At 47.4% G+C, this 69271-nt stretch overlaps 6 protein-coding genes across 6 annotated transcripts in view; 1 reads left to right on the plus strand and 5 right to left on the minus strand.

Annotated features, from left to right (window-relative positions):
• Positions 1-1770: 1770 nt before the first annotated feature.
• LOC132996803 (carboxy-terminal domain RNA polymerase II polypeptide A small phosphatase 1-like) lies at positions 1771-10382 on the minus strand. Its single transcript, XM_061067165.1, has 8 exons — positions 10119-10382; positions 9007-9192; positions 5269-5417; positions 4972-5073; positions 4708-4764; positions 4116-4208; positions 3841-4026; positions 1771-3761 (listed from the first exon to the last, which is right to left on the minus strand). Exons 2-8 carry the CDS (start codon positions 9074-9076, stop codon positions 3633-3635), a joined length of 786 nt encoding a protein of 261 aa, XP_060923148.1. The 5' UTR covers positions 9077-9192; positions 10119-10382; the 3' UTR covers positions 1771-3632.
• A 2003-nt stretch (positions 10383-12385) lies between these two features.
• spega (striated muscle enriched protein kinase a) lies at positions 12386-46825 on the minus strand. The gene is made up of 42 exons (XM_061067163.1): positions 46450-46825; positions 35764-35862; positions 33334-33484; positions 31795-32377; positions 31085-31305; positions 30567-30893; positions 30324-30445; positions 29747-29929; positions 28009-28172; positions 27832-27920; positions 27560-27735; positions 27297-27483; positions 27141-27214; positions 26912-27070; positions 26645-26834; positions 25394-25623; positions 25177-25296; positions 24979-25083; positions 24684-24890; positions 24491-24614; positions 23487-23659; positions 23067-23179; positions 22805-22973; positions 22413-22512; positions 21795-21995; positions 21371-21428; positions 21208-21285; positions 20934-21106; positions 20808-20834; positions 20566-20718; positions 20439-20481; positions 20288-20353; positions 17557-20173; positions 17313-17480; positions 17102-17224; positions 16446-16613; positions 15769-16351; positions 13760-13999; positions 13468-13691; positions 13312-13387; positions 13016-13165; positions 12386-12623 (listed from the first exon to the last, which is right to left on the minus strand). Exons 1-42 carry the CDS (start codon positions 46823-46825, stop codon positions 12386-12388), a joined length of 9828 nt encoding a protein of 3275 aa, XP_060923146.1.
• A 4097-nt stretch (positions 46826-50922) lies between these two features.
• LOC132996802 (zinc finger protein RFP-like) lies at positions 50923-53054 on the minus strand. The gene is made up of 2 exons (XM_061067164.1): positions 52990-53054; positions 50923-52906 (listed from the first exon to the last, which is right to left on the minus strand). The coding sequence occupies exon 2, from the start codon at positions 52902-52904 to the stop codon at positions 51264-51266; it is 1641 nt and encodes a 546-aa protein (XP_060923147.1). The 5' UTR covers positions 52905-52906; positions 52990-53054; the 3' UTR covers positions 50923-51263.
• A 1729-nt stretch (positions 53055-54783) lies between these two features.
• Positions 54784-56119, plus strand: inha (inhibin subunit alpha). Its single transcript, XM_061067334.1, has 2 exons — positions 54784-55075; positions 55395-56119. Exons 1-2 carry the CDS (start codon positions 54784-54786, stop codon positions 56117-56119), a joined length of 1017 nt encoding a protein of 338 aa, XP_060923317.1.
• A 1743-nt stretch (positions 56120-57862) lies between these two features.
• Positions 57863-59686, minus strand: LOC132996763 (gap junction gamma-1 protein-like). The gene is made up of 4 exons (XM_061067116.1): positions 59444-59686; positions 59138-59366; positions 58381-59061; positions 57863-57956 (listed from the first exon to the last, which is right to left on the minus strand). Exons 1-4 carry the CDS (start codon positions 59681-59683, stop codon positions 57943-57945), a joined length of 1164 nt encoding a protein of 387 aa, XP_060923099.1. The 5' UTR covers positions 59684-59686; the 3' UTR covers positions 57863-57942.
• Positions 59687-67999: 8313 nt separating this feature from the next.
• stk11ip (serine/threonine kinase 11 interacting protein) overlaps positions 68000-69271 on the minus strand; it is a 20727-nt gene continuing 19455 nt past the window's right edge. Inside the window, exons 24-25 of the mRNA XM_061067014.1 lie at positions 68671-68897; positions 68000-68150 (exon numbers count right to left, since the gene is read on the minus strand). Coding sequence (XP_060922997.1) covers positions 68010-68150; positions 68671-68897 — 368 coding nt within the window. The 3' untranslated portion in view covers positions 68000-68009. The remainder of the gene's footprint in view (positions 68151-68670; positions 68898-69271) is intronic.

Raw genomic sequence — 69271 nt, forward strand, 5'->3', positions numbered from 1 at the left:
ACTTAACAGTTGGTATTTTAATCTTGATAAATTTACTGCAGCACATAAATATTGAACCCACATTCTCAGATGTGCATCCTCGACCTGAGAGACTTGAACCCGGGTCCAAGGGTCTATGAGTCAGGCTTCTAACCACTTGAGCCGTGCAACTGGACAATTGTTCTGCTTTCTTTGAACCTTTGACTATTTGCGTTGGGTTTGGACATTGAAAATTCAAGGTAGTTGAATAGCATCTATTCTGGAGAACACAGTTCCGGCCAGACACACATTGCCTGCCAAGATTTGAACCAAGAACCTTCTGGTTTGAAGACCTGTAGCATTTCCTCCACACTACAGAAGAACAATGGATTACTTTTAACAGACGTTCTACATCTATAGTGCATTTTCACAAGAGAACTTAAAACTAACCTCAGAGGGATTTGAGCCATTTTGCGACGCCCATTGAAAATTCTTCCAGAATACTTACATTTTCACCATTTTCTAACATTATGCAAATTTTGGTAAGAATTTGAGCATGTTAAAGCCCTCAAAACGAATTCATTTGCCTGTATAATAATAATAATAATAATAATAATAATAATGAATAATAATAATCCTTACAATTTCAATAGGGCCTCGCCTGTCAGTGCTCGGGCCCTAAATAAATAAGTAGCACACGTTGGCCTCGATGTGGTTTGTTGGTTCAGTTCATTCTGAATCTGATTCATTAGTGATGACAGCAGGTTGATACATACAGAAGCATTATGCTGCCGCCACGTGGACATTAGAAGTCATTACAACCACCTTCCTGATATTTACCGTCTCGGCATTTTTAATAAAATACAGAGGGGTTATGCTGCCGCCCAGTGGACATTGAAAGTCATTGCAATTGACAGTAAAATATCTGTTTAAAAGTAGACAATTTAAAGTTTATGTTCACTTCAAACTTTTATTGACTTTAAATCTAAAGTTGAAGATACTTTGATGATGTTGTGTGTCGTCACCGTATCGGCTCATTTGACGCTGTCTGCTGTCATCCCTCCCGGCTCCTCCCCTCGGCTCCCCCTGGTTCTTTTGGACTTTAACTGACTTTAACTGATTATAACTGAAACTTGTAGTAACTTTAAATCCACAGTGAAAAGCTTCTTCCATGTTTAAACCGGAGCAGAGACAGTTGAAGGACCAGAGAAGACTCTCAGCTCTCAGCAACGGGACCTCCTGCAAGACCATGAGACACAGGTAGCGACTCCTCCTCCTCTCCTCCTCTCCTGCTCTCCTCCTCCTCCTCTCCTCCTTCACTGCTAATAAGTGAGCTCTGGCTCCATTAAGAATGCAGCTGGTTGTTGTTAACATCTGTCAAGAAAAACTGCCTGAGACACTACTGGTAGTTTGGCTCCCTCTAGTGGATTGATTTAATACAAACTGCAGCAGATGCTTGATGCGAGTGCACAGACGATACGAGAGAAATAAAAGACATTTCCACCTTTTCAAAGATGCAGGATCCTCAGGAGAGTTCACACAGATCTGTAAAGAGTACAAATATACTTCAAGCATTAAAGTACAAGTACCTGCAGAGTGAAGCTTGTTCAGTGGTGGTCTCTGCAGCAGGAGGCGGGGCCTAGTGGTACCTGGCCGCTCTGATTGGATGAATGGACCAGATATGAAATAGTTTTACAATATCAATCAATATTATTTTTTGCTGATATATGCAGAGGAGTTAAAAGTACTTGTAAATAAATCTACGTTAGTACCTCCTTGAAAACAGGAATAAACATGAAAGAGCACTTTGACCATGTTTGACTTCAGATTTATGGAAAAAGGAAATAACATCATTACACGGTTCATGTATAATTTGGTTTGATAGAACGACACAGGTGAAGAACTAGGTTACATCTACTGAGTCATGACAACAGGAATATCTCATATATTAACGACAGTGGTTTTATTACTGTGCAAAACTAAATATACAACTCTAGTGAACGTGAGAAGAACGAGTCCTGCAGAGACACAAACGTTCCTATAAACTCTGTCCTGTGAATTCAAGATGAAGACATGTGGGAACAGGTAACACACATGTGACCCTGTCTGGGCCAATCACAGTCAGACGCTCGGCTGCTTCACACACGAACCTGTGAACTCAAACACGTCTGTCATGGAACTGTAAATATTACTGCTGCACCGTAATCATTAAAATGACTAATTATTCAGAAAGGAATTTGTTAAACATAGAAAGTAATGAAACAGCTCTTAATGTGGTGGATCTAATTGTCCTTCAGAATGTAAATAAAGATGGACGACACGTCTCTACTTCCTTCCACTGACCATAAGTGAAGCCTAAATATCCGGGGTTGGAGCGACGCCATCTTGTGGTGGTGACATCATTCGGAGTCATTAACTAACTAATTCAAACACTTAAACAAACAGTGTGATAAGAACTAACCCTTCTTTGACTCGTTAGAAACAGAGGTTTATGACCTCTACTACAGCCGGCCACCAGGGGGCGATGGAGACGCTTTGGCTTCACTTTAATGTCGTCCATCTTTATTTAGTCTCTGGTTTCGTCTCGTTTACGTCAGCGTCTTTCTTTAAATCCACCGCTTTCATTTGTCAGAGTCCACACGTGGTTTACAGGCGACGCATTTCAACGCCTCCTGTTGACCAGGTGGTCCCACGAATCGACCAATCAGGAAGTCGTAGAGCTTTAAAAGAATTAAGCAGCCAGGCTCCGTGTCGTCACTCCATTGAACCACAGGGGGCGGAGCTGCAGGAGGAAACCAGCATTCTTCAGCGTCCTGAAACAGTTTCAAGCGAACGTGTACCGCTTCATAAAAAAGAAAACTTTCTGTCAACGCCTTGAAATATTCAAGTTTTGTTCGTGGCTTTAAAAACAGATTACAGAACTTTTTTAAAAGATGACGCAACGTCGGCTGGTTTCAGATGCTGGTCCTCTCGTCTCGCAGGCGGAGGGATACGTTGGTGCTTCGGCCGTCCGGCGTCCGGCTGCTTCACGTCACATTCAGGTGGTTTGAGGTTCGTACACAAGTCGGAGTTTGAGAAAAATAAAAATCTGCAGTCGTCCTATTAATACATAGATTTGATCCTGTGCTTCAAAGTTTACTTTTCTTCCTGTTGTTTAAAGATATTTTTTTTATAGAAAAATCTTATTAATTATTATTATTAAATACTCAAACTGGGATTCATAAATCTAAACTGCAGTGAAGGGAGGATCATCGTTTCCTGACTTTGCTGTAAAAGCTCGAGCGTCACGTGACGACAGCTGCAGAAGATGAGGCCGAGTGACGGACATAACATGACTCAAGTGTTTTCTAAGAACAAACACAGAACTCATGAGTCGTCCGATCGTAGAACTTTCCCAAAATCCCTCTCCTCCCGCCTCCTGCTTGGAGCTTCACGTTCAGGTTCAGTGGAGAAACGTCCTCCAACATTTATTCCTTCATCAGTTTCGTCCGTTCACACGAGAGCTGGTTTGTGTCGAGGAGGGAAAGTGAAGTTAGGCAGTTTTCTGTTTGGCCAGTAGGTGGCAGTGATGACTCCTGGAGATGGATGCATTCAGGGAAACGCTCCCAGGTGCAGGAGCTGGTTGACGTGATGTGCGGCCCTGCCCGGAGAGGAGGAGGTCAACGCTAACGCTGTTAGCTCGCTGGGCCTTGGTGCTGGAGGACCGTGTAGACGTTGTCCACTTTGCTCAGCCTCTCGAAGAACGGGATGAGGTCCAGCAGCTCGCTGTCGGACATGTCGTCGAACCACGAGACCACAGGCACCTGGACGGAAACCACAAAATTCAGCCTCTCTTTAAATCTTCTACTTTATTTGAATTATCCGTAGCGGCAGGATACTCACGGCGTTGTCGGGGTGGAAGACGTAGGAGGCGGGGGAGTTGTCCACGATGATGACCTTGTTCAGGTCGCGACCCAGGCGGCTCAGGTCCTTCACGTAGTTTCCTCTGTGGAAAACGCAGGACTCTCGGAAGAGGCGATGGCGGAAGACGCCACGCTTGTCCAGGAGGTCGGAAACCGGGTCTGCGTACTGAGGCAGGAAATATGAATTCAGCTCAAACGTAACGACTCAGAATGACATTCACAGGTTTCGTTGTAAGTTTAACAGTAAACAGTTACCTTGGCTAAACTGGCGGTAAACAGGATGCACTCAAACAGCTCTCCCATCCTTTTGAGGAACTCGTCGACGTGTGGTCGCTTCAGGACGTAGACCTGGAACACACATCAGGCTTCAGACCAGCATCCCACACAGCCTGCGTCTAAAACAGGTTTCTACACATCTGGACCCGCAGGACTCGTTCAGTAAGATCACGTAGAAGAAGTGTACTGAGTCGTATGGAGAATGATGAACTAAACACAAAGACTGAGACACAAACATCTGGCTCCAAAGGTGAACTCCGTCTCTTTTCTTTTGTCGAACCTCCTCCGTGTTTGCTTCTTTCTTCGGAGTCGGCGTCTGAGGGCAGCGTTCCTGACCCAAGTCGTCCAGAAGAGGCTGTGCTTGTCTGAACAAACCTATCCTGGATTACTTGAATCAGGCCCAGACCCGCGGTGCGACCTCCAGCTCCCAGAGGCCTCGTCTCCAAGCCCCTGAAACGCCCACAGAACCTCACACGCTCCATTTAGACTATGCAGCCACAAGGAGGCGCTGTCACGCGACCGGAGCACAGGTTACAGGGCGATCGTGGGGAGTGTGATGACCTGAAGTTACCTGGTGCACGGTTCCTTCTATATCCACGGGAATGATGAAATCTGCGTTGTTCACCGGCTGAAGGACAGAAAGAGAAGATTTAACAACTGTGGGTTTATCACAGAGCAGATAAGAGTCCGCTGTGTGTGTGTGTGTGTGTGTGTGTGTGTGTGTTTCCACCAGCTAGTTTAGACTTGGCATCTTCCAGCTACGACAGAAAACTCAGAGCCACTAACACTGAGGAGTGTTTCTTACGATTAAACCCAAACGATCTCGTGTTCGTACCTTGAAGGAGCTGTGGACCAACGTCTCGTCCAGATCTATGACCACACAGATCTTTCCAGAGTCTTTTGACTTCAGTGGAGGAAGCAGCGGCTTCACCTGGATCTAAAGATAAAGCAAAACTAATTCTTAACTCTCTGAGCAACAGGAGAAACAAACAGGTTTCACGCCCACGTCTGTCCAGACTCATGTGACATGTACGTTTATCTATGAAGTGACAAGATGTTGAAGCATCATCAGATTTAGTTTCTTTCTAGTGTTGTGTACTCGAGATAAAACAAAGGTCAGAGGTCAGCTCACCTTGGAGACGGTGCCGTTCTCCTCCACCAGCAGGGGGGCGTTGTTGTTGACCGGGGGGGGTTCGGGCTGGTCCCGGCAGAGGCAGCAGAACAGGCTGGAGATCAGGCCTCTGCTCCTCGGCTTCTTGGTGGAGAGAGACGGAGAAGAGCCTGCAGAGGAGGAGGAGGAAGAGGAGGAGGAAGAGGAAGAGGAAGAGGAAGAGGAGGAGGAGGAGGAGGAGGAGGAGGAGGAGGAGGAGGAGGAGGAGGAGGAGGAGGAGGAGGAGGAGGAGGAGGAGGAGGAGGAGGAGGAGGAGGTCATTAGTTTAATAATCTGTACTGGGTATATCTTTAATAAAATGTATGTGTTTCTGTTTTTAAAGAGCAGGTTTAGGGGTTAAGAACCTAAGTTGTGAGGGGAAGAAAACATCAACTCTCGGCTTCTGTAGTTGAACACATTTCTATTCACTTAAAGATAAATTACAAATAAAATTTCTTTAGTCTCAGATATTATTTCTGTTCCCGTGGGTTTCCCCGAGTCGTATAAACCTCTGATCAACACACTTTGTTCCCGTCCCTTTATTCTCCGTCCTCCCTCTCTCCGTCAGACCGGACGTGACAGTTTTACCAACACACAAACCCCCTGTTGTCCGTCTCTCGCGCCTCTTTTCATTCGCCCGCTGCCGGTCCCTCCTACTCTGGTTTGTGGATTCAAACCCCGTCTGACCCTCCGCTGGCCTCCGCCGCCACCGGGCCAAACACAGGAAGAGGAAACAGACGGGTATCAGCGGAGGAAGCTGCTCGCCATCATGTTGTAGCGTAACGCGTGATGTCAGCGTCCAGGTAGCTTCTTCGACAGGTTTTCAAGCTACGTCTTTCTTTCTTTGGATCGTTTAATCCCAGATAAAACATCTTATTGTGATGTCACTTCCTCCCTCATGACGTTTCTCATTTAGCTCCTCACTCCCTTGTTCCCTCTCCTGTGTCCTTATAATCACCAGCCTTCACTCCTGGCTCCTTTTCTTTGTTCACGTCAACATCCATGACTTTCATCACATCGTCACTGGGAACAAACACAGAGCGTGCACTGATTTATAAAGACAGTCTTAATGTGGACGACTTCCTCCTGATGCTTTCTGCCTCCCTGACCTTTGACCTTCAGTCTCTGCTGTGATTCCAAACATAAAGAGACTGACCCACAACAGAAACACTCTCAGTCTGGAGCTTAAATCCAAATGTCAGGTTTATTAGGAACAAGTCTCGACCTCACTGGGACAGAAGCTGCTCTTCACTGGTTTTACACTGAACTTTTAATCATTTTAAATCTTCTAAAACAACTCAAAGACTTTGTTGAGTCAATAAAACAAAAAACTAATGTGACTCTTTAGATCTGTTGTGAAGTTGGAGCAAAGCCGAGTTCCTCTCAAACTTAACGAGAAGCTGATTAATGAGAAGAAGCAATAAGGAAATAGTTAAACTCAAGACTGAGGATTCGTCTAAAGTGGTTCAAGTTCACGTTTTGAAGCCTTTAATTCTGCATTTAAATGACATGAAATCACATTTCCACCAAAACAAAACCCGTCATAACGGTGGAACCAGGAGGAGGAGCCTAGTTCTTTATGTAGCGGACGGACCTGGGTTCTCCTGTCAGGACCTCGTCCAGCAGGACAGAGTCAATATTGTCCCTGTGTGAGGCAGCGTCCCGTGTGTCACTGTGAATAAACATGTGTGAGGACACGCTTACGTAATAGATCAGACTTCTACACTTCTACAAGAAATCTCCTGTCCACGTCCCAGTGAGCGATCAGCCGCTAACACTCTTATTCTTTAACGTAAAACAGGAACGACCAAATCTCTGCTGGAATAATCTCTTAATTTAAAAACGAGACAGGAAGCGACACCAGAACAAGCGTTGGACTGTGGTCAGCGTTTCTCAGGGACGAGGACTGACAAGGTCTCCTGATTACTCAGTAACCTGCCCCCCCGTTCACAGTGAAGGTATGTGAGCGGCTCATGTGACGGGATCCTCACTGAACTGATAGAGTCAGAGATACACGGGGAATCTGAAGCTCACAGGACGACCACTGAGAAGAGAGAATCAAGCCTTGAGATAAAGAAACTGAGTCAGAGCAGATTCAATCAGGTTTTCAGGTGTTAAGGTTTCTGGGTCCTGGTGCTGGTTTTATATAGAGACTTCAAGTGTCTGCATCAAGCTCTGGTGTGTTTATAAAGTTTATAAAGTTAAACTGACAGTGATGTAAAGTTTATAAAGTTAAAAAGGGAAACTGACAGTGATGTTAAGTGTATAAAATTAAACTGACAGTGATGTTAAGTGTATAAAGTTAAAATGAGTGTGATGTAAAGTTTATAAAGTTAAAATGAGTGTGATGTAAAGTTTATAAAGTTAAACAGAGAAACTGACAGTGATGTAGAGTTTATGAAGTTAAACTGACTGTGACGTAAAGTTTATGAAGTTAAAAAGGGAAACTGACTGTGATGTAAAGTTTATAAAGTTAAACAAAGAAACTGACAGTGGTGTAAAGTTTATAAAGTTAAATAGAGAAACTGACAGTAATGTAAAGTTTATAAAGTTAAACTGACAGTGGTGTAAAGTTTATAAAGTTAAAAAGGGAAACTGACGGTGATTTAAGTTTATAAAGTTAAAAAGGGAAACTGACAGTGGTGTAAAGTTTATAAAGTTAAATAGAGAAACTGACAGTGATGTAAAGTTTATAAAGTTAAACGAAGAAACTGACTTTGATGTAAAGTTTTTAAAGTTAAACATAGAAACTGACAGTGATGTAAAGTTTATAAAGTTAAAAAGGGAAACTAACAGTCGTGTAAAGTTTATAAAGTTAAATAAAGAAACTGACAGTGGTGTAAAGTTTATAAAGTTAAATAGAGAAACTGACAGTAATGTAAAGTTTATAAAGTTAAACAAAGAAACTGACAGTGGTGTAAAGTTTATAAAGTTAAATAGAGAAACTGACAGTAATTTAAAGTTTATAAAGTTAAACTAACAGTGGTGTAAAGTTTATAAAGTTAAATAGAGAAACTGACAGTGATGTAAAGTTTATAAAGTTAAACAAAGAAACTGACAGTGGTGTAAAGTTTATAAAGTTAAATAGAGAAACTGACAGTAATTTAAAGTTTATAAAGTTAAACTAACAGTGGTGTAAAGTTTATAAAGTTAAATAGAGAAACTGACAGTAATTTAAAGTTTATAAAGTTAAACTAACAGTGGTGTAAAGTTTATAAAGTTAAATAGAGAAACTTACAGTAATTTAAAGTTTATAAAGTTAAACTGACAGTGGTGTAAAGTTTATAAAGTTAAATAGAGAAACTGACAGTAATGTAAAGTTTATAAAGTTAAACTGACAGTGGTGTAAAGTTTATAAAGTTAAAAAGGGAAACTGACAGTGATTTAAGTTTATAAAGTTAAACAGAGAAACTGACTGTGATGTAAAGTTTATAAAGTTATAAAGGGAAACTGACAGTGATTTAAGTTCATAAAGTTAAAAAGGGAAACTGACTGATGTAAAGTTTATAAAGTTAAACTGAGAGTGGTGTAAAGTTTGTAAAGTTGGTGTCTGGTCCAGACAGAGTTGTGGGCCTTTACAACAATAAGATGAATATGAACTAGATGAATAAGAACTAGATGAATATGAACCAGATGAATATGAACTAGATGAACCAGATGAATAAGAACCAGATGAATATGAACCAGATGGTTAGCAGTGGATGTAAGAGCGGCTCTGACCTCGCTCGGCTCCGGCTCGGCTCGCCTCCTCCTCCCGGTTCACTTGTGTGATGACGGAGCTCGGATCCATCTCTTCAGCGGGCGGACGTCTCTCTTCAGGCGGGCACGGAGCTGTGGAGCACGGGGGGGGGAGGTCGGCTACAGCTCGTCCATCGCTGCCCGGGGGAGGTGACCCAGCTTCGGCCGCTGCAGCACACGGGAGAGGGGGGGGGGACCGGAGGAGACCCTGATTCAATATGGAGCTGCGGAGTCTCGCTTCCACACGGGGAGGTTTCAAGGCTCCCCGCTGCACGTCCGGTGGAGGAGCGGCCCTTTACCCACGGTCCCTTACCGGGGGGGGGGCAGCGGCTCACAGGGAGCTGCAGGCACAAGCTAGAGAAAGTTAGCTGAGTTAGCTAAGTTAGCTGAAGTTGGCTGAGTTAGCTGAAGTTAGCTGTTAGCTGAAGTTGGCTGTTAGCTGAGTTAGCTAAGTTTGCTGAAGTTGGCTGAGTTAGCTGAGTTAGCTGAGTTAGCTAAGTTTGCTGAAGTTGGCTGAGTTAGCTGAGTTAGCTGAAGTTGGTTGTTAGCTGAGTTAGCTAAGTTAGCTGAAGTTGGCTGAGTTAGCTGAAGTTGGCTGTTAGCTAAGTTAGCTGAAGTTAGCTGAAGTTAGCTGTTAGCTGAAGTTGGCTGTTAGCTGAGTTAGCTAAGTTAGCTGAGTTAGCTGAAGTTGGCTGTTAGCTGAGTTAGCTAAGTTAGCTGAAGTTAGCTGAAGTTGGCTGTTAGCTGAGTTAGCTGAAGTTAGCTGAAATTGGCTGTTAGCTACAGTTGGCTAAGTTAGCTAAAGTTAGCTGAAGTTGGCTGAGTTAGCTGAAGTTGGCTGTTAGCTGAGTTAGCTAAGTTAGCTGAAGTTGGCTGATAGCTGAGTTAGCTAAGTTAGCTGAAGTTGGCCAAGTTGACTGTTAGCTAAAGTTGGCTAAGTTAGCCGGAGTTAGCTAAAGTTGGATAAGCAAGAAGTTAGCTCAGTTAGCTGAAGTTGGCTACGTTAGCTAAAGTAAGACGTTAGCTAAAGTTGTCTAAGTTAGTTGTAGTCAGCAGTTAGCTGAAGTTAGCTACGTTCGAGCAGCCTGACGTACAAACTGCAGTTCACGGTTCTCTCTGGTTCTCCTGGTTCTCCCTGAAGCAGCAGCTGAAGTTAACGGTTCCTCTCCGGGCTGACTCCTCCGCTGCTTCCCTCCGGAGACTCGCTGAGCTGAGCACAAAGTTACTGAAACTAGTTAGAAAGTTGGTGAAAGTAGTTGAAAGCTGACGGGAGGGTGACAGCGGGAGTTGGTGGAACAGCCGCAGCCTGACGCGCTGCTGCGGGTCCCCTTGAAACCGGCTGTTGACAGGGAGCGTCCCACAAGTTCAGCCCCTGTGTGTGGAGGAGGTGGAGGAGGTTTCTCTGGAGGAGGTTTCCTCTGGTCTCCAGCTCCAGCTCCCAGTTCACACACTTATTACTCATGTTTGTGAATTATTATCAAACAGGTTTATCTCTATTGGTCTTTCCTGCTGGAAATAAAGGATGAATAAAAACTTTTAAACATTTCTCCCTGTGATTCTTTGCTTTCAGAAAGAAACTTCAGTCCTGCACATATACTTAATATACTTCATGTACTTTCTGTCTTTAAAGTACAATTTGTACACATTATTTACTCCTCAGCTTTATTGACCTGTTACTTCAACAAATTAATATTATATTAATGTAAGTCGCTTTTGATGAAAGCATCAGCTAAATTAAATGTAATGTAATATCAACTTAGTATATAAAGAAGATATGGATCGTCTCCATGTGTAAAATGTGATTTATACATAGATCTGTCCAAACATACTGATTTAATATGAACAACAAAAATACTTTTTTAATATACCACCTTTTTAAAACAGTCATTTAAGGGCTAAAAACAAATATTTGTACTTACTTTAAGTTTTGAAGATAATGTACGGAACAGGGTAAGGGCCACTGTGGAAAAAACAAGTGAATTCTGAGTTCTGACTTAAATCTCAGAATTCTGAGATTAAAGTCAGAATTCTGAGAAAAAAGTCAGAATTCTGAGATTAAAGTCAGAATTCTGAGAAAAGTCAGAATTCTGAGTTTAAACTCAGAACTCACTTGTTTTTTCCACAGTGGCCCTAATCCTCTTCCGTAATAATGTAACATACTTTTATTAGTAATTTTCAGAATATTTTTTTCATTGCAGCTGAAATCAGAATCATTTTATTGTGATGTTTCCCACAGAATTAGTACTTTTCTGTTGTAATATCATCATTTCATCGTCTTTTTTCTAATAATAACAACTTTATTCTGGTATTATTATGACGTACTTCCTGAGATACTCTCGTATTCTGTTGTACTCATCGAGACAAGAAGCAAAAAAGCAGAAAATGAGACGTTTACCTTATTTCCAACTGTATCAATGTTTTATTACAGACTATCTCATAAAAACATGTCAAATCGTCCACATAGAAACACGGCAAATTGGTACATTTACAAATCTTCAACCGTCCGAATTCATACAAAAAAGAACACTGTGATCGAGCAAGTACACAAAACGTTCTATTATCACAGGGACCGAGTGTTGTGTGTATAAATGTGTGCGTGTGTGTGTAAGAATCTGTAAGTGTTGTGTTGAATTCCGCTGTGAATCGGATGGAGACACGAGATGAAGAGTTTGGATGTTAATCCGATTCAGGCACTGACTGGGTGATGGGGATCAAACCACCGGGCCGACGCCGGGTCGCACTGGGAGACCACAGGGAACCTTTCAAAGTAAAAGCTCATCTACGTCTACGTATTCAGTTCTAACCACAGAACAGGAAGCTGCACCACAAAGTCCGAACTCGGCTTCACACACCAACCACACACACACAGGAAGTGAATCCAAGATGCTCTCGCTCACTCACACACTCACACACACATGCAAATAACTTAACATGGAAAAAGTAAACAGGTTCAAGGAAGAGAAAGAATATTTTTGGTTTTGAGTTTTTTTTAAATATGAAAGTTGATGTGAAAATAAATTAGCAGCTTGAATCTTGATCCATTCACACGAGTTGTTGGTGAGCGATGATGACGCACGTGTCCCCGGCGGGGGGGGGGGGCAGAGTGGAGACCAGTGTTTGTCCAAAACCAAACGTCCATGTGCGATTCAGAGATTCACCAGGAGAAGAACCAGCAGGACATCCTGTGTCCTCTCAGGACGGCGAGCGTTCGGACGCCACGGCGGTCTGCGGCTCCGCCCCGTGAGTACCAGGCGCCCGTCCTCCCACTGGACATCATCTCATCCAGGCGTCCTCCTGTTGACCTCCGCGGGTCATGCAGCGAGGAGTCCAGATGAAGGTCGTTGGGGTTCTGGGCGTGGCCTCACTTGGGGCTGGGGACGTGCGGTGCAGCGCCGGGCGCCGGCGACTGGGCGGAGCTCTGGTAGGTGCGCAGCAGGACTTTGTGCTTGGTGGCGTCCTCCGAGCGGCGGCGCTGCTGCTCCACCAGGAACTCCTTGAGCCGGCTGGAGGTGAAGGTGAGAGTCTGTCTCCTCAGCTTCATCAGGTACGAGTCCTGCAGCCAGGCGTGCGTGAAGCAGTCCCGTGTGGTGGAGCGGGCCCTGAGAACACACACACACACACACACACACACACACACACACACACACACACACACACACACACACACACACACACGCTTTAACACAACTACTAATAAGAAAATACACATAAATACTAGGGCTGGGCAAGTTAACTCGTTTTAATCGAGTTAACTCAAGTGATGAGTTAACTCGATTGTTTATCCGCCAATTATTTTCTTTTTTCCTGTTCCGCAGCAGTCAGCAACAGACTTTCACAAAATAAAAGCCTGACTTTCACAATAAAACAATAAATAATCAAACCTGAGTTAATGGGAGATAAAATAATTAATCGAGTTAACTTGCCCAGCCCTAATAAATACACATCTTTCTGTTCCCAGACTGCAAACCAACGCGGGTGCAGAGATCCTCACCACGGGTAACTGCTCAGCATCTTCTTCAGGAAGGCTGAGGCACTTTGAGACACGTTGGGATAAAGTTTCGTCGGGTCAAACTTCGCTATCAGGATTTTGGATTCCAGTTGTTGAGGGTTTTTATCTTCGAAGGGAAGTCGGCCGCTGAGCCTGGTGGTCAACACAGAAAACATATGAAATTAATATTCGTCATCTTCTGATTCTCTTAAAGTAAACACACTAAGGAGATTTGCACTGAATTCTAACTCCTGGTCCAGTGGTGGTGAAACGTGAAATGAAGACGCTGCTCCACTCACATGATGAAGGTGACGACGCCCACAGTCCACATGTCTGCAGGAGGACCGACCACTTCTCCTTTCACCATCTCAGGAGCTTGGGTCAGAGCAAAGAAAGGTCAGAAGAGGAGAGAAGGTTTGTGAAACAGCGAAGAGGTTCTGCTCTCTGGTCCTCACCCATGTAGTCCAGCGTCCCCACGCCGGAGTCCCGCTGTCTGAGGCTGAGCGGGTTGAAGGTCTGCGCGCTCCCAAAGTCCACGATCTTGATGGCGTTGAGGCTGGTCACCAGGATGTTGTCGGGCTTGAGGTCCAGGTGCAGGACGCGGCGGTTGTGCAGGTACTCGACGCCCTGGAGGATCTGGACCAGGTAGCTCACCACGTCGTCCTCGGAGTAACGGAACCTGAGGAGGGCAACGATCCACGTTAAGGGACTTGACTGAGTGTGTGACCCCTCCGTGACTCCGCCTACCTGTCGATCAGGCTGTGCAGCAGCTCCTTGCCGGTGCAGTACTCCGTCACCAGCACCAGGTAGCGCGGCGTCACGTAGGCTTCGTGCAGAGACATCACCTTCTCATTGTGGAGCGACTTCAGGATCTCGTACTCCTTCAGGATCTCCTGCTTGTTGTCCTGACTGTAGGGAATGATCTTCGCCATGTAGATCTTACCCGTGGCGTTCTCTCGACACTCCCGGATCACGCCGAAGCGACCTCTGACAGAAAGAACAAACATCTGAACCAGGGCGTGATCACATGAGGCTGTTAGAGAGTGAATCTATTTACTCTGAAGTAGGGTTGCAAAATTCCGGGAATATTCAAAGTTGGAAACTTTCCATGGGAATTAACGGGAATATACGGGAATATACGGGAATATACGGGAATTAACGGGAATATACGGGAATATACGGGAATATACAGGAATTAACGGGAATATACGGGAATATACGGGAATTAACGGGAATAAACGTGAATAAACTGGAAATGTTGTGGGTAATTTATACTAACTGTATTTACCTTTTCATATACAGACATAAATATAAACATTTTGTTTTGTCATAGGCTGATTTTAGCATTTTGCTAATATTTTATGAAGCTGCTTCTACTCCACTGTAAATGCGCTCTAGTGCAATTGGGAATACCTGTCCGTGGATATCGTGTACACGGCTATCATTTAAATATATATCTAATACGTGAACTACCTTCTCAACTCCTTTATTATTATTTAAGTTCTTTTGAATTTGCATCTGAACAGCAATCACACAATTTTCTTACATTTCTCACTCCCTGTCCTACCTGTGAATGAGTGCAGTGATATAGAGGATATCTGATTTTAGAGAGAGATGAATTATTTTCTCAGCAGGAGCAGTTTTGAAAAAATTATAATTATCAGCTGAAAAGAGTCATTACGCTTTTGGTAATCTTGTGGGTAACTAGACAAAAACAGTTTTTCACATTACCTGCTCTGAATAACGGTGGGAGGAGAGTCATGCTTAGGTTTTCTTTTCCCCTTTTCACAATATTTCATAGATAAGCAACAATTTAACATTAAAATGTCCCAAAAAAATAGACCTTTGTTATTTATGTGGTCCCCACTACCCACATTATCCAGTATGTTTAAGACACTAAATGAACTCATTCTAAGTTAAATTGAACCATTTGAAATCTCATAAAGATCCAGTGAGTTCTCCCAGGAAACCAGTTTCAGCCAGTTGGGAACATTGAAGTGAGTTTTCACTGAGCGGCTGTGAAACGCAGCAGATTAATGAAGTGTTTCTGTTTGAATCATTAAGTCTCTTTACTGCAGCTTCCACTGAAAAGCTCTAGTGACTCTAAATGTTCATCTGAAACCAAACAGCAGTGGTGTATAAAGTACTTGAAAGCCATACTTGAGTAAAAGTACAGATATCTTACCTGAAAGTGACTTCGGTAAAAGTAGAAGTCACCCGTCAGAAAATGACTTGAGTAAAAGTCTTCATATTAAAAGTACTTAAGTATATAAAGTATCTGGTGTTGAAATGCACTTAAGTATCAAAAGTAGTGCTTTTTATAGTAGACCTATACAGACACAAAACAACCCAAAATGTTTCTCCTCAAGATGTATCTCAACTGTCTAAAAAATTATAACAACAATATGAATATAATGTATATAATGTATAATATTACAAATTTTGAACCCTAGATGAGAGAGAGAGAGAGAGAGAGAGAGAGAGAGAGAGAGAGAGAGAGAGAGAGCCAACCTCCGCTGCTCAAGTAACGAGCCTGAAACGAGTTTGAAAATGTAAGAAGTAGAAAGTACACATATTTTTGTTCAAATGTAACAAGTAAAAGTAAAAAGTCGTCAGGAAAAGAAGTACTCAAGTAAAGTACAGATATGTGAAAAATCTACTTAAGTACAGTAACAAAGTATTTGTACTTCGTTACTTCCCACCACTGCCAAACCGACCCCCTGAGGAGAAGCCGTGGATCAGTTTCTCTCTCTCACCTGGATTTCTCCTCCAGGAAGGTGTAAGGTTTCTGTGGGACGCCCTGTCGCAGGGCGGTGGAGGGCGTGGCCCGTCCCGACGGCGTCCCTCTGCTCGGCGTCCCTCTGGGCGGGGTCCCGGCCCCCTCACCGATGGGGCTCAGGCTGGACGCCTGGAGCACCTGGGGGGAGAAGGTGACCGGAGAGGGCGCCACGCGGGCGGTGACGGCGGCGGTGGGAACGTACGAGGGCACGGAGGTCACCGCTGGTTTAGTGGGGGTGGAAGGCGGGGCTACAAGAGGAGGTGGCGGCGATATGGGCGGGGCCTGGGTCATCGGGGTCACCACGTTGACTGGACTCTGGGGTTTGGGGAGGACAAAGGGTGGGGGGGGTTTGACTGTGGGTGAGGAGGGAAGACTGGAGGTGTTCTTCTGAGGAGGAGGGGCGGGCGCCACCACGGCTGGGGGGGCTGGATCTGCCCGGGGGGAGGTGGAGACCGTGACCCTGGGAGCAGTGTGGACTGGTTTCACTGAGGAGGTGACCACGGGCTCGGGGGGGGTGGGGAGGGTTTTCACCACAGCAACCGTGGGTGAGGAACTCTCATCTGAGGAAACAAACAAATAATAATAACACAGATTTAACAACTTCATTACAAAGAGTTTTGGATGAGAATCCCAGTGAGTGATTAGATGAAGTACCTGCCGGGTCCAGCAGGCGGACCGGAGCCGAGGGGCTGCTGTGGGGCCCCTGACCCGCCTTGTTCACGCAGCACACACGGAACCGGAAGGGGCCCCCTGGTGGCAGGTTGGTGACATTGTAGTAGCAGTCGACAACTCGGGTCGCCACGGTCGTCCACTTTGAATCTGCTGCTGGACGGAGAGGGAGGAGAGGGAGGAGAGGGAGGAGAGGGAGGAGAGGGAGGAGAGGGAGGAGAGGGAGGAGAGGGAGGAGCGGGAGGAGAGGGAGGAGAGGGAGGAGAGGGAGGAGAGGGACAGATCTTATTCATATCAGGAGATAACTAACCGGCCTCTTGTAGTTCACACATGAAAACACAGGGTGGTGCTGTTGTCAAACTAATAACTGAGACAAAACAATCAACAGCTTGAAATAATAAGATAAAATGTCGTAGATCTTCTGTCTTCCAAACATCTGCATGAAAACGTGACAGGTTGTGACTGTGAGTTAATACGTCTGTGTGGTTTCACTCTTCATGAGATGAAGAAGATGATGATGATGAAGATGATTCATTTTGCACGACGGCAGCAGCACCGTTTAATTAAATTTCTCCTCCTGTGGAAAGACGAGGACTCCCTGAAGCTTCTGGACTCATTTAGAACAGAAGAAGGTTTCTCACCCTCGGTCCTCCTCTCCAGCGTGTAGCTGCAGGGAGACTTGCTGTCGGCTGGTTTCCACAGCACCAGGGCCGTGTTGTTGTACGTCTGAGGGACCTCGGGGGTCCCGGGTCGCTTTGGGACACCTGAAGAAAGCAAATGGAGTGAGTGGACACTGACGTAGAGAAACAGACGGAGAACAGGTCATAACCAGGAGGTAGATAAAAGACGTACTAGCGATGGAGAGGGTGCAGGAGGTGGTGATGGTGGCTATCGGGTTGGTAGCTACACATTCATAAATCCCCGTGTCCCTCCGGCTGGATTTGGTGATGGTGAGCAGCTGTCTGCCGTCAGGGTGAGAGATCAGGTTCATCCGGTCATCCACCTCCAGGGATTTCCTATCTGGAGTCAAGACAACATGATTAGAAACTGTGCATCCACTTCTACACAAAAACCACAACAACACTTTGTGTGTTACCTTTCATCCAGGTGATGTCGGGGGGAGGGCTCCCAGCAGGAAGGCAGCTGAGCGTCACCGGCTCGCCCTCCGACAGGAAGTGGTCTTTCAGCTTGATGTGGAACACGGGAGCGAAGTCGGACGCAGAGCGGATGAAGGTCTGGCTGTGGGACGGGCCGTCCTCCAGGGGGACGGAGGACGGCAGGTCGGACTGAGAAGGAGTTTTGTCTTTCTTGCCTCTGGTCAGTCCCCACCGGTCCCAGCGAGACCGCCTGTCCCCCTCCGAGGCCTTCTCCTTCTCCGACTGGACGCTGGACGTGGATTCGACGGACTCCTTGGAAGCTCCGGTTCCAGCCTGTTTGGCGAGCTGGTTCTCGGGGATTCCCGTCTCCTGCGGCCCGCGGCCCTCGGACTGGGAGTGGCGGTGGCGGGTGAACAGCGGCGTCCTCTTCCCCTCCGCTTCTCCTCTCCTCTCCTCAGACTGACTGCGGATCTTCGTGGATATTTCTGCCACTTTGTTCTCAAACTTCTGCCTCATGGCCAGGACGGGGGAATCGGGGACGTTCTTCAAGTCGGTCTTCGGCGCCAGGTCCTTCTGACTTCCTCCAGCCTCGCTCTCCTTCCTCTCGTCCGACTGCGTCCGGATCTTGGCCGAGATTCCTGCCACTTTGGACTCAAACTTGCGCCTGATGGAGGAAACCGTGGACTCCTCCGCTCTCCTGTGTTCTCTCTCTGCGCTGCTCAGCTCCTTGGTGTCCAGGGACTTGCTGCGACCCATGGCCCATGAAACCCTCTTCCCAGCAGCAGGCTCCTTCACATCCTGGCTCTTCTCCCCTTTGGGTTTCTCCCCCCCCTTCTTCTCACCGGATCCGGATCTCTTCGTCCTCAATGAAAACCTCCCGATGCGACCGAGTCCTGATTCCTTGTCTGCGTCTCTTAGATCCTGATCAGACTCGGACTTCTCCTGCAGTCCCTTGGAGACCACCTCGAGAGGCGCCCCCCTTGCACCGGGCCGGTACACCTCCTCCCCCCCCTCCACTGCCTTGCGGCTCTGGCCCGGAGATCTCTCCTCGGATTTGTTTCTTAACTTTCTGAGTCCGCGGGTCAGAGACGACTCTCGTTTCTTGAAGCGAGCCTCGAAGACTTCTTCAGAGTCGATGTCCTTGATGTCGGTTCGGAGCAGAGGCCGGCCGGCCGCGGCAGGAAGGTCGCCACTTGCGACCTTGGCAAACACGGCTGGATGTTCAGGTAATGTGGGCGTGTCCGTACCATTGGGCTTTAAAGCAGCTGCAGGTTCTTTGGATATCACAGATGTTTGAATCTGTCCTGAAACATCTTGAACCACAGGTGATGTTTCACTGTTTTCTTCTTCGTCCTCATCAACATGTAACTCGATGTTTTCCTTCCTCTCCTCCTGCTCGTCATCCTCCTCTATCACGATGATGGGAGTGATCACAGAGGGCGACCTGGACCCAGGTTCTACTCGACCTGCTGGTTCTAACTGGGGTTTGGTCCTTTTCTCCGTCTCCTGATGTTCTGACACATTGTTCTGTCTCTGCTGGTCCAGTCCTGGCGTGGGGAGAAGAAACGAGGTCTTCTCAGTGGGCGAGTTGGACACAGACTCCAGAGAAGTTTGTTCTGTGAGAGCGGACATGGAGGTGGCCTCCAGGAGCTTCCTCCCTTCGATGCTCCCGCTGCCCCCCGACGGGATCTCTAAGGGGGCTCCGAACCGGCGGTGCAGGGGCATCGGCTCAGAATCCCCCTGAGTGAAGGAGGAGCTCTTGCGGAACACTTTGGTTTTGGGCGTGTCCTCCCCGGGGATCTCAGAAGACGCTGCTCTAGTGAAAGTGGGCGGCGCCGCTCTGGATCTCCTCAGATTCCGATCTAAAGACGCCGTTTGCCTCTGCTCGTCCAGACCCAGCGTCTCGAACAAGGGTCCTCGCAGGCCGCTCATCTTCTTGTCCACGCTTCCTCCTCGGAGCAGCCGCTGCCTCATCAGCTCCAGCTTCAGGGCGTAGTCCTCCTGGCTCAGGTGGGCCGCCCCGGGGCTCGGGCTGCGGTTGGGTAGCTCCATGGAAACAGACTTTTTCAGACTCTTGGTACTCGCCTCTACTTCCTCGTTGGCTTTTTCCTCCTCTGGGTCAATGTGGAGTAGCAGCGCTGAGTCAGCAGAGCTTCCTCTCCTCATGGTCGCTCTCCTGGCTCTCGTGTCGGATTCCTCGCACTCGACACTTGTTCCTTTTTTCAGTGGAACTCGTTTTGTCTTTTCCGTTTTCTCCCCATTTGGAGTTTGCTCTTCATCTGTCAGACTTTGACCAGCCGCTCCTCGAGGGCTGGTTATATCTGAACTGTTCTCTCTCCTGGTTCCATCGGTGGCGACACTGGGCCACGCAGAGACATCCTCCTCCCCTGGGATCTCGTTGAGGGAGACCCTGGACCCGGAGAAGACCATGGACAGTGGCATAGGAATGAAGGGAAGCTCGTCTACGTCTGCATCGGAGTCCGAGGAAGAGGACAGCGGTTGGCAGCCTTCTTTCAAATGTCGTGCCACAGCGATGGAGACGTGGTTGGAGGATTCATTCAGAAGCTCCGGGATGGAACGCATGATCATCTTGGCTTTGTAGCTGATGAGGGAACGCTGGAACAAAGCAACAGTGGACTGCATGAGGCACGGACTAGGGAACTGGACTTAACTGATCGTGTCTGCTCGAGTCTTTATGTGTCTCAGACCTTCAAGTCCCCGGCGTCTTACCTGCCATCGCCTCCTGGACAGAACCTGCTTCAGCATGGCTGTGTTGATGCTCTTGTTCGTTGGCGACTGCAGGAAGAAGGAAGCACAGACCGTTAACCTGAGTGGAGATAGAAACCCAAACCCACACTGAGACACTGGAGGAGAGAGTCACCTTGAACCAGGGATGACGCAGGCACTCGGTGGCGCTCGGCCTCCTGGGACAGAGACAAACATGCTCATGAGGACGGATCATAGACACTGTTACATGGAGACAAACACAGAGACATGAAGACACTTACAGTCGGTCCAGCACCAGCAGCTTGATGACAAACCCCTTTGCTTCCTTACAGAGGTCAGAGAACATGCTCTCCTCGAACGCCACGTTGTAGTTCCGGATGTTCAAGGCCGTGGCTCGGTCGTTCTCTCCCGCGAACGGAGACACACCAGTCAGGCTGGAAGGAAAACACAGAAGAATATGAAACTGTGGAGAAATACATATAAAGATAAATCAATACTCCAGTCACGAGTCTGTTGAACGTACCAGAGGTAAGTGATGACTCCGACAGGCCTGTGGGAGAATGGGACAGATTCAGATTATTCAGCTGCAGACGTGTAAATAAAGATTTCATCCATGAAGTGTTGAGTCACTCTTAAACAGGTGGCTCACCATATGTCTGTTGCCGTGGAAACAGGAGTTTGGTTAACAATCTCCGGCGCCACGTACTCCGGCGTGCCGAACTTGCAGTAGTGCTCCTCCGACGCCTCCAGCTTTACGGCATTTCCAAAGTCACAGATGCGGATCTGGTCCCTCCCTGGACTCGCCATCAGAATGTTCTCGGGCTGCAGGCGAGCGTGTGAACCCAGAAACACAAGATTAATATCTGGTATCAAACTCGGTGAAACACTTCTGATGAAGCAGCGGCGTTGGGACGGAGAAGCACCTTCATATCGAGGTGGGCAATGTTCTTCTGGTGAAGGTAGCGGAGACCTTCCAGCACCTGCTGAACGCTGCAGCGGATCTGTGGAGGATCACCAGGGAGGGAGTTTAGAACTCGTCACGTTACACAATGTTAGCGCAGTGCGGTCGGCAGGAGACACACAAACCTCCTGCTCCTGGACCACGGTTTTCTTGGCCATTCTCTCCAGGAACTCCTCGTGACATCTTCACACGGGAGTTGAGGAAAAAGACAGAGCGTGGAATCGAGTGCAAGGTGCATGAGAGATGAATTATAAATGAGCAAGAGACTCCCACACATTCTGTCCTGCAGCTAATTCTCCTCGTGTCTGATGAGTCAGAGAGAAGAAGCTGCTGAGCTGCGTCTGTTCCTCCCGGGAGCCGAGGAAGACATTAGGATTAATGCTCTGGATCTTAAGTGTCCTTGAGATAAAGTTAAGTGCTCTTCTGGTCGACAGTGAAGCACATTGGATCTACAACAGTGCTGCAGGAGAGTCAGAGTCGTATGGATGTACAGACGTGACATAATAAAACATCATTCAAAGAACAACAATATCAGATGTGGATGGATACAGCTCCGTGATGAGCACCACCACGTCCTTCTTCTCAAAGGCGTCGTGGAAATAAAGAATCCTCTCGTTGTCCAGCTCCGACAGAAGATCCATCTCCCGGAGAGCCGACGCCTTCCTCTTCCCTCGGGCCGAGATGAACTTGGCCGCCAGCTCGGCCTTTCCCTTCTTCTGAGTCGCTCTCTTCACGTAGGAGAACACGCCCCTAAACAGGAACCACATTAATTCTGATTCTATTAAACAGTCGCACAACAAAGACGCCACAAAACATCACGGTGATGGAATGCTCTCAGTTTGTCAGGACGTGTTCTGGAGCTTCTCCTGCAGCCTCCTGGGAACATGTGTGTAAACGTCCCAGTGAGCGAGAGTTGATGAAGTTTCAAACACGCTGAGTCGGCTGAGGTTCAACCACCTGCTCACATCAGCTGCTGGGAACCAGAGTGACTTCCTGTCTCCTCCGAGTCCCAACAAACCAATCATCTGTCTTCAATCTATTCACTTTGCTCCGGCTGGAGACTCATCTGTCATTACTATTGTTGAGCAGGTGGGACTCCCCCGTGTGTGGCGCCCAACAACTCACACATGCCGATACACACACACACACACAGACACACACACTCACCTCCCTATCTCTTTGTGGATATCATAGTAATCAGTCAAACGCCTCATCTTCCTCAGAATGGTTCCCTCGTCCTCCATCGGCTCGGCAGCTTCTTTCCGCTCTGCAGGGAGCAGCGACATCAGCATGTTTACTGGGTGTGTGTGTGTGTTTGTGTGTGTGTTTGGCCGTGCACGTGTGCCAGCACAGTGACAGATGGTTTCATAGTGTAGCCTAACAACCCCTTGTGGTCCTGCACATATGCTGCAGACACTAGTTCATGTGACTGTGCTGCATCAGCAGTTTGATACGATGCACGTGGAGGAAAACACTGCTTTCTAAATATATATTTATATATTTGCATTATGAAAATTTCTCTTATGTGTATTCTACTTCAGTGTGTGTTGCTGTCAGACCTGTGTGAACTGTGACTTCAGCCTTGCAGGAGTTGGAGGCCGCCAGGTTCTTGGCCGTGCACGTGTACACGCCCGAGTGCTCGGGCCGGGCGTTCAGAACCACCAGGGAGTACTCAGGGTCGTCGTAGACAAATGTGAAGTGGTTGCTCTCAGAGAGACGCACGTCGTCCTGCAAATGAACAAGAGATCATTCATTTGTTATAGATATAACAAATGCAAAGGAATCACAGTTTGTTTTTCATATAAAAGATAGATCCTCTACCTTATACCACAGAATATCTGGGTCTGGTTTCCCTTCGACCACGACAGCCAAGCGAGACATCTCCCCGACGTGCACGTCCTGGTCCTCCATGATGGTTTCAAACTTAGGAGGCACTACAGACGACAAATAGGACAAATAAACATTCAAGTTAGAGATTGAAATAAGACTGAATTTATAGTTTGTATAACTGCAACACATCTTGAATATTTTCTCAAGTTAAACCAGGAGCTACGTGACGAAGCTGATGTTTTCACATTCAAAAGTCAGGAGGCAGCAAAACTAAATCTCCACGGCTCAACTTAAATTACCGGCCGCTCTCGCGTGTTGGATTTGCAGCTGCCAGGAATAAGCAGCGTGAACTTTGGATTCTTTCTAAAATGCTAAATTTATCGTAGGTTTCTGTTCCCGAGCTCCACTGACCGGCCATCGCCAGCTGCAGCGTGCAGAGGTCGCTGCCGAACTGGTTGCTGGCCACGACCACCAGCTGGCCCAGGTCCGTGCTCCTGACCCGCTGCAGCTTCAGGGCGTGCTGGTCGTCGTCCGGCATGCTCATCTCGTACATCCCGGGTCTGTTGACCAGCACCACCCCCCTCCTGAGGGACACAGGGGCAGAACCACTCAGAGTTCCACTACTTCAGGTCCTGAACCGTCTATTCAGGATTGAAAATTGTTGATTTTCAATCATGAATACTGACGTCTGTAAATACACACTTAAATATATTTCCCATATTATAACAATCATTCTTGCCAGAAGTGCCTTTTGAGTACTCAATGCTTTATGTACTAATTTCTAGGTTTCTAGGACAGTTTCTCACTAAAATGTAAATGGAAAAGCACTCACTCAGTTCAATGGAACAATGTGATCACCAGTGTTGACAGTTTGTAAATTTAAGATCAGTATTTTTTTCGATCCTTAAAAAAGACATTTTTACTTATATTTAAAATGAAGTTAATGACTTTCTTGTTTCTGAAGAAGTGTTTATCTATAGTTAAGTTCATGAGTTCAGTTTGAGAACATATCTTTATTATGATCCCAAAAGAGGTCACTTTCAGTTGATAATAATTTGTATGTGCACAAATCTATATTTATAATTGAGATAATTATTTAGTTATATAAGTCTAGTTGTTTTTATAACATTTTATTTCCAAATAGTTCAAGAGAGACCACTACAAATGAGCAATGTTATGGACATTGATGGAGTTTTAAATTTGAAAGTGTCTAGTTACAAGGTTTATTAAAATCAGACACTAATGGCACAGCACTGTGTATTACTCCTTTCTTTCAACCAAAAATGCTTTGCCCTGGTGAGGGGAACTCGGCAGAATTTCTTTTTCAAAGGGGGGACATCACTGAAAAAAGGTTGAGAACCACTGGTCTAGACACAGCTTTGATTCATATTCTCTTGTCTATGCAGAGAACTCACCTCTTCCAGGTGACGGCTGCGTGCACATGGTTCAGTGTGATGGTGATGCTCGCAGGTTGGTGCTCCACCACGTACACCACGTCTGGTTTGTCCAGGATCACCGGAGCCTTCCTCAGATAAGGTCCTGCACAGATTACAACAGTTCAACGTGTGCACTCGGATGATTTCCTCGGAGGACGGTGAAGGTCGGTACCTCTGTCCAGCAGCTGCACCAGGTCGGTGGAGGCGGAGGGTTTGCTCAGCGTCTTGCCGGTGGAGGTCACGACCCTGAAGGCGTAGCGGACCCCCTTGGACAGGGAGGTGACGGTGTAGCTGGTGTCCCGCAGGTTCGATGCCACGACGGACCACTGGACGGAGCCCAGCGGCTGCTGCTGCACCACGTACAGCAGAGAGCTGCTGTCTGCACACACAGGCGCTGGTTAGTGACTCAGCCTGGATGATCACATGACACAGTGATGAAGATGAAGATGAGGAGGATTTTGTTTTACCGAACGAGGAGTCGAGCCTCTTTGGTTTCTTCCAGCTCAGGCTTATGTTTTTCCCTGTGATGGCGTCGATCACTGGAGGGCCGTCCGGAGGATCAGGGACGATGTCTGAGTTACAGTAGATGAATAAATGATAATAAATGAACATGTTATATTATATTTAATGTGAGTAAGAGTTAAACAGGAAGTGTGCGAGCTGACCTGTGATGTACAGATGTGCGTAGCAGGCTGCCTTGCCCAGTCGGTTGGAGACCACGGCCTTGTAGACGCCGCCGTGAGCGTGACAAGCGCTCCGAACGACCAGGTTGTGGACATCCCTGTCTGGAGAACAGACGGCCACGTTTCTTATTTCAGATCTCCACCCCCCACCCCCCCCCCCCATCAGTAAACAGCTGATCTGTGTTTCTCATCTACTTACACTGGGTCATCTTGCGCTCCTCGCTGCTCTCGATGCGTTTGCTGTTGTGGTACCAGGCGATGCTGGGGTAGGGCAGACCCCCCACGGTGCACCGCAGCACCACCTCCTTCCCTTCCACCACCTCCACGTCGGCCAGGGGTTTGACGAAGTCGGGCATCGTCCTCTTCTCCACCTCGCTCTCCGCTCCTTCAGGCTCCTCGGGGATGGACGGCATCTTCTCCAGCTTCGCCCTGGAGAGACGACAAGAGACGTGAACAGACTGATGAACTTTTTTTTTTTTTTAGAACTTTATTGAAGAGAAACACAAACATTCCTTGACAACATCACAAATTATACATGACAGTCTGATGAGTGAGAAATAATAAATAAGTAAATAAATAAATGGACAGTTAAGACATTCCATCGTACCACAGGATTCCCCTCAGTTAGAGAGGTTTCCTGCAATGGTTGAATTGCGGATTTTATTGTCACCATTTTCCAAGCAGTCATCAAGAATATATGTAACAAGTGCTCTTGGTCTCTTGTGCCTTCAGGAGTTAGATCGAAAAGAAACTGACTTGAGGTGAATAGGATATTAATTCCCAAAACTTTATCTATCTCGCTCTTTATCCCCTTCCAGAAAGGAAGCATCATTGGGCAATCCCAAAATATGTGTGAGTGGTCGCCATTCCACATCGTCTCCAGCAGTATATTACTTTGTTTTTTTACTACTGTATTACCCTACCTATAGTGTATTCATATTTATATATATTTATATTTTTAGCCTGCTCATAGTGTATTCATCGTCCTTAAATCTTTCAACTCCTGTTAATTCCTGTTAATACTGTTATATTCCATTTATATTTCTACTGTACAGATCCTATTTATTACATTTTCACTTTAATATGCACAATACTCTGCACTTTACTGCCTTTTTTTGCACTTCTGGTTAGACGCTAAACTGCATTTCGTTGCATATGTACTTGTACTGTGCAATGACAATAAAGTTGAATCTAATCTAATCTATATTGCCGCTGGATTATCTGCAAAATTAGAGACCACGGAGGGCGTCTTAAAGAACCTAGTCTTCATCTTCCAATCAAACTCCTTCCACATGTTACTATTGATACCTTTATGACATCCAATGCACATTGTTTCCCACTCCCCATCCTCAATTATAATATTTACCTCCAGCTCCCATTTGTTTTTAATATAAAAAGTAGACTGATGATCTTTGAAATGACCTCGGTTCCTCAGAGGAGCTTCTCTTACATGTGAGAGGAGGCAGCAGCTCGAGGCTCCTGCATGTAGAGCTCCGCCGTGGTCTCCGCCTTCCCGTGGAGGTTCTGAGCCACGGCCGTGTAGAAGCCTTCGGTGTCTCCGCTGACGTGCGTGATGACCAGCGAGTGGCGTCCGCTCTCCTGAAGGAAGCGCACGTTATCGCTCTCCTCCACTCGTTTCTCTGAAAGACGTCGAGTAGCTGTTAGTGACGTGTGAGTAGAAAACCAGAAACACCAGACAGACGAGGGAGGTTCTCACCGAAGTGTGTCCATGTGACTCGTGGAGCCGGCGACCCGCTGACCTTACAGTCGAACCGGGCCGTGCGACCTTCGATGACCTCTAGGATGTCCAGCTTCCGGGTGAACAGAGGCTCCTTGGATGGGGTCACCTTCAGGGTCGCGCTGGAGGTCAACTCCTCTGTAAACATTGGATACATCACAGTTAAATTCTCCCTCTTCTCAGAGAGGTCAGGGGTCACGGTGTTTACCTTTGGCGGTGCTCAGCTTGCAGGTGTAGGTCCCGCTGTCGTCCTCGTGGACTGAGTTCAGCAGCAGACGACACCTGGAGGAGAATCCACCGTTACAAATGTCCAACAATCAAAAAAAGGGACATTTTTCTGTTGGACTTCCTGCTCCCGACTCACCTCTTTCCATCAAAGTGCATCTTACAGTTGAGCAGCGCCGGCTGGATCAGCTTCCCGTTGGACATCCAGTCCACCTCCACGTCCAGGGGTCCCGTGACCTGACACTCGAACTTGGCCGACTCTCCCGCCCTCGCCGCCACGTCTCTGACGCCCCGGGTGATTCCCAGAGACGCCTGCTCTGCAGCTGCTGATCAGAACACAAACACAGAAACTAAAGCAACATGTTTGAGACGTCAGGATGGAACCAGGAGGTCGTGACCCACCTGCCACCTCCAGCCTGCACTCCGCCTGCCGGCTCCCGTACTCGTTGATGATCTTGCAGACGTAAATCCCAGAATCCGACCTCTGGGCTGAGCTGATTCTCATTTCCCTGAGGCCGTCGTCTGTCTCTCGAACAGAGAAGCGTCCGGACGTCTTCACTGCGACTTTGTCCTTCAACCTTCAATACAGAGCAGCTGTCACGGTCGTTTAATGGTGTGTGTGTGTGTGTGAGAGACATCATGTTGAAACCAGTCTGTGAGAGAAGGAGTCGTACCAGTAAACCATGGGTAGAGGCTGACCTCTGACCTTCGCTGAGATGATGACCTCTTGACCTTCAGTTGCCCCCTGGTCACACGGCGCCACCTTTAAAAACAAATCAACTTCCTCAGTTCCAAAGTCTCAGCTCCTTCAGTGACTTTCATGGTTGGTTTTTCCTCTGAGACTCTCGTACCTGAAAGGACGGACGCTCCTTGAAGCAGACGCTCTTACTGAGTGTGTTCGAGTCCCCGACCTCCATGACCTCCTCCTGGGGGCTCAGGTGCTCCTCGTCTGACTGGATCCGACCCCTGACCTCCAGGGACACGGCTGCTTGTCCCCCCTGCAGGTGGGACGTCTCTGGAAGGGACAGACGAGTGATGCTGGACGTTAAGTTTGATGGAATTTGAATTTCACTGCTGCTTCATCTAATTAACTTCTCCTTGGGTTCATGGAAAGGTCAGATCCACACTTTCTAATTTGAGTGATTAAGAGCAAATCTCTTTGACGCAGGGCGAGCGCTGGCTAAACGTCTGTCAGAGCTCCGGTGTTTACCGTCGCTCGGGAGACGAGCGCCTGGTCCACGCATCTTCACACATCAACACCGACCACAGGGGGGCGCTGTGCTAGTGACCCACACTGCACAGATAATGAATTAATCCCTTAAGCCCCGACACAATCACTTGCTGATTCCCACGGAGCTGCGGAGCCGACTCTCTGTCTGGACGCCAACTGAAGTGAGAATGAATTCACAGCTGGGTGGAGGAGTGAGGAGCCAGCCCCCCCCCCCCGCCTGTCCCACACTCACACATCTGGCAGGAGCAGATAGGAGACGACCACAGCGGCTTTTCAAACTAAATCCAACAGCGTGCATTCAGTTTGAAATGTCAGAGCGCTGCGTATTAAAAGTAAGGAATGGAAGAACGTACCTATCATCACATGTGGGAGCAGCGCCTGCACCAGGGAGAACTCTGCAGACTATTTACCTCCAGCTGCCAACTCTTACACAACTAAACCTTCAGCCTCATCCTCTGTTCTCTCCTCTGCTTCCTGTCACTGTCGTGTTCTCCGACAACGCCAACCTCACGTTCACGTTAAATATCTTATAGATTCTTTCAGGTTTCAGTGGGTTTCATACTTCACAGAGGAAGATATTTGTTTCACTTCAACACAGACTTCATCTTGTTCCCCTTGTCGAGCTCACTCCCATAATCTCTACGACTCCGGCTCCGAAACCCGGCAGCGTGAAATCGACTGAGAGATAAAAAAGAGGAACTCCAGCAGTAATCTCAACCAGCGACACAAAGCAGACGGCAATTACCCGAAAGAACAAGAGGCTAAAAATACTCCTTGGACTCGACAGGCCTAATATGGGCACGCAGGCCCGGCTCGGCCTGAAGACGCTGAGGAGCAAATTCACTTTGTTGACAAAACTCGGGACAAGCAGGTTTCATTTACATGAGCTGATACACAACCCTGGGAGCGGTGCAAGCTCGCCTCACACACACACACACACACACACACACACACACACAGACACACACAGGGTACAATATAAACAACACATAGCAGAAGCCTTTTCCAAATTGGAACAGTTATTTTGTTTACTTCTCATTCCGAATGCCGCGGCTGCCTTGAGGGCTCCGGGGACCTTTTGTGTTCCCGGGGCGGCTCTGTGATTTTGAATCCGCCCCGAGATGAGGGGGTGCTTTAAAGAATGAATGGGTTGCCATGGCAACTATCGCTGCTACGGAGCCCCGGCTGGGATGCTGAGCTCCATCGGGCCTTTGCAGCCATTAAGCCAGCGTGTCAGAGCGGAGGAGGGCTGGCAGAGGATTAAAGACACTGAGTCAATATGTTCGTGTGTTTCCAGAGGAGCAACATCTCCGTCTAACTCCGTCTTCTCAGCTTCTCCCTCGCCGGCGTGGCCTCACCTGACTGGATGGCGAGCGGCGCGCTGCAGGAGGCGCTGCCCGCCGCGCTGACGGCCGTGACGCAGTAGGAGCCGGCGCTGCTCGGCCTCAGCTGCTTCACCAGCAGACTGTGCTCCTCGCCCGCAGCCTTCACCACATGGGAGGCATCGCTGCGGATCTCCACATTCTCCTTCCTCCATGTCACTGAGGGAAACAAACACATCTTCACACAGGAGGAGAACGAGCCGGTGCAGCCCTCCCACTGAAAGCACAGATATAGAACAGTCCAGCGCTCAGAGATGTGTCAGGAAGACGCCTCTTTGTTTGAGGGCTTCACATTTCTCCAAAGGATCCAAACAAATTGCAAATTTTTTATCCCCAAACAATAAAAAACACAGGAAGACTCTTCTCTCTGCCACAGCGTTAATCTAAATCCCTGTTTTCAGCTGAGTCACTGAACCCTTCTGGTTCTAATCCTGTTCTCTGCAGTCGAAATGTTCCTCCAGTCTTCAAACTATATTTTATATCTATTTTAACAAGATCGTTCAAACAACAACCTTCTGCATCCAGAGGGTTAGGATTTAAATTCCTGTCGTACCTGTGGGCGGAGGGTTTCCAGCGACGACACATCTCAGTGTGACCTCTGACCCCCGGGCCCCTGTGGCGGCTTCGAGGGGCTTCTCAAACCTCGGGACCTCCGCTGGCTCCTCATCAGCCGACAGACAGGAGTCATCGGAGGAGGCGCCTGGAAACAAGAGGGGAAGAGTTGGAAATGGGTTCGAGCTCAAAAGTGGAATCATGAAACTCTGGGTTCTTCTTCCTACCTTCCTCGGGGGGCCGGGGTCGAGCAGAGCGCCCTCTCTCTCTCTTGCGGACCCTCCTCTCTTTCCTCCTCACGCTCTCGACCTCCATGGGTTCGTCCTCCACCAGGATCGTGGGGATGTTCATCTTCATCGCCGGCGCCACCTCCGCCTTCCTCCTCTTCACCAGGGGGCTGAGGGACGGGGTGGGTGACGGGGTGAGGCGGGGGGGCTTGGGGGGACACTGGGACCCCCCGGGACTGGGAGAGCGGCGTCCTGCCTTGCTGCTCGTCCTGGAGTCCGTCCCCAGGTCTCTGGAGGAGGACGCTTGTGTGTTGTCAGCTGCTGGAGCAACTTGTACTTTCTCTCTGTGTGAGAGACAAGAAACCTGTGATTTAATACTTACAACAAGTAATCAAATCAATAAAGTATTTACAGAAAAATATCTTTTCTTTGTTTCAATCTTTTGAGCGAAATATATTTATCTCACAAAGAAAGAAGCAGATTTGTCAACATTTAAAATATCACACAAATCCTTGATTAAAGATCATCTCCGCACCTGGTGAGACTCGTCCTTGTGGCTGTTGGCAATGGTTGCCCTGGTAACTGGTGAACTGGTGCTGTCTCCATGGTAACAGAGCTTTTCCCTGCGTTTCCTTGTGATGAGCCGTCCGCTGGTTTCCCCCGAGGATCCGGACGTGTCCTCCTCTCCTTCACCGGGTCGCTACTCAGACCCGTCAGGCCGTTGCCTTGGACCCGGGGTCGAGCTCCTCCAGCCTTCTCCTCCTCCAGGGCTCGCTGCCTGGCCTCCAGCCGGGGACGAGCTCCTCCGGCCTTCTCCTCCTCTCGCTCCCTGGCCTCCAGCTTCTGAACCCCCCGGGGTCGAGCTCCTCCAGCCTTCTCCTCCTCTCGCTCCCTGGCCTCCAACCGGGGTCGAGCTCCTCCAGCCTTCTCCTCCTCTCGCTCCCTGGCCTCCAGCTTCTGAACCACCTGGGGACCAGCTCCTCCAGCCTTCTCCTCCTCTCGCTCCCTGGCCTCCACCCGGGGTCGAGCTCCTCCAGCCTTCTCCTCCTCTCGCTCCCTGGCCTCCAGCTTCTGAACCACCCGGGGTCGAGCTCCTCCAGCCTTCTCCTCCTCTCGCTCCCTGGCCTCCAGCTTCTGAACCACGCGGGGACGAGCTCCTCCAGCCTTCTCCTCCTCTCGCTCCCTGGCCTCCAGCCGGGGACGAGCTCCTCCAGCCTTCTCCTCCTCTCGCTCCCTGGCCTCCACCCGAGGTCGAGCTCCTCCGGCCTTCTCCTCCTCCAGGGCTCGCTGCCTGGCCTCCAGCTTCTGAACCACCTGGGGAGGAATGGGCTGCAGCTTCTCCACGGGTCTTCTCTCCCTGTGGGACAGCTGCTCTGTGGAGTAAGCCTTCTTCAAGCTCGGCTTCCCCACGAGCTTCTTGATCCTCTGGAGCTCCTCAGCGAACTTGCTCTGGTAGCCCTGGACCCTCTGGGAGTAGCTGGTCTTGTCCTCTAAGGAAGAAGCCCGTTGTTTGAAAGCTTCTCGTCTCTGGAGGACTCGTCCCTCTCTGCCGGGCCCCCCCGTCTTCTTTCCAGCGCCGTCTGCCCCCCCGGTCCCGTCCACGCCGGCCCGTCGCTCCTCGAACGCTCGCACCTTGTCAAAGATCTTGGGTCCTGCTCGAGCCAGTTTGGGCGTCATGACCACGCTGTTCACACTCTGATCCGAGGACTTGGTCTGGTCCAGGTCTTGGTTCGGGGTTCTGCTGCTGTCTCTGATGGGGGGGGGCTGGGGGGAGGACAGGGGGACGCAGGAGGAGAGAAGACCCTGTGATGCGTCGGCGGTTTGATTCCTAGAAGGTTGAGGGTTAAAGGGACATGTAGGAATGAAGTTAGATCTGTGGTGCAGGTCCCGTGGGGTCGGGGGTGCAGCAGAGAGCAGACCAGCGTCCATTGTGTGTCTGTTTGTCGTGTTTTCTGTCTTTGTGTATTGTCTGTGCTCAGTTGTGCCTCATCGTCAGAGACAGAGTCAAATCAAATAGCAGAGAAATGAATAAAAGATCTAAATCTTCAGATCTAAATCCGATTGTGGTGAAAAGTGGAACAAACTCTAAAATACTAAAAACTGTACAATGTGAACTGCTTTGAATCCAAATACAAAAACATCATGCCTGCAAATCACATGATCGTTAGGTTGAGTGAGAACATTCATGCTAATATTAGCTTGGATCCGAACCAGCAACCCTTGCATGACACAGCAAACCCAAAACCATTCTGTGTTAATCCAAACGTGAGTGAGCTGCTGCTGCAGAGGAACATGCAGTCGTCCCAGGTTCCAGAAGAAGTGCTGAGTCACACATCTGGCCGAGGAACATCTGGATCCTCGTTAGGTTGAGATCACACCACACCGAGTCAAAGGAAAGTGTCACGATGTCGAAATAAAGACGGGAAGTAAGAATTCAAATCAGTAGGAATAAAAAAAGGAATAAATCCTGTAATGTCTCACATGTTGGATCTGATTTTTGCAAGTTGGGGACATATGTCTGGTTCTCTTTGAAATTTGGGGGCAGTCATTGAGTTTTATGGATTCATAAAGGAGAAGGCAGCCTTGTGCTATAAGGGCATGGAGAAGGTTCTCCCTCGGTAGAGGCTGAACATGCTGCCGTAGTAGTCGCTGCCGACAGAAACACTTTCCTCTGACCCCTGCGCCGGCCGGGCCAGGTTAGCGTGAGACGCCCGGATCAGAGGCTCCACCCCCAGGTGCCGGACAGGGGGGGCCCCCTCGGTGGGACCCCCGCCCAGAGCTTGCCTGGCTGGGTTGGTGGGGTCCAGGTGGGGCCCGGGGGGGCGGGACCCCAGAGTACGCAGCTCCCGCTCCACCACCGGGTCGTAGGTGCCGGGGAGGGTGGCCCTCCGGTCCGGAGCGTCGGGGTTGTAGTCCGTCAGCCGTCCTCCCTCACCTGGAGAGAGAGAGAGAGAGAGAGAGAGAGAGAGAGAGAGAGAGAGAGAGAGAGAGAGATACAGAGACACAGAGAGACAGAGAGACAGAGAGAGAGAGTGAGTGAGTGAGTGAGTGAGTGAGTGAGTGAGTGAGTGAGTGAGTGAGTGAGTGAGTGAGTGAGTGAGTGAGTGAGTGAGTGAGAGAGAGAGAGAGAGAGAGAGAGAGAGAGAGAGAGAGAGAGAGAGAGAGAGAGAGAGAGAGAGAGAGAGAGAGAGAGTCAACTGCTTTGGATTCAAACCATCAGGTTTTTAGAACTGTCGAGAAATCCCATGAAATCATTCGAATAAAAGAAACGTCTCTGTCAGTGAATCTGAGATTCTCACATTCACATTCCTAGGATTCTTAGGATCTTAATTATAATAATAATAATAATAATAATACATTTTATTTATAAGGCGCCTTTCAAGATACTCAAGGTCACCGCCGTACAACAGTCAACAATACAGTTAAATCAAATTTTTAAAATGCACAAAGCAGAGCAGCAGCAGAACAACAATTTCAGCAGACAGGAACATTTAAATGTATACGCCTGCCTAGACAGGTGGGTTTTGATGTTAGATTTAAAAAGAGCGATTGAATTTGGGTCAATGTTCCTGATGTCAGGGGGGGGGGCATTTCTTTCACTATCGTCGGCTGAAGAAAATCAAATTAAACTTTTAATCTTGTAAAGATTATCAGACTTTTCATTTCTCTTAATTATGGACAATTAGATCATGACAAGTTCTGCCTGACGTGTGATTATCACACTCTTTAGTTTCCAGGCTTTTCTTCTATCAGAAATAATAATAAAGGATAAATAAGCTTCATATTTAGTTTTAAAGTCTTTATTAATCCCGTGCTGACACAGGGACGATGCAGAAAACCCTGAGTTGGTAGAAAATGACTCCTGCTAAAAAGCAAAAGAATGGGATGGATAAAGAGTGTATTGATTGTTTTACAGCAGGAAATGAAAGAGAGAGAGAGTAAGGCTGACGTGGAGCGTGCACCACTTAACGAGACCCCACCCCCCATCCCCCCCCCATCGCAAATCAGGCAGTGATTGGCGTTTTAGAGATGAGCAACAGAGACAGGAATGCTTTGGCAGCGGAAAGCCGGAGCAGTCAGCATCTTCCTTTAACGACGGACCCTCCAGACGGCGATGGAGTGGATGGAGTAAAACGACCGACTCAGCGAGACTGACTCAGCAACATGAGCATAAAACATCTATATCTGTTTCTCATGAAGACACAAGAAAGCACAACGAGAGTGAGATGAGGAATCTAACTCTGTCGGGCCGAAGAGACGCAGGTCGAGATTCAAACGTATCTATCCTCATGTGATTTTCTGGTTTTAATTAGTTGGATTCTCGTCTCTGGAGAAACGTGTTGAGGGAGAATTCAGCCGAGCGAGTGAACACTGTGTACGAGCGAGAGTCTAACATCGGTCCGTGCTAGAGGAGAAGGGTGTCAGTATTTCTATATTCAGACGTCCTGTTGCCTGGAGAGGGCGAGCAGCCTCCGTGACGCCGAAACCCTGAAACTGAGATTTAAATATAAATACCACAGAGTTATTTAATTACCGATCATTTCCTCTGATAATCGATAAGTCGTCAGGTTTATGAGGAGGTGGAAAAACTGCTGACTTTATTGTTTTGTGGATCAATTAATCAACTGATTAAACTTTTATAAAATAATTGGTGTCATTAGCTGGTATCACAACAGTTGTCAGGGCTGTACACTCCCTGTGGACACACACACACACACACACATATATACACACACGCAAACACACACACACACACATGCGCATCCAGACCTGAGACAGGTTTCCTGCTGGAAACTAGGGCAGTGTGTCACCATGTTGCATCATCACACCATGTGGGATTAACGTCTTCTGACATATCAGGTTTCATCCAAACCTTCCACCTCTCGAGCCGATGACCCGCCCACGTTTAATCTATCAATCCACACTCAATCATAATTCTGTGTGTGTGTGTGTGTGTGTGTGTGTGTGTGTGTGTGTGTGTGTGTGTGTGTGTGTGTGTGTGTGTGTGTGTGTGTGTGTTTCTGGCAGTAAAATCAACAGTCGCCTCATTAATGGTTTATGAGCAACCAGTCATGTGCTTTTCATTGTGTCACCTCCTGCAGGTTTTTACAGCTATAAAGATATAAATGAGAATCTGAAAAGGCTGAATCTGTGAGAAGCAACAACCAGAGAAGTGATGAATCTGTGAGAAGCAGAGGGATGTGGATGAGGTACCTGAGGGTCCTCTGCGTCCGGCCTTGTCCTGGGGCCTCCCGGGCCCTTCTTTGGTTTCCATCTGAGGCTCCGTGCTCTCGTCCTCCGTGGCCTCAGAGTCTGAAATAAAGACGAGGCAGAAATGAAGACGAGTGAAGGTGGGAGGTGGAAACTCAGGGAAAGGAAATTGAGGCGGTGGAGGAGGAGGATGGAAACAACAACATCTAAATCAACCGAGGCTCGCTGAAAATGAGATTTCACATTTGCTTAGCGGCAAACAGCGTGATGGATCCTGGGAAGGAGAAGAGGAGAAGAGGAGAAGCCCCGGAGGGAAATGAATGGGTGAGGCTGGAGCGTGACATGAAGCCAGCTGTGGCGTATGGAAAACATTGATGTATGGAGTTTTTATTTTACCCTGATATGATCAATAAAATTCATTAGATTCAAATGTTTGATTTCACAAAGAGAAACAAAATGAACAAAATAGATTTTAGGGGTTGATGCAGAAACTGATATTAGGTAGTAAAAGGTTTCTGATAATGATTTATTGCCCGATGCATCTCTTAAATAGAATGGAAATGGTTCCTATATATAACTATAATTAAAAAGAAAACGATTAGAACTTGAATCAACATATAAAATAAACTAAATGCATCTTTTTCTGCCTTGTTTATGTCTATAAAATAAAGCTTTGAAACCCCAAAGAGTTCTGATGTTTAAAGAAACAGAAAGGGAGACGCTCTGATGTTGAGAACAATAAAACAATATAAAAATGAAGGACACACATGCAGATCATAAATCACGTCTCACATGACATCACCGGAGTGAACAGAGAGAGTCAGGAGCCACGGATGAGGAGATGAGGAGAGAGAGAGAGACAGATGGAGGACAGGAGCAGAGGAGGAATGAAGACAGGCAGGTTTACCATAGCTTTGCTTTCGGCAGGAGCGGAAAACTTCGCTTCCGTAGTGGCAGCAAGAGAGGGCAGACGGGAGAGCACCGTTACTATGGAAACCACCATCTCTCTCACCCACACGACCGATCCTCTTCGTACCCATTAGAGTCTAAATACCAGCAGTGGCCGGACGAGTTTTACGGGGTTAGAGGCCTCGAGAAGGAGGAGGACGGCAACCGCAAAAAAACCGGCTGCACGTCGCCATCGCGCCTCAAATCAAGTCAGATCCAGATTAGATAAATCCAGAGGGTCTGCCTGATGAGGAGAAAGCCAGTGTAACATGAGCAATCAGCATTAAGGCATTACAGCGGCTGTGTGTGTGTGTGTGTGTGTGTGTGTGTGTGTGTGGGTATGTAGATCCACCAGGCGAAGGGGAATTGACTCAGCAATGTAATTACAGGAGATATATTCAGCCTGAGTTATAACCTAAATATGATTTGGAGTCAAGTGCAGCTCAGGGGCTCAAATATTGACTCGTATTCTAAACCACTGTGGCCAGACATTATTCACTCAGGCCTTTTTCTGCCTGATTAGAAATACATTGCATTGTGGGGGTGGATGTACAATAATAAAACCCACTCTTGTTATAAGCAGTCGAGCGGTAAAAACACAAATACACTGAAAGCAACTTTCATATTTTAAAGTCTTATTAAAGGAATAAATCAAAGTGAAGCACATGCAGTCGAAGCACAGAGGACGGAGATAGAAAAGGAGAAAGTGACTTTGCTTCTTTCACAGAAAAGAGAAAATTAGAACACAAGAGGATTTGAGTGAAGCGTATACTGACAACACACCATGGGTGAATCTGCCAAATGTCCGTGTGGAATGCCCAGTTCTCTGAAACAAGACACAAAGTGCGATGTGTTATTCAGCAGCGCACACACACACACAATGGTTCTGTTCTACACTAAACAGTCAAGCCTGAACTGTGTTAATCACCCTGTGGGTCCGGGACCACAAACAATCCTTCACTTTCAATACGCCGGAGGAAAACGTGAGAAGGAATAAAAACAGATAAAGCCTTGGACGCTCAGGTTCTTCTCAGTGAAAGGATCATAGGAGCTGGGAGGTGGAGTTTAGAGTTGAAGTTTAGATTTAAACTAACTGTAAATAAAGATGGACGACGTGTCTCCACTTCCTCCCAATATCCAGAAATGAAGCCAGAATATCTTGGAAGTGAACGTGTCCATCTTACACTTTGCAGTAGTGACTGTGGAGTGGAGACACAGTGAGGTCACAGTCTCAGCTGTCAATCAAAAGGTCTCAGCACGTTTTTATATCATCAAAAACTGATTTAAACCAAACTTACAGTCAAAAAACATCTTTGAAAAATATCCATTTAACGTGTATTTTGATTGTTATGACCTATACTGCAGCCAGCCACCAGGGGGCAGTCAGGACGCTTTGGCTTCACTTGTGGGAGCTGTCATGTCGTCCATCTTTATTAACAGATATATATTTTAAGAACTAAACAATCGTGAGGCAGAGTCGGACTTTAGATTCTAGTCTTTAACTTCACTTCCTGCGACCATCAGCCCCTGATCACTGGGGTGAGACTTCTTGTTTTTAGGAAATGAATCTGACCAAAGGCTCCATGTTACATAAAGTGTTTGATCTTATCTCTTAAAGAAGAAGATCTGTGTTTCATGTTCTGCTGAGGAAGCAGTCGAGGAAACTGCTCCTCGGACAATCTGTCAATCAGCACCAAGGAGAGCTCCTCCGAGTGACTCACTGCTCTGCAGAGGAAAGTGGAGAGACTCGTTTCCTCTTTTCTTCCATCCTTCCCTAACCTCCTTCTCTCGCCTCCTTCCCTCGCCTCCTTCCCTAACCTCCTTCTCTCGCCTCCTTCCCTCGCCTCCTTCCCTCGCCACCTTCCCTCGCCTCTTTCCCTCGTCCTCTTCCCTCACCACCTTCCCTTGCCACCTTCCCTCGCCTCCTTCTCTCGCCTCCTTCCCTCGCCTCCTTCCCTCGCCTCCTTCTCTCGCCACCTTACTCGCCACCTTCCCTCGCTCCCTTCCCTCGCCACCTGTCCTCGCCTCCTTCCCTCGTCCCCTCACCTCCTTCTCTCGCCTCCATCCCTCGCCCCTTCTCTTGCCTCCTTCCTTCCAATCCTTCCCTCGCCTCCTTCCCTCACCTCCTTCCCTCACTTCCTTCCCTCGCCTCCTTCCCTCGCCACCTTCCCTCACCTCCTTCCCTCGCCACCTTCCCTCTTCCCCTTCCCTCGCCTCCTTCCCTCGACTCCTTCCCTCTTCCCCTTCTCTTGCCACCTTCCCTCGCCTCCTTCCCTCACCACCTTCCCTGGCCTCCTTCCCTTGCCTCCTTCCCTTGTTGGATTAACTGTTGCCTGGTGGAATCTGTAGTTTGACAGACTCCAGCTCAAGCGTCCAACACAATGTCGTGATCTCCATTGTTTCGGCCTCTATAATATCAGCAGAGCCCAGCAACACGCCCCCCCTACTTCGGATTTTGGCAAATACTTCAAAAGAATCAGAATTCAGTGAGTACCAATCCAAGTCCGATGATTCCAACAAATGGAAGGAAACATCTCGGGGGTTTGGTATCGCTGCCGAGCTCCGAGCAGGAGAAGCGTCCTGTGCCTGGCTGCTCTGGCTGCTCTGGTTCTCATGTGTAGCCCACTGACACACTTTCCACAGGCTCCCAATGTGTGAACCTGCTCTATGAATTACTTATCAAGCTGAAGAACGCTCTGCCAGCTCCAGATGCATATTTCAGAGTCACAGAATGTGCACGGCCAACCGGAGGCAGCAGGACTTTGGGTTCTTTGATGTAAAAGGAGATTGTTATTTAGGTTTTTGAGGTTCAGTGAGACTTTCAGTCAATTATCTACATTTCTTATGATCTACTGTAATAAAACACGACTTCCTCCCGGGCAACCAGAGTTTACTTTCTTTGTGAGCTTGACCTGATTTGCCCTCGACAAACAAACCTATCCATACTTTCTCATTTCCTGCAGGCAAGGCTGTTTTTAATATGTTCCCTAAAACCACTCTTCACCGTTCTGGTGCATCACGTTATCAGAGAGCGGGTGTGGCGTGACATCCCAAAATATAATAATCTACAAGTCCAAATGACAAACTGCAAATATACAGAAAATGATCCTCATCGTATCATCAAATTCAAATGTTCCTTCCTCACCTGAAATCTTTTCTTGGACCAGATTTTCTTCATCTTCACGAAACACTTCCTGTCAAATGTGTGAGATTACCTGTGGCTCAGGACAACATCACGAAACCCAAAACCTCCAAAACCTCCAAAAGCCCAAAAGCCCAGGGTGTGGCGGTGGTGAGGAAAAGACAAATCTCAATTCAGAAGAAGAGGATGGATGCTGTGTGTGAGCGAGCGGGGGGGTGGGGGTGGGGGGGGTGAGGGGGGGTTATTCTCCGGTCCGGCAGCAAGACGGAGAGAGAGAACGGACGAGCGAGCGAGGAGGCTAATAAAGCAGAGCCAGGTGTCTTTGTGCCTGAGAGAGAATCCGCTGATGTGAACAGCCGCTCTGACGTCGACGCCTCCTTCAGAGGAGGAGCTCTCTGGTTCGTCCACCCCCCCCTCCTCCTCCTCCTCCTCCTCCTCCTCTCAATCCCAACCAGAGGAGGTGGGGGTGGGAAGGGGAGGGCTGTGTTGGTCCTGATTGCAGTGATGAGAGTCGGGAATAAAAAAGAGGAAGAGGAGGAGGAGGAGGAAGAGGAGGAGGAGGAGGAGGAGGAGGAGGAGGAGGAGGAGGAGGAGGAGGAGGAGGAGGAGGAGGAGGAGGAGGAGGAAGAGGAGGAGGAGGAGGAGGAAGAGGAGGAGGAAGAAGAAAACAACTGGCTTCAGCAGAGCGAATTGACTTTCCTTTCTCCTCCTGAGCTGCGAGCGACAAAAGCGCAAGACGGAGGCGAGAGACTCGGGGGGGAGGAAGAGGGAGAGATGAAAGGATGGAGGGGCTGAAATGGATATTAAAGGGGGAGTGGGGGAGTTGGGGGGGGAATATATCTTTCTCAGAGTCATTCATGTGCAAAGCCTCCAGAGCACAATATTATTCTGTCACCTCGACCTCTCAGTGAATTCTCCGGTGTGTTTTCAGAACAAATCAATTATTAATCTGCGTCCGAGTCCGTGAGCTGCCCCCCCGACAGCCAGGGGCGTGTCCGTGAGCTTTAACCAGTGAGGGTCCAGGTTACTGCCCCCCCGACTGCCAGGGGCCAACACACAGATTAAAGCACATCGATGGAGGAGAATCTTCTGGGGACCACGACAAGCAGCAGCTACAGCTCAAACCAATAATAATAATAATAATACAAACTGATTTTTCATCAAACATTGAACCAGAAACTGTTTAGTTTTGGACATTTAAACCAAAATCTATGAGCTGAAAAATGCTTCTTCACATTTATTTGTTTCATTTGGACCAAAACTTTCACATTTCAGCCAAAATCACAACGGAGAGATTTACTCCTTCGTCCTCAAATCATCTGATCCTCACTTCATTCCAACACAGAGGCCTGAGCAAGTCCCTCAAACGTTCTCCTTCTCGTCTGATGTGTTGAGAGACGTGATGAGAATGTGTAACCTCCTCCTCCTCTTCCTCCTCCTCCTCCTCCTCCTCCTCCTCCTCCTCCTCCTCCTCCTCCTCCTCCTCCTCCTCCTCCTCCTCCTCTTCCTCCTCCTCCTCCTCCTCCTCCTCCTCCTCCTCCTCCTCCTCCTCCTCCTCCTCCTCCTCCTCCTCCTCCTCCTCCTCCTCCTCCTCCTCCTCCTCCTCACACTCTGACACATGTTAATTGTTCTTCCAGACACATCTGTGCTCCCTTGCACCTCCTCCGTCAAACTGATCTAAAAATAACCTCCAGCAGACCCAGATCTCTTTCTCCAGCTGATAACCCAGAATCCTCGGGTGCGTGTCATCACGTCTTCCCGGCGTCCGCTCGCCACATGGCGTTTAGTCTGGCTAAGTGAGGCATGTTAGAGTTTATGACCCGTAAACACAGAATCAATACTCGTGAGATCTCCTCCTGGATTTTGAATCTTGTCGTTTGAAGAGGATTATCACTTCCCTTGATTCCTCCAGAAATAGATTTAAATGTAAACATGAAACTGTTTCACTGAAACCAGCAGTTTTCAGTTTATATTGTTATCTGAACAAACCTCCCTCTCTTCCTCAGCCCTCGCTTGCTCGCCCGCCTCCTCCATCCATCACCAGTGAGAGGAATGCGCCGGAGCAGAAAGTGCAGCGGTCGATAGCGGTGCTTTGTGCGTGATACGGGATACACCCCCGAGGAACAGTTCAAACGCCCGCGGATCGATACACCATCATAACACCAGACTCCACGAGCATCAGGCTCCTCTGAGAGGCCGGAGGCAGAGCGTCCATCTCACGCTGCTGGGAAATCTACGCTCACTAAAAGCCAGAAGGACTCGGCTTCAAGCATCTCACAGATCATCAGAGATCTCAGAGATCTTCAGGCACTAAGAGAAGAAGGTTTGATTCTGTTCATGTCTCATCTCTCATGTCTGGTTGGTTTCAGGGATCAGGAAGCAACCGTCTGAACCGAGTGAGAAGGTGAAACATCTGCAGCTGAATCCGTTCGACCTGAAGACTCTGAATCTGCAGAACCTCCGGCCTGATGGAGATCACAGACAGCAGATGAGCAGCACCAGGACCTGGACCCGGTGCACGAGGGACCACGCTACTCTAATTATCTTAAACAACAAAGGAGTGAGCAGACGTCCAGAGAGCAGATTGATTATGTGACTGTGGAGCAGGCCTGACGGATGCCTTCCTGGCTACAGCTTCATCAGCAGAGAGTCTGGAATCATCTCCTCCCGGAGGGAAACAGGTTCTGCTGCTGTTACACCACCACACTGCTCACTGGGTTTCTGCTTCACCAGTTAGAGCAGGTTTACTCTGTGAAACCATAACATCTGCTCCGGGAGAGAAATGAAACCTGTTATTGTTCACTAGGATTTCCTGTGACCTCTGGTGACCTTGTAGAGATAATGAACTTCTTGTAAAGTCTAAAAAAGTAAAGCAGAATACTCTGGATCCCTGAGTTCTTGGAGCTTTTGCTGAGTTCTGCATCTGCACCATAAAGAACCCGCTCTCCTTGAAACGCCACCGAACAGTCTCAGAAGTGAATGTGGGCGGCGCCACGTGGCCCGAGCTCAGGTGGTGGTTTGTAAATCCATTATCACAGCGGCCAATGTTGACAGTCACACTGCAACCTGATCCTAGCACCTAATCCTGACCAAATCCCCCGAGGGTTCCTGTGGATGACTGTGCACCGGAGGGATGGAACACAAACACATCCTGCGCCAGAGCAAACACCGGGAGGAGCGGCGCCGGCTTCAGCCTCAACGTGTTGCCTCAGCTGCCTCCTGAGAGCGGAGGACCTCATTAATCCTACTGTAACTTTAATCCACTCCCACGTAATATTCAGAGAATGTGAAATCATCAAGCAGCTACAGATTATCTCTGCTGCGGCGGCGTGGAGGCCGTCCTGACACGCTGGAGCGGGTCGATACGAGGTGGCGAGAGCAGGAACGCCACGTCGGGGGTGAACTCTCAAATCAGCTTCAGGTTCAACTGCAGCACATTCCTCTGTATGAATGTATAAAGATTCAGGATCATTAGCTTCTCTCTCTATTGACATATTTTGGATTTGGTTTTATTATTTTATTTTGTTGACTTTTTGTGCTTCGGACTTAACAGGACTAAGGATGCTCTTTGGAACAAGCACCTTGAGGAGATCTCGTTTATTTATCTTTCAAATTTCTTAACATTGTGTTTTTCAACGTATTCCTCAGATAATAAGTCGTAGATCTGGGTGTGAATGGAATTTGGTGCAGATCCAAATAAAAGATGCAGTGAAATGAAATGAGGTTTCATCCAGGGTCAGTTGGACCATGAATTCTCTGAGTGATTGAGTGCATTTGAATTCACGGAGCAGATATTTACAGTATTTCAAACCGCTGGGTTCTGCAGAGAGAGTCCAGCTCCATGTGATAACTCGTGCTTCCTCCCTGACAAAGCGCTTCCCACCAGCAGCTCCCACTCACCTCTCATCCTCCTGCTTCTCTTCCCACTCACTCCTTCCCCAACGCTCCTCAAAGCTCTGCGTGCATCCAGCAGCTCCTTCCGCAACATGGCTCCTGTCTCTGCTTCTGTACGTTTGACTTCTGCGCAAAATAACTTCTGGAGAGTGCGAGTCTTTTATGGAGTCTTCTCCGTGGAGACGCTCCGGTGGAAGCGACAGAACCTCCTCCAGGCTTCACCTTCCTCTCGGCCCATGTCCCTGTTTCTTCTCTCTCCGTCTTCCCCCAGTTCTCCCGGACTATGGCTGCCAACTACACCCGTCTATTTCCAGTCCTGCATAGTACAACCCCCCCCCCCAGTCGTACTGTACGTCCCCTCTGCACCCCCTTTCAGTCGGCCCCCCCCCCTCGTTATAGCAGGAGATTAAACCCGCGGCTGCACAGACACCGGACGACCTTCCCTGTCCTCTGGGGTTCTGTCCTGTTGGACTCGCCGCAGGTTTGAAACCCTAGAACCAGGCAGACATGTTGTGAGACATCGTTAGTGATACAATGAGGGACAAGGAGACAGTTACAGCTGAGGACAGGTCGTCTTAATATCACTTATTATTCACCTGCTGCATCTATTAGATTCATATTCCCTGTGTGGACGGCTCCTGCAGCTTGTTAACACACAGAACCTCCAGAGGGGAACGTGGGTTCTCACACAAAGGTCAGTTCTCCACGGTTCTCCAGTGTCACAGAATGTAATGAGGATGTTTACTGGAATCTGTTTACTGAGGGCGGAGCTTAAAGGATCTAATTAATACGACACTGGATGTATTTCACCCTTTAAGACTTTTAATCATGACTCCTGGGAGCAGCTTCAGCTCATCTTCTGTTCGGTCTGGTTGTCGACATCAATCCTTCGTTATCAGATGTTTGAATGAATAACTGGTTCATCCTCTGAGGATCCTGAACCTTCTCCCCGGTTATCTGATGAACGTCTTGTCTGGGAGATTCACTTCCTGCGTCACAGTCCCAGCGATGATGTCACCTCGCAGCTGTAAATACCCCCGGTGACGACGTGCTGTTTCCATCAGCGTGCGTGTGCAGGAGGTAGATAGTGAAACGCTGGACGCCACAGGTCGATAGAGTCGTCTGGACGTGTGACACAGCACCACGCTGGCCTCTGATTGGTCTGATATCTTAAAGTGACACACCTGTCTGACTCAGAAGCAGCCAGAACGGCCTTTAATATTAACCACACACACACACACAGACACACACATGGGCAGTGACACACACTAACACTCTGTCCTCCATCCACCACCACAATAGCACCCCGCCCCCCCCTCCTCTCGCTTTCATCACGCTGACCATGATTGAGTGTGACAGCGCCGCGTCTTGACCGTGGCGAAGCTATAATTATCTGTGATGTCTGCTGGTGCAATCGGAGAAGGGGGGCCGGCGGCGTCCACACATCACTGGAGCATGAGCCCTGTGGTCGGCACGGCACATACCAGGGCCGTAAATAACCACAAGGAGGGGGGGGTAGGGGGGGGGGAGAGGAGGTCAGAGAGATAGTGCAACGGCTCAGACTCACGGAAAAAAGTACAGGATTGTGTTTGTTGTTCATAAAAACAATAAAATGAATCCTGGAAACAGACAGTGCTGCAAGTGGTAAAACGCTGGGAAGGAAACTCATCATTTTTAATATTCTCCTTTCTAAGTTATGTTAATGTGCACATGCAAATTCCTGAGAACAAGTTCTTTCAATGCATTCGCCTGAGGAGTAAATATTTAAGGTTGAGCAGCAATGCAAAGGCCTCTTTCATTCTTTCACTAAGTGTAAAATCCTCTTTTTTGTAACTTACGTTTCCAGTTCTGCTCATAGAGAAATAAGTCATATAACTGATATCACAAATAGATGGAATTGAAACTGTAACAGGAGAGAAATGTAAAAATGGAGCAAAGAGGAAAAAGGGTTGTTAGATATATTTTGCAGAGAAGAGAAGAAAAGAGGAGAAGGATGAAAAGGAAAGAGCAGAAATAGGTTTTGGGGACTAAACGTGTTGATTGAGGCCGAGCTGACGTGAGGAGGTGAAAAGCAGGAGGTGAAAAGCAGGAGGTGAAAAGCAGGAGGTGAAGAGCAGGAGGCGAAAAGCAGGAGGTGAAAAGCAGGAGGTGAAAAGCAGGAGGTGAAGAGCAGGAGGTGAAAAGCAGGAGGTGAAAAGCAGGAGGTGAAAAGCAGGAGGTGAAAAGCAGGAGGTGAAAAGCAGGAGGTGAAAAGCAGGAGGTGAAAAGCAGGAGGTGAAAAGCAGGAGGTGAAAAGCAGGAGGTGCCGAGTGGTTCACCAGCTGCAGCGTGCGGATCAGCTCCTCGTGTGAGAGCTCGACTTTCTCCAGCGGCCGAGGCGACGAGGATCAAACACACGCTGCACAACAATGACCTCACCGCGAGCCGCATTCTGTCGCTCACACCGTGACGCAAACCGGTCGGGGGGGAAATTACACCAGAGAACGCTTCACCAGATTCACACCGAGGTTTTTACCATGAAACAGATGAAGAGCTCACTCACAAAGAACCAAGAGGAACCTAAAATAACAGGAAAGGAAATCTGTTTGTCTGCTAACATATAAGAGGCAGGGGGTGTGGCCTATGCAGGATCCAGCCACCAGGGGGCGATCACTGCCTTCGCTTTAAAGGAGGGATGATGCTTAAAAGAAGAAAATGAAGGTTACCTTCCCCGAGGTCCATGATGGCGAGCACGGTGCTGCAGCTGGCCTCTCCCAGCTCGTTGGACGCCACGCAGGTGTACACGCCGGCGTCGCTGATGCGGCAGTCCCGGATCCACAGCCCCCCCGAGTCCTGGGCTTCCGATGGAGGCAGGACTTCCTCGTTGTGGTACCAGCTGAGCGTCGCTTTGGGGAATCCTCCCACCGACACTCGGAGGCGGATGTCGCAGCCGGTTCCCACGGCGGCCTTACGGAGCTTACGCTTGAACACTGGTGGTGCTGGTTCTGGAGGTGTGTCCTCCAGGACTGGGACCACATGGTCCTCTGTGGTCCCCTTGGAAGGGACGTCCAGACCGGGACAGGAACCAGGGACGTTGGCCATCTTGTCTTTCTTCAGGGACGTTTTATACGGTTATTGGCGGCCTGGTGGGACGGAGGCGGTTTGACCTGGGCTGCTGCACCGGGGCCTGAAACCAACACAAAACATAAATCACTTCAACTTTACAACCTTCCTCATAAACGAGCTCACCAGGAGAAAGACAGACTTACAGTTATATGAATAAAGCTGATTTATAAACTGTCAACACGGCATCTTAATCACAGACACTGGCAAGTTGCATTCTGGGAAGTGTAGGACCCAAGAAGCCAAGATATGACTGAATCTTCAGGATGTGCTGATCCAAGAGGTGAAGACTTCATTATGAAACATGACAGGAAGCTGCTGGTTGCTGTTATTAAACTGAAACTGCAGCCAGGGGTGTTTTAAATTGTGTAATGTTATAAAAGTCTATTATTCTGTAAATGTAGGGAACCGTTCCCAAGTGTTTGTTGTCTAAACTTAGAAACAGTCGTCCTGTTGTGTTTCTGTGAACTGACGAGTCACAACAACAGGAAGGAAATAACTGGAACGTCACAATTAATAATCACAGGAAACATCTGGATTTGCCTCGTTTGCTAATTGATAATATTCCACTAATACGCCTGAAATCGAGTTCATCCAACAATAGAAAGAAATGAACGTTACCTCTGGAATCCCTTTGGACATCCCCGCAAAGTCCGAGTTAACGTAACAGGATCCATGGAGCAGAATCTTTCATCTCAAATCATTTGCTGAAGCCCGAGTGTCTCCGTGTCCTTTGGATCCAGAGCGAGCCGGAGGTGTAAGTCCAGCGGAGATCATGTAGCATTAGCAGCCTGAGCCGTGGCCCCTCCAGCAACCTGAGCCCGGAGCAGAGTGACAGGGACAGGGAGGAAGCGCCCGGGCCTCCTGCTCCACAGCAGCCGCTCCACTAATGAACTTTGAGGAGTTATTTAAGAAAACAGACTTTAAATGAAGCTCTTGAAGCAGCTCGTGGTGGAGGTCTCCTCTCGCTCCTGCCTCCCCCGTCTCTCTCTCTCTCTGCGTCAGACAGACTCGCTCAGGTTCAGAACGACAGCTGCACGGACACAGATAGGTCACATTTCTCAGGCTGCCATGTATGACCTACACACACACACACACACACACAGACACACACACACACACACAACCTTTGGATAGTGTTATCAATGTTATCAACCAAAGTGCGTGTGAGACAGTTGGAGCTGCTATAAAAAGAAAGTCTAAGAATAAAGTCAGGATTCAGAGACTCATTTAATTATAGAGCAGTGACATAACAATAGAATTAAACAGAACCTGCTGCAGGAAAGACATTAAAATACCATGTTTGATATTTTAGTTTGTGTATTTTGTAACCTTTTTAATTGATCTCTTAATTGCTCTTTGAATCATTGTTATAATTTGTATTTTCCTGTGCATGAAACCTACCAGGTGAGTGATTTTGAGAAGGAGCCAGACGAGCTCCACCTCCTGACATGATGGAGCCGTTGCTGTGGCAACAGGTGCTGAAAGATTTTAGGTCTGTCGCCAAATTTTGTGATAATTAAATAATTAAATCTGGATTAAAGCCGAAAGGGAATAAAGCCGAGATGCTGGAGCCACGGTGACCCAATGGTGAGAATATATAATGTATGTTTCATATTTTAAATTTGTCCTCGGGTGAAAGAATTAAAGAATGTGAACATTTCCATCCAGAGCAAAAAAACATAATTTCTGTGATAGTTTCTGTTTAAATTGTGGATTGTGATTTGCAGTAAATCCAAATTTAGTTTTCCTTAATTTTCCCTTCATCAACATTATCATTAGTTGAAATTAGTGGAGCATTAAACTCACTTTATCAGTTTATATTATCAGGAGAAGAATTTAATTTAATTTGATTTCATCAGGTGAGGCACTATTCTACCGCCCTCTACTGGTAGAAACAAGATGGTGCTGTCAGCCTGAGGTGTTCAGCTTCACTGCTGCTCGACGCCTTCTCGAGTTTCACATGTAGAATCCATGTTTATATCGATTATGAATGTGCTAAATATTAATAAACATAACCTATAACCACCCAGTGAATGAACATGTGCAGGGCGGTCCTCCCAGTCGGCTCAGGTCAAACTTCTGGAAACTTCTGCAAAACAAAAACACAGTTAAGTTTGTATAATTGTTTGATTTCAGTTCATGAGCATTAAACTCATTATAAAGTCTTATTAACACATTAAAACTCCTCCATCAGCTGAAATAAAATCTGTGTATTTTCACACATAAATCACAAATCAAGAATATGTTATATGTTATATTATATATCTGCTGCACCTGCTAGCTTGTCATTGTGCTAGCAAGCTAACGTTAGCAGAGCTGTGTCACAGACATTATTGTCTATTTCCTACTTGTGTCAGTTATAAGAGGATAAAACCTGATAAACATGTCAAATACAGATAAATATAAAGTATAAATTATGTGTAAATCACCTGTTTCTCATTTAAAGACAGCTGCTGTCTGTGGAGCTAGCACAGCCTATGCTAACAACGTAGCCTGAAGCTCAAGCATCTAATATACATTATATATCTGCTGCACCTGCTAGCTTGTTATTGTGTTATCAAGCTAACGCTAGCAGAGTTGTGTCTCCTTCCTACTTGTGTTACTTATAGAAAGATTAAACCTGATAAACATGTCAAATACAGATAAATATAAAGTATAAATTATGTGTAAATCACCTGTTTCTCATTTAAAGACAGCTGCTGTCTGTTGAGCTAGCACAGCTGATGCTAACAACGTAGCCTGAAGCTCAAGCAGCTAAAATGTGTTTTATTACTTTCACGTATTTAACTTATTGTGACATGTGACTAAAACATGTTAGAGATAAACATGATAGAAAAGGAACAGAGGAGGTAAATCCAGTAGATCTCACCTGAAGGTTGTTGGTTCTCTTCTATCGTCTACAGCAGGGGTTTTCAACCGGGGGTCCGCGGCCCCCTGGTGGTCCGCGACGGCATTGCAGGAGGTCCGCAAAATTTGCTTTGATATTTCAACACATTTCCAGATTACTCTTGAATATCGTGAAAAATATCTAAAATAAGAACAATATGTCTAAAATAATAAAAAAGGTGCTGGTGATCATGAGGTTAAACTTAAGTAGGCCTCAATTGTTCGTGTGATATTGTATGATTATCATTTGTGACATATTCTGCATTACTTTGTCATCTTCCCTCTTCAGTTGTAGCCCCAGTTTATGTTGATTGTTATTAATCACCGTTACTTTAACGTTCTCTCAACATGTCAGCTACATGTCTGTACATTTAAGTCATGAACGTTATATATTGATGTACATATGGTTCTGAGATGCAGTACAACTACAAACTGCATTTTTATTTTGTTTTCAATTCTTAAGCACTGAAAATCCACCGTTTTTGTTGTTTTTTCACAGTAGATTTGGTTGAGGTTTTTAAATAAAACCAACACGGAAAACCAAATGTTAAAACTTCCTTAGGCACGCGCGTGCGTAGGCACATCAGTGGGCCACGGATGACTCTCTAGTCAGAACAGCCCCTGGGACAAAACCAGTTGAAAACCCCTGTCATAGGAGACACAAAAACGTCCGATACATCTTACAAATTCGGTTCCTCACAGGGGTCGACAACCCGCGGCTCTGGAGCCTCATGCGAACAGGGGCTTACTTGTTGGTGCTGTTTATTCAGTTTAACAAGAAAACACGACATGTCTCCAGCTCAGACCAGAGGAGTCAGTTCTGTCTAAAGACAACATGATATTTGAGATTGAATACGGCCCAGTGGGTCTCCGAGGGTTAACAGTAGACATCTGCAGAAATAAAGTTTATTATTTATAAATATGAATTAAAAACGTTTACAGTTTAGCAAATTTTCCACGATCATTGAGACGGATCTCTTGTAATAAGATGTAGTTTAGACCCCTTAACATTTATCTCAGTGCAAAATACTGAACCTGTGATCTGCTCCAAACACTGGAACCTCGGACTGTAATCCTACGAGTAGTGTGATGTGTAGAGGAACTGCTTTAGTCTTTAATATATAAATCCAGCTGAGCTGTGACATGAAAGAATGACACAACAGAATCTGTATATATTCAGTTTATTATGTAAATATTTCAACGACAGTAAACCTTACCATTCTTATATAAAAGGATCAGACAGTAACAATAACTAGAAACATGCATGGGTCCATACATTTTTTCCAGATTTATATGGGGTCCCTGTGACCTTTGACCAATGTAATTCATCAATAGATCTTTGATTCAAAATGATAAATAATCAACATTTTCTCATTTGTTGTTCTGTGAGGCTACCATGACCTTTGACCTTTGGCTACCAGATTCTAACCAGTTCATCCTGGATTCCAAGTGAATGTTTGTACCGAATTTGTAGAAATTCTCACTTGACTTTCATGGGTTTCACGTTCTCCAGAATGGGACGGATGGACTAGTGAGTTTGAGGTACAGGTGTAATGATGAGAGGGGCGGAGTTTGTACCATTATCATTCCACAGAGGGCAGAAGTACGGATAAAGTTTCTCTGTAAAGCAGCAGCCTGTGATACAACCGATGAGTGATTTAGAGTCTGCATTGTAAAAAGACACCTCACCTTTGTTGTAGTCTACAAAGACGCCCACCTTCTGAAGCTCTTCTTTCAATATTTTACCTTCTGAGTCTGCAGTTGTTTTATATTTGCCCTCAATCAATGCAAAGCACCAATATCCATTTTCAACTGACCGACCCAGCCCGTTATTTCTCTCCACCGACTCCCTGACCACGCCAACGATCCAACGTATCTTTCCTTTCACCTGCACCTCAAAGTAAAACTTCCCTGTCATGAATCCCTCTTTTGCCAAAACCTCACAACATGCATAAAACCTCTTTGGATTGTCTTTAACTTTGTCCTTTTTAATGATGCCTTCTTCTGTAACTTGTTTTCCGTCTTTGCTTATGACAAGTGAGCTATATGCAGTGTCGGGGTCAAGGGTCAAGTCGACCGCGTGCTCTCTCATTCTTTTCATTCTTTTCATTTTGATCTCAGGAATCTCTTCCATTATTTCCTCGACTCTCTGTTTCAGCCGAGTCAGGTGACCTCGCGTTGCCTGGAGAGACAGGTCAGGGCTGAGGTCTGTGTCGGGACAGCTCTCGTGTGGAGGTTTGGACAAGGTCAGGAAGCTCTGGAGGAAGTGATAGTGATCCTGTGACTGTGACAGATGTTCCAGCTGACTGCTTCGGCTCTTGAGCTCAGTCACTTCCCTCCTCAGTTCTTTGAGAAACTCTTCACCCTTTTGCTTTATTCCTCTGTGCCTCTGCTGGATCTCCTCAACGAGCTCGGCCTGGCTCGCCTGAATGGACTGGATCAACTCGGTGAACACCTGCACGGCGGCTTGTTCCTCTTTTTCAGAATCTACCCGGCTGACATCGAGTAATTCTTCAACCTCTGCTATCTTCTCAATTCGTGTCTGTATCATCTTCTGCATGTTTGCCTGTGCCTCGTCTTTTGTTGACGCCACTTTTTCATATTGCTCCTCCAGGGGGACGGCCTTGTGACCCTTGTGATCAGCTTTCAGACACAGGACGCATATGAAGGCCTGCTCCTTCAAGCAGTACAGCTCGGTCATCTTGTTGTGTGTCTTGCACATCCTGTCGTCCAGATTCTTCACTGGCTCTAATAACGTGTGACCTTTGAGCCCAGCAACTCTCCGATGCGGCTCCAGGTGTGACTCACAGAAAGAAGTCAGACACGTCAGGCAAGATTTAACGGCCTTTTCTTTTATCTCAGAGCAGATGTCACAAAGAACAACAACAGCAGGAAGCTGTGGGCCTGGAGTCGAGGCTTTGACTTGAACCAACTTCTTAAACTCATCAGCTAACTCTGAGATGAAAGTGTTGACTTGAAGTTCAGGTCTTGTGGAGAATTCCCGTTTGCACATGGGACACTGGCAAGTGTCTCCGCTGTCCCAGTACGTGTGGAGACATGAGCTGCAGAAGTTGTGTCCACAGTGGATCGAGACTGGGTCTGTGAACACGTCCAGACAGATGGAACACAGTAACCTCTCCTCTGACAGCAGAGAGCTGGCTGAAGCCATATCTGGACAAACACATGGGAGGCAGTTATAACTCATATCTGTGCTGAATAATCTGTTATAGATTTAATGGAAGGTTTAAATTTACCTTTGAAGTTTGCGAGGTTTAGAAGCAGCAGCTTGAAGTGACGAGCAAACTGTAACTTTCCTCCTTGAGTTTCATTTCAGCTTGATGACGCTGGTGATGGCCCCTCCCCTGCTGCTCTGCTCCACTTCCTGGTTTTGTTTAACTCTTTCCACTCTGGTCACATTGAAGAAAACCCATGCAAGTGGACAAAACACATGCAGGTGGAAAACCTCTTCATCAAATTCACAACACAACACTACACAACATATCACAGAAACGCTCAGCAATACAGAAAACGACAATGGAAATGTTTCCAGAGGACAGCTAAAAGTGATGGACACTGATGTCATAGGACAGGGGTTTTCAACCAGGGGTCTAAATGTTAAATTTAAATCTAAATCTAAATGTTAAATCTAAATGTTAAATCTAAATCTAAATGTTAAATTAAAATTTAAATCTAAATGTTAAATCTAAATGTTAAATTTAAATCTAAATGTTAAATTTAAATCTAAATGTTAAATCTGAATCTAAATCTAAATCTAAATGTTAAATCTAAATCTAAATTTAAATCTAAATGTTAAATCTAAATCTAAATGTTAAATCTTAATATAAATGTTAAATCTAAATGTTAAATCTAAATCTAAATGTTAAATCTAAGTTTCGGGTGAAACTAAATATTTAACTAATATGCAAATTCAAATGCCGGTAACAGGAAGTAACAAACTAAGAGCTCCCCCTTGTGGCTGCCTATAGTGGCTACAGGTAATAAGTCCCGCATCCTTCATAAAAGTGACACTAAAAACTCAAAGTACTCTTCAAATAAAGTTTCTCCAAACGTGTTTGTTATTTTATGTAGTTAATATAACGACAAACAGCACCCCATACAGTACAACTACAAACTGCATTTTAAGTTTGTTTTCAATTTAAAGCACTTAAAAAATCAACCATTTTTGTTGTTTTTTCACAAATTTTTCTAGATTTGTTTGAGGTTTTTAAATAGAACCAACATGGAAAACCAAATGTTAAAACTTCCTTTGGCACGCGCGTGCGTAGGCACATCAGTGGGCCGCGGATTACTTTCTAGTCAGAATGGTCCCTGGGACAAAACCAGTTGAAAACCCCTGAATTAGCTCATAAGAGGAATGTGCTCATGTGGCAGAGGTTTGAATTTGACCACATATTGTGTCACAGTTAAGGTTTCTATTATTTCAGTTTTATAAATGAAATGTCCCTCAACCCAGGATTCAAACCCCCGGGTCACAACGAGCAGCACAGCATCATGTGATCTGTGATTTTATAAAACTAACTCCAGTGTGAAAATCAGCTGTGGTTAATCCCTGAAAATAAAAAAATGTCCTTATGCAGAATCACAATCTGAAAGAAATATTAAATTCAATAAAAGAGGCTCACGGCCGTTTCCCTCAGACAAAGACTTTGTGTTCAGTGTGAAAACAGGTGTGAGGATTACAGCTGCAGGAGAAATGTTTCAGATCATATCCAGCACCCAGGACTAAACCCCCCCCTGTGCTGTGCATTAATAATTCACATGTACGTGCCAGTGACGTGAAGCCTCCTGCTCCAGAATAAAGTGACTCTGCAGAAATCACAAGGAGACGTTTCCCTGGATTCTGTGTGAACCTCCGAGAGCAGATGTGAGATCCCGGGAGCCAAGGTCGTCCTGTGCTATCTCCCGATTGTGAGCTGGCAAACAGAGTTTCTCTCTCAGACTCCGACAGCTGCAGAGACAACAAGTCCACGTCTCAGTGAGTCTCTCAGGAGGGATCGTCTTCTGAACCAGCAGGAGCTCTGGGAGTCATGGTGCCTCTGGTCCTGGTTCCTCTGTGGTTCCTCAGTCTGGGTGGAAGCTTCCGGGCCGAGGAGCTGCCCAGGGAGGCCGTGCTGTCCTGGTTCGGAGGTCGGGTTCTGGAGGGTCTCGGGCTGGAGGAGCCTCCCCTGGCCTCGGCGCTGGGCCCGGAAGTGGACCCGGCCCAGCAGGGGGGGCCGAGACCCCTCCACACGAGACCCCCGAGGAGCAGGAGAACCTGGGAGGACCACCGGACCCGTCCCACCCAGGACAAGGCTCAGATTATCCTCTTCCCCAGTTCTGGTGAGAAGCTTCTACCTACGTCTGCTTTTGGATCCTGAAATTCAAGAAGTGTGATTGTGCTAAAGAATGAATCTTCTTGTTTTCAGTGAGAGATTATGGGATAGAAGTTTTATTATTATACTGGATGTTTGAGCCAAAAACTGAGATTGAGCAACTTCTGGAAATATGTGTTTAAAGGGGATTTAACATTTCATATTGAATCTGGACCAAAGTCTCATGAAACTATCGAGTCTTTATCATAAAGGACGAAGGACAAAAGACGAATGACATTCCAATAGAAAATGGGCGACTCAGTTTTCTCTCTGATTTGACCTTTCAGACTCGTCATGTGACCCAGAATCCAACAGCAGCCACTTCCTGTATTACTTCCAGCCGTCGCTGAGTGACCAGGAGGCCGTGGTGACCGCCGCCCACTTCTGGTTCTACGCCGGCGAAGGAACCAACATGTCCGCTCCGCTCTTCATCCTCACCTCGGCGCCGCAGCTTCTCCAGGCCGCGGCGGCCCCGGCCCAGAGGACGCCGGACGGGTGGACCACCTACGACCTGGAGGGGCCGGCGCTGACCTCTGTGGCTCGGGGTCCCTTCGTCCTCCAGGTCCGCTGTCCGGCCTGCGAGTGCCACGCCCACCAACCGGACAAGACGCCCTTCCTTGACCTGCACGCTCAGCCACGCGCTCGGGTCAGATCTCGCCGCCACGCGCCGCTCAACGTCCCGTGGTCGCCCTCGGCCATCGACCTGCTGCAGCGCCCCTCGGTGGAGAGACCGGAGCACAGCGACTGCCAGCGGGCGCACGTGGAGATCAGCTTCCAGGAGCTGGGCTGGGACAACTGGATCGTCCAGCCCACCTCGCTGACCTTCTACTACTGCCACGGGAACTGCTCGGCCGGGGATCGAACCGCCGGCGCGCTGGGCATCCGGCAGTGCTGCGCCCCGGTGCCGGGCAGCATGAGGTCGCTGAGGATCACCACCACGTCCGACGGAGGATTCTCCTTCAAGTACGAGACGCTGCCCAACATTATACCTGAAGAGTGTACTTGTACCTGAAGGGCAAAGGTCAAAGGTCGAGTGCACACAAGGAGCTTTGTCTTTATCCCAGGGTTGGTTGTGTGTTTTATTTGTTTGAACAGTTAATACACAAATAATCACCACACTCTACACAACTCATATTCTGGTCTTTCATTTCCTGTGTGCATTGCATTGTGGGAAGTGTCCATCAACAGCACAGGTAAAAAAAAAGCTTTGTTATTATCAAATGTTATTTTGTAATTTGCATTACTTCTCTTTTTACTTCACTTAGTTTTCATGTTTATTGTTCTTGGATGTTAAAGTTAAATTAAAGGCTGCATGGTGTTGTTTCCTCTCACCTGTGGAGGGCGCTGTTTGCCAACATTTAAACTGCAACGTCACGTTCTGATGTTATTTGATCTGCAGCTTTTTTCTATAATAAATCACTGGTTTCAACATGGAGGTGAATTGTGATCTGTGAACTCTACACAGTTATGAACCAGGTTTTGACTTTAATAACTTGGAGATTAAAGATAAAACCTGGAGGAAATTACAAACACACACAAGACGAAACCTTCTCGATCAAATATATTTATTTACTCTGAAGACAAAATAATCTCTACAGTTACAAAAACTACAAAACTTGCAATAGAAAAGGAACAAGTATAAACCGCTGACGTACAATATTCAACATGAAATGTCGGAACCTTGAGAAAAGTAGCAGAACTGGAAGTGAGATGAAAACAAGGAACAGCATCAAACAGCTGCTTTGGCAAAGTGTTCTTTGGAGTCTTCCAGCCACAGATCATAAAACCAACAAACAATAAACTCTGCACGAACAACGAAAGCTACAGAAGAAGAAGAGAGAGAGAGAGAGAGTGGGAGCTGGTGTGTGTTTACATGGCAGCGTGTCGGCAGCTGTCCTCCTCTCCAGGACGCACCGCGGCCTCTCGCTGCCGCGGCAGAGGAGGAGCAGCGCTGCCGTGCAGGATGGAAAATGTGCCTCACCAAAGAAGAATGTAAATTTCAAAAGACAAGGATGGAGGTTTGACTGTGGACAGTAGCCGTGGAGACAGATGTTTCCAGCCGCTTCGCTAAGAGAAATGAAATTAACGTTTAACTGTAACGGAGAACAATGTAAATCGGTTTATATCTGGAGGAATTAAAGGATCAGCAAACACGTCCTAATAAACTACTCATCTACAGATCTGGTGTCTTAAAAAAAAAAAAAAAGGTATTATTGAATATTTGAAATGATTGTACAAAAAAAAAATGATTCTCTTCCATAAAGAATTCAAGCATTTCCCAGGTAAACATTTTTTGGCAGATTGGAGTAAACACGGAGGCTTCAAATATCTTTTCTGAAATGGTTTGGCTTCACTAATCCTGAACATCTGATCTGGTTAGTGCTGCTCTACAGAGGGGGGGGGGGGGGGGGGGGGCGATGAGCCTCGACAGAGTCTGAACTTTATGAAAAGCGAAAAAAAGGAGGAGTTTGGAATCTCACGTGGATCCAGGTCTGAACGGGACCCGGGGGGGGAGGGGGCGGAGCCCTGGACGCAGGCTGGCGAGCAGAGATGCGGAGATGTGGCAGGCGTTCAAGTTTACAGTCGTGGAGATGAAGCGTTTGTCACAACACAGCTGGGTCAGCGTTTCTCCCTCTTTCTTTTTTGGACTGACCCCTAATACTGAAAGGCTCAATTCTCTCATCCACACACACACACAAACAAACACACACTCACAGACACACACACGCACACTTTGGTCTCCCTCAGTGGTCTGACTGCATTCCCATATGTGCTTCCCCCATGTGTTTAAGGCCAGTAGGAATGGAAGAGCAGACTCTGAGGCAGGAAGCAGGCTCAGGCATGTAGTCCTGAGAGAGGGAGAGACAACACAGTCACTGAAACTGGATTTTAAAAACTTCTGTCCTCGCTAACACAGATTATTTCATTTCTACTTGTGAACTGGAGCTGGTGAAACCGTACAGGACACACAGGCTCAGCCCCTCGTCCACAAAGTGACTCAAAGAAAAAGTATTTTATTTAAGTTTGGGACATTTTTTTTTCTTCCACAAACTTTGCCAACAGGAGTTTTGTTTGTTTTAAAACTCGCTTTGTGGAAAGTTTGGTTTGTGAACGATTAAAAGCTGGTGATTAATGTTCTGCTGCTCGGCCGCCAGAGAGATTTCATTTGTTAGAGCGACTCCAAACAGAGAAGGACTAGAACTCATCCGAGTTAATCTGTTTACAAGCAGAAACTTTCACTTGGGTTCTAAACTCTCTCTCTCTCTCCTTTACCTTTCTCGCTGGCCTCTCCCTGCTTCTCCTGGGCGAAGTTGAGGCGGTTCTGCTCGGCGGCGCTCTGTGCCGGGGCGTTGACCTCCGGGCTGCTGCTGCGGGACGGGCTGCCCTCCTCCGCCTGGTAGGCCAGGTCCAGGTGCTGGTGCGCCAGCTTCAGGTGCCTCCTCAGCCGCTCCAGCTCCCGGGACGTGCTCGCCACGTCCCCAAAGCTCTCCCGCCCGGAGTCGGCTATGGGCGAGTGCCTCAACCCTTTTTTTAGTTTCTCCTTCTTCATGGTGGCGTGGTATCCCGGCGGCGCCGTCGGCAGGGAGCCGGGGGAGAGCGGCAGCGAGGCACGGGGGTTGAGGGTCGCTCGCCGGCGGAAGGTGTCGCGGATCCCTCCGATCCCAAGATGGAGGATCTCCAGGAGCGTGAGGAGCAGGCAGAGGAAGGACACCACGTACATCACCAGCAGGAAGATGGTCTTCTCCGTGGGGCGCGACACGAAGCAGTCCACCGTGTGCGGGCACGGCGAGCGCGTGCACACGTAGGACGGGATGACCTCGAAGCCGTACAGGATGTACTGGCCGAAGAGGAACGCCACCTCGAAGGACGAGCGCCACAGCAGCTGGCAGATGTAGACCTTCATCAGGCCGTCGCGGCTGATCCTCCTCCGGCCGTCGTGCTTCTTCTCGGCGCCTTCACACACACGAGTCACATGGTCACAGGCGAGTTGAGATCATAAGAAACAGAACATGGAGGTTAGGAAACTGACTTTTCTCTGGTTTGTCGGGTTTGTCGGGTTCGATCTCCTCAGCGATCATCGGGTCCTCCTCCCCGTTGTCCTCCGCCTCCTCGTAGTCCCGCACCGCTCCTCGGCTGACGATGGGCATCCTCCTCTTCCTCTGGGCGCCGCTGGGCCGGTACTCGCTGTCCTCCATGCGGGCGATCTTGTGCATGGCGAAGCCCAGGTACATGATGGTGGGGGTGGTGATCATGATGACCTGGAGAACACACCTGATCAGATTCACAGGTTCAAGTCTCTCGTGTTCGACGGTTGTGTTGAAAGTCTGAATCTCACCTGAAAGATCCAGAACCGAACGTGTGACAGCGGCGCGAAGGCGTCGTAGCAAACGTTCTCGCAGCCGGGCTGCTGCGTGTTGCACACGAACTTACTCTGCTCATCGTAGTAGATGGTTTCACCGCCGACCGCCGTCAGCACGATGCGGAACACGATGAGCACCGTCAGCCAGATCTTCCCCACGAAGGTGGAGTGGTTGGAGATCTCGTCCAGCAGACGGGTGAGGAAGCTCCAGCTCATGGTGCCGAGGTGAGGGGGGGGGCGAGATCAGCCCTGAGAGGAAACACACGACGGATTAAAAACGGTTTCACCACAACCAGGGAAAGTTCATTCAAAGAACGAGAAACATGGAAACTGTCTAGTTTTGTCTTTTTATGAGTAAACTGAACATTCTCTCTTATTTATAGAGAGAGAATGTTTTATAGAGCAAATGATAAATTAAAGAGAAACATTGGTTCATGATTTAATGAGCGTTTCCCTCAGAGAAGCTCAAAGCTCCACGAGCTCCAACAGTCGCCTCCGCTCAATAAATCTGCACCAAACCTCTGCGTCCTATAAATGTGTCTGATTCAGAAACATTCAGAGAAGTGAGTGAACCATAAAAGTTCCATGTGAGTTTAATGAGTTCTTTCTTGGCCGGTTGTTGTGTGAAGTTGTTTGTGTGTTGTCCTGCTGACACACAAACAGGACGAGCAGCGGTGAACCAGTGAAACCAGTGAAACCTCCACGTCAGTCACCGGGACGTCCACCGGACCAGCACCGCTCAGGTTTACACTTTCACCAAATGATTAATGCAAGTGTTGATGCTGCACAAAGGAATTCTGGGTAATCCTCGACCGCTGAGCAATAAACACACGGCCACATGCTCGGGTTTAATCAGACACAGATCTGAGACCTGCAGGTACCCATGGGTCCACGGCTCCACCAGGCCTCAGCAGCACTAATCCTGGTGGCGCTCTGGTGAAGCCACATTCTTCCCGCTCGCCGTCACGGCCGACCCTCAGCGGCTTAACCACACATCAAAGAGGGCGAGAGAGAAAGAGAGGGAGACTGAACAAAAGGAGAAACGATCCCCGGGTTCTTCAGAAAGTGCAAAGTCACGGCTCGGAGTGAAGAGAGGGATCAGAGTCAGACCGAGCCAGACTCCCGGTGTTAAAACTTTAACTAGCTCTGGAACTGAGGGGAGAGAACCTTGTAACTGGGATGTGAGGCTCCTCCCCCTCCTCCCCCTCCTCCTCCTCCTCTTCGCTCCTGCTTCCAGAAACAAGACAGAACCAGGATTTCATGACTAAGTGCAAAGGGAAAGTATCTGTGGACAAGTCTGAATGAAGCCACCACTCCCCAGGTTACTCATCAGCTCCTCTGCTTCCTCCTCCGCCTTCGGATGTTCAGACACGGCGAGCACGACTTGCCCGAGCCTGACCAGCGGCGTGACGCCCGGCCAGAGAACACAGGCGTTAACGTGGCGGCTTCAGGGACTCGTCAGCCACACCAGAGGCCGCCTCGCCGCCCTCAGACACACACACGCACAATTATGGCGCTCCGACCCAAAGTACGTCACGCTTCAGGCGCTAAACTTAGATTAAATCACACTTTTAAAACGTCTACGACAGCAGCGTCTCTATAAAAACCCTGAATGTGGATTTAACTCGTGGGAACGTTTCCAGTGTTTGAGAAACACAGACAACTCGTTGACCCTGAGGTGCAGCTGCAAGGTGACATCTGGTTTACCCCCAACACGCCATCACAGACGCCATCACAGACGCCACCTCTAAACGCCACAGGTCGTTCAGCAGAGATCTGAAGCTCCTCAAACCCCCAGAGGCAGATCGTCCCTTCAGAACATCCTCAGCTCCAGGATTTGGTTTCTCCTCCTCAGAAACTATTCAGCTTCTCTCCAGCGTCGTGCGAACACTCTGACCATGAGCAGGAATCCAGTCTAACCACTAATGGTCTAATAATATCCGTCTAATCAGAAGCATCAGCAGCTGCCAGCACCAGGAACTAGATATTTAAATGTGACCTCTGAGCGGTTCAACATCTGGGCGCCACTTCTCCTCCACATGGTCACGTGAGCCAGGAGGAAAGTGAAGGTTTACTGGGTTCCTCTCTCACGTAGAGACGAACACTGGTTGAACATCAATCCTCACTTTAACACTTTCATCATCTTCTGTAATCGAATCAGACGGAATTAAAAAAGGCCACAAAATAAAACTGTGCATTTCTAGGAGTTTGAACGTGGTTGGAAACATTTTGGATGATGTAAGAACACAAGTCGACATCATAAGAACATCAGTGGACTTGTTTTTAGACATAATTAATACTTCTTGTATCTTTAAGTCAATTCACACGATCAAAGAAGTTGATAAACAGCAATAATCATATGAAAACTGCAGTCAATTCAGATTTTTGCCTCTGAAACGTGAACTTTGTCTCATTTTGATCTTTCATGAGAATGAACTGAACATTTCTCGGTTTCAGAATGTGAATATTTTCTAGACCAAACAATAAATTGAGGACAAACATGTAATTTGAGCAGAATGTCAGTCAGCAGAGCTCCAAGCCCCAAAAACAGCTGACTGGGTTTTTCCTTTCTCGTCGTTTCTCCCTGAAGTCGAAGCAAAAACTCAGGGAAACGTCTCTGGATTCAAACCCTGGGTTCAGAACATGGACGAGAACATGTTGGATCACGTGATGTGAACGTGAAACATTGTTTAGACGTTGGACTGAAGGGATTGTTCTTCTGTCGGTGGCTCGGTGCTGGAACAGCGTGTTCCTGCTGTCGGGCTCTGACACGACTTTCAAACTCGGTTCTCTGGACTCGTGGAAACCTCCCGGCTGAGGTGGAGGCTCCACGTTGCTCTGGAGACCTCCAGGTTCCTGGAGAGATGTGTGAGGAGTGTGAGGTGGGCTGAGCAGGTGGGACGTCTCCAGGAGAAGCTTCAGATGTGCATGAATGACTCTTCTACACACGTGTGCAGACAAAGGAGATTCCAGTAGCTAGACGTTTGAGTGACTGGGACAAACTGGTTTCCAGGGAGTCCTCTGGAGAGCCACCTAGCAAACAGCTGAGCAGAGGCCTCCTCACACAGAAGCTTGTTTGCTCAGAGGCAGCTCGGTGGATTTAACGGCTCCAGGAGGAGATGGAGGGGCCGAGGAGGATCTGGACAGAGCGAAGGCGAGTTCACATTCCTGCTCTAACCAGAAGCAGAGCGTGGATCTGAGAGGTTCAGGGTGAAGATCAACGTGTGGCCCTCAGCCGGAGCAGCATCTGCTCATGGAAACTCGGCTCCTCGGGTCCCAGGAGAAGTTAATCTCTTCTGATTTCAATCCACAGGACGAGTTTCCTCTTCTCCTTCTGCTCCTGCTGACTCAGACTCAGAATCAAACTCAGAATCAAACTCACATTCGGCTGTTTTGGAAATTGTGGCATTTTTCTGCAGGAAAACAAAACCGTGCCAGGCCTCAAGCAGCCGGACACAAGAATCCAGAGAGTTACACGTCCAGCCATCACTTCTGTCACACACACACTACACACACACACACACACACACACACACACAGACACACTATACAAACACACACACACTCTATTAGCAGGAGAGTTAGTCATTAAACAAACAAAGGAAAATCACAGCAACATTCTGAGAACACGTGACCCAGCTGCTCCATCGAACCACACAACTTTATAAAAACACTTTCTCCCGCACGAACACGCACTTTTCAAAGCTGTTGCGTGATGCGATGTGTGCGTGTAGCGGTGACGCGGACGGGACTCACGGTCGTGCGCGTTGCTCCAGCCTCGTCCCCGCGGAGGAATCCAAGCTGTGCGCGTAACACTCGCTTCTCCGGACCGAGCTGTGTGGAGGTGGACAAGTTGTGAAGAAGAAGTTGTGAAGTTGACACAAAAACTTTTTAAACACACACACAGACACACACACGGACACGCACCTTCCTGCAGCTCGACGGCTCCTCCTCCTCGCGCTTAATTGCTCCACCAGGTTTTCCTAATTAGCGCGCACGCTCTCCTCGGGGTGTGCGTGCGTGCGTGCGCGTCCTCGTCGCTCCTCCGTCACAGTGAACCCGCACAGCCCCGCACTGACCCCATGTGTCCCGCAGGAGAGAGACGACTGAAGAGGAGGAGGAGAGGCTCCGGCTGAGCCGCTGCTCCTCTTCCTCCTCCTCCTCCTCTTCCTCCTCCTCCTCTTCCTCCTCCTCCTGCTCCACGTCACCGGGCCCCGGCAGGAGGCCCCTCGTGTGAAACCTGAGACCCAGGACCAGGACCAGGACCAGGACCGGGACCGGGACCGGGACCAGGACCGGGACCAGGACCGGGACCAGGACCGGGACCGGGACCGGGACCAGGACCGGGACCAGGACTCCCGTTCACCCGAGGAGCTCAGGGGCCATGCGAGACGTTTGTGATGTCACAGAGAAACCTGCACGGATCTATAGATCTGCTGAGACTTACTGTAAATATTATGAAATATAGATCAACATCCACTGTGACACACTATAGAGAAACAAGCATCATACTCATTATCATAATAATAAACTGCTCTAGCAAAGAAAAAGACAATTATATTCATAATATAACTTTATATTTCTAAAGCACTTCTAACACACTCTAAAACTACGGATTAAAAACATCACACACTGAAATATAACAGACGTGTAGATCTGCTGTGACTTACTGTAAATATTATGATATATAGAACAACATCCACTGTGACACACTGCTGTTATATATAGAGCAACAAGCATCATCCTCATTATCATAATAATAAACTGCTTTAGTAGAGAAAGACACATATCATTCAGAATATGACTTTATATTTCTATAGAACTTCTAACTCTTCTCAAACACTCTTATTAAAATCATCACACACTGAAATATCACACTCATGTGAAGTCATTTTGAAAAAGGCTGCTTTAAGTCACGTTTTAATAAAAATCAAAGGTAGAAACTGACACTTTACACAGTTCAAAGCTAAACAATGGAAGAGGAAGATTATTCGAATAAGATATATTTATAATAATATAATTCTATTAGTTTAAAGTGAGTTCAGTCTCCCTCGGTCTTCAGGCTGTGATCCTGCTGTTCAACAAAAGAAGCTTCAGTTATCACTGTAGTTGGATCAGATTATCTTTCATAATAATCTAGAACCTATAATAATACTACTACTAATAATAGATCATACAAAAATAAAATCTGAATTGTTTAGATTAAATATGTTTTGTTGTTTTGAGGATTGATTCCTCTAAATATCAATGGTGCCATTTTAATTTCTTGAATTTTTTCTTTATTAAATTAACTAAATCATTAATCTGTGTTATTTTCCCTTTGCACCCCCTCTATTTATTTCTCTATTTCCTTTTTACATTTCTTTGATTAGGATTCATCATTCTTCTTCTTCTTCTTGGTCGAGAGCCTGATGACGTCAATGGAGCATCACCACAGTCACTGGGAGACTTGCTCCAGATGTTGGTGACTCTGCATGTTTCCATGAGTCCAGTGGACGTGCAGGAACGACAGCAGACTTCTCGCTGTCATGCACAGAACAGCTGTGCTGCTCCGGAACCTTCAGAGGAGGAAGGAGAGCCGAGGAGCCAGATGTGCCCCCCCGAGCCAAACGACCAGGGTCACATGCTCCTGTGATCTGAACTGGGACCTGAACTCACAACCAGACCTTCTTCTGCTGGTCCCTGGTCCTGTTTAACCCCGGGACTCCATATTAAATACGACTGAACATCTACATAGGAATATATTAATAAGAGCTCCATATACACTTACTTCACATCATATGTCATATGTGTTAATATAAACCATACTGATATTATATATCATTTTATACAATAATATTGTCTTTTGCACACTCTGTCTACATATTCTTAGACTCATAGTATATTATATTACCTATTGTATAGTCAAATACTTATATTCATATTCATACCTCTACTATATATCATATCATACTCTCTGTATATTCTTTGTATACATAAGTCTATATACACATATTTATACATGTGTACATGTTATAATTACTATTATTATATCACCATTATTATTATATATACTGTTGCTGCCATTACCATATACTGCTTTTATATTGGTATAATTACTATCATATATAAATATATATTATGTTATATTATATACTATATATACTGTACTATTTTTATATACTGTCTAACAATACCATTACCATCATATCATCAGTACTATTACCATCATCTTGCCAATGCACCTTATCTACCTATTTTATTGTATTTTATCTTGTGCTTCGGTTTTTTTATTCTTTCTACCTCAATATTTTAATTTTATTCTATTGTATTGTATTTTATTGTATTCAAATATACCGGCTGCTATGACAACTTAATTTCCCTTCGGGGATGAATAAAGTACTCTATCTATCTATCTATCAAGATAAAAAAGAATTACACTTTTAAACTTTATTCTAAATACACAAACTGAAATATATCAATAAGTAAACAGAACAAGAGTGCTGTTCTGAGTGTTATTCTAGTTTAAACCAGAAAACGACCAATTACTCGTGACTTCCTGTTAAAGTGAAGTTCTCCTTCCTCTCCGTCCCAGCAGTGAACATGTGGAGTGAAGTCAGAAACTGAACCAGACGAGTTATTAAAAGCTTTGTCACACTTTTCCTGCACAGATCCTTTAATTCTCCTGGATTTGTGCTGTGACAGAAACCTCAGCTCCTCCCCTCCACCTGCACTTGACCTCTGACCTCTCACGGAGCTCCAGAGTGAAGAGGAGAACCTGAGACGTGCTCGTCACCTCAGGTCCGAGTGGAGGCTCTTTGGGATTTGTCAGGCTTGTGGGTTCCTGTGGATCCAGGTCTGGGACTCGCCAGGTGCTCCACACATGGACACACATCTCCACTGGAGCTGGTGAACAGACCTTCACACACAGCTGAGCGCCGAGGGGGCGGGACCAGCAGCTCGGTGTCAAGTGGCCAGAAAGAGGGAGAATGATCCAATAAACAAACATCTAGGACTCGGAGAATTATTCCTCTTACTCGGCTGCTGTTTCAGCTGCAGCCAGCAGGAAACAGTCATGATTAAGTTGACCCAGTAAAGTGGAAATGGCTCGTGAAGACAGCAGGTTTACGAGCCACTTTCGGGTTTTCCTAAGCACCAATGAAGGAATCAAACAATTAGCGAGAGGAAGTCGATTACAGGCCGGTTCAGAAACCAGAGCTAAGTTCTGAACAGTTTAGAGAAGAGAGAGAATCCTCCAGAACGCTTCTTTCACACAGAACCCGGATCTGAACATTTGATTCTCTGACAAGTTTCCACACGAGACGTTTGTTCAGATCTCTGCTGATGAAACTTCATTAGAGCAGGAAGCAGAGAAATGAGGTGTAGAGCGAGGTCAGAGGTCAGAGGTCAAGATGGAATCATCCCAGCTCTGTCACAACCTCTCTCTTGTCAACACATTTCTATGGAATTCAGAGTCTGTCTTCCACAGGAACACGTAGGTGTCGACCTGGAGGAGGATCGGTGGCGTCACACATTTCCACTGAACTTCAGACAACTTGGAATTCTGTTGGTTAAGAATGACACATCACAAATGGACACGTGACTTTTTATATTGAGTTTCACACATTCATAAAAAAATAAAAGACACTTCTCAGACATTTGAAAGAACCAAACCCAACAGAGACACAAGGACAGAGCAGAGTTCATGTGGATCCTTGCTCCTGGACAGTGGCTGCACGCTGTTCTGTTTATTACACTGAACAAACCAAACACAGAAGAATCATAAACAAGAAGCACATCTGCTCCCAGAGGTTTTTCATTAAAGCAACACTATGTACCTTTGAGAACAGTGGATATTACCCATGATCCTCTGCTTCCTGAAGCACAGGAGCTGGAACCAATCCACCCAACTCAGTTTCCTGCTGAATATTGGAGATACAATAACCTCTAAGTCTTTTGAAATGATCTCCAGCTTTAATGTTCAACCTGCTTGACCTGATCCTGAATCAGTTTCCTGCAGCTCGAGTCGACTTCTCACAAAGTTACAGAGAACAGGATCAGGATCAGTGCTCAAGCTGCTGTGTTAGAAGAACTGAGGAACTGAGTGTTGCTTTAAAAACAGAACCAAGCTCGTCTGCTTTTCAACAGACACATCATGAGACTCTGAAGGGGGTGAGGGTGAAGTGACCCCTAAGCCTTTCAGAAGCAGCCTCATGTTGAGCGCGTGATCTCACAACTCACTGCACAAGTTAAGAGTCTTGGGCACGAAGAACAGAGCGAGATGCATTCAGGTGCTTTTCATTGAGAGACATGGCAGCTGCACAGAAAACTAAAAATCAAGGCACACTCCATGAAAAGGTGTCTGCAGGAATAACGATGTGAGGAGTCACGTCCAAGTTCTTCACCTGAACGTGAGGAGAGATCAGAGCAGATGAAACGTTTCCCACTAACACACACACACACACACACACACACACACACACACACACACACACACACACACACACACACACACACACACACAGACACACACACACACACACACACAGTCAGTTCTTTAGTTCTACGCAGCTTCCTCCTGCAGGGTCGTGAGCAGCTTGACCCCGAACATGGCCTCCCACTGAGCCCGGACCCAGGCCAGCAGACCCTGCACCAGCTCCACGCTCTCCGACCGCACGCACCACGTCTTCTCCTCCTTCACCGTCTGCAGGAGAAACAGAGGAGATCATCAGTTCACGGATCGAGGATTCGACCTGACGACAGCCGGCTCTGGCCCGACCGCGTGTGAAGCTCTGGCTCGTGGCGGCTCCGTGCTCCAACGCCTGCACGCACATGTGGGAGCAATCAACGCAGGACCTGGCTGGATAAATCCCCGTCTATTACAGTTTGGGTTTTGTTCCCGAGCTCACAGCTGAGAGGAAGGCGTGACGGAGCAGAGATGATGGGATGATACAAACATCCTGTAAAGCGAAGCAGCATGGAGCTCAACCCGACCCGGAGAGCGGCTTCATATGGAAGCACTCAGGGCGCCGGCGCTGTTGTTACCTGCTGAAGAGAAGTTTGACTTCACACGTTTGATTCTCGTCCAAGAGAACAAACAAAGTGGGTCTTGATCAGTGTTTCATCATGACCTCACTGTCCATCTGCTTCCTCCCTCCGCTCCTTTCCTCAATCTCTTATCTAATAAAACAAATCAGAGCCGTTCCCGCGATGTGATCACTGACCTCGTCGTACAGCTTCAGGTCCATCCTGCGCTGGTCCCACGGACACATGTGCACCGAGCTCACGCAGCTGATGGGCAGCGTCTCCAGAACGACCACGCTGCCGCTGCTCGGCTCGCCGGGTTCCTCTGCTGCCGGGACGCCGGAGCTCTTGGTCCACTGGTGATCCTCTCGGAGCAGGTACAGGGTTTCCCGGGTCGCCAGGACCGTCAGGGGCGTCCAGACGCCGTCTGACAGGAACAGGAACAAAGTGATTTAACAAGCAGACAAGAGACGTTTCATCTGTTTCAATCAAATACGGTTAATAAAGAAAGAGGACAAGATGGAAGATAAAACATCTGAGCTGCTCCCGTCATGTTTCTGATCACTTTGGTTATTTGATGATATAAAAACAGACTGACTCCTGATTGGCTGAGAGCGTGCATCAGTGTGACCTTGACACCTGGGCTCATTGGAGTCATTGTTCATTTCTAGATAGTTTGAGGAAGTGGAGACATGTCGTCCATCTTTATAAATATTGGAGCGACATCATGTTCAACAAAGTTAGTTCAGCTTTGACCAGAAGGGCAGTTAGGGGGCGTATCCCTTGGCCGAGGCTAACGCT

This window comes from Limanda limanda, chromosome 23 (genome assembly GCF_963576545.1).
Source record: "Limanda limanda chromosome 23, fLimLim1.1, whole genome shotgun sequence".
In the NCBI taxonomy this organism is placed as follows: Eukaryota; Metazoa; Chordata; class Actinopteri; order Pleuronectiformes; family Pleuronectidae; genus Limanda; species Limanda limanda.

Bases quoted from the DNA above. Each gene is read 5' to 3' on its own strand.
- LOC132996763 (XM_061067116.1), bottom strand. From the start codon at position 59,683: ATGAGCTGGAGCTTCCTCACCCGTCTGCTGGACGAGATCTCCAACCAC. The intron at 59,367-59,443 runs GTGAGATTCAGA...TGTGTTCTCCAG, and splicing joins TTCGGTTCTGGATCTTTCAG to GTCATCATGATCACCACCCC. The intron at 59,062-59,137 runs GTCAGTTTCCTA...GTGTGTGTGAAG, and splicing joins ACCCGACAAACCAGAGAAAA to GCGCCGAGAAGAAGCACGAC.
- spega (XM_061067163.1), bottom strand. From the start codon at position 46,825: ATGGCCAACGTCCCTGGTTCCTGTCCCGGTCTGGACGTCCCTTCCAAG. The intron at 23,660-24,490 runs GTGAGTTCTCTG...TGTGTCCCTCAG, and splicing joins GCAGCCGTCACCTGGAAGAG to GAGGGGGGTGGTGCTGGTCA. The intron at 14,000-15,768 runs GTGAGAGAGAGA...TCTTTCTGTCAG, and splicing joins TTCCTGGAGGAGAAATCCAG to AGGTCGCTTCGGCGTGATCC.
- LOC132996803 (XM_061067165.1), bottom strand. From the start codon at position 9,076: ATGGATCCGAGCTCCGTCATCACACAAGTGAACCGGGAGGAGGAGGCG. The intron at 5,418-9,006 runs GTCAGAGCCGCT...CCTCCTCTGCAG, and splicing joins CCGAGCCGGAGCCGAGCGAG to GCTCTTCTCCGTCTCTCTCC. The intron at 3,762-3,840 runs GTGAGTATCCTG...GTTTCCGTCCAG, and splicing joins TCTTCCACCCCGACAACGCC to GTGCCTGTGGTCTCGTGGTT.
- LOC132996802 (XM_061067164.1), bottom strand. From the start codon at position 52,904: ATGGCTTCAGCCAGCTCTCTGCTGTCAGAGGAGAGGTTACTGTGTTCC.
- inha (XM_061067334.1), top strand. From the start codon at position 54,784: ATGGTGCCTCTGGTCCTGGTTCCTCTGTGGTTCCTCAGTCTGGGTGGA. The intron at 55,076-55,394 runs GTGAGAAGCTTC...TTGACCTTTCAG, and splicing joins TATCCTCTTCCCCAGTTCTG to ACTCGTCATGTGACCCAGAA.